The following is a 71,650-nucleotide window of genomic DNA, read 5'->3' as shown; positions in this document are numbered from 1 at the left end:
GTGTAAGGAAATGGTCCAGTTTCATTCTTCTGCATGTGGCTGTCCAATTTTCCCAACACCATTTGTTGAAGAGACTGTCTTTTTTCCATTGGACATTCTTTCCTGCTTTGTCAAAGATAAGTTGACCATAGAGTTGAGGGTCCATTTCTGGGCTCTCGATTCTTTTCCACTGATCTATGTGTCTGTTTTTGTGCCAGTACCATACTGTCTTGATGATGACAGCTTTGTAATAGAGCTGGAAGTCCGGAATTGTGATGCCGCCAGCTTTGCTTTTCTTTTTCAGTATTCCTCTGGCTATTCGGGGTCTCTTCTGGTTCCATACAAATTTTAGGATTATTTGTTCCATTTCTTTGAAAAAAGTGGATGGTATTTTGATGGGGATTGCATTGAATGTGTAGATTGCTCTAGGTAGCATTGACATCTTCACAATGTTGGTTCTCCCAATCCATGAGCATGGAATGTTTTTCCATTCCTTTGTGTCTTCTTCAATTTCTTTCATGAGTATTTTATAGTTTTCTGAGTACAGATCCTTTGCCTCTTTGGTTAGATTTATTCCTAGGTATCTAATGGTTTTGGGTGCAATTGTAAATGGGATAGACTCCTTGATTTGTCTCTCTTCTGTCTTGTTGTTGGTGTATAGGAATGCCACTGATTTCTGTGCATTGATTTTATAGCCTGCTACTTGACTGAATTCCTGTATGAGTTCTAGCAGTTTTGGGGTGGAGTCTTTTGGGTTTTCCACATAAAGTATCATATCATCTGCAAAGAGTGAGAGTTTGACTTCCTCTTTGCCGATTTGGATGCCTTTGATTTCTTTTTGTTGTCTGATTGCTGTGGCTAGGACTTCTACTACTATGTTGAATAGCAGTGGTGAGAGTGGACATCCCTGCCGCGTTCCTGACCTTAGGGGAAAAGCTCTCAGCTTTTCCCCACTGAGAATGATATTCGCTGTAGGTTTTTCGTAGATGGCTTTTATGATATTGAGGTATGTACCCTCTATCCCTATACTCTGTAGAGTTTTGATCAAGAAAGGATGCTGTACTTTGTCAAATGCTTTTTCTGCATCTATTGAGAGGATCATATGATTCTTGTTCTTTCTTTTGTTAATGTATTGTATCACGTTGATTGATTTGCGGATGTTGAACCAGCATTGCAGCCCAGGAATAAATCCCACTTGGTCATGGTGAATAATCCTTTTAATGTACTGTTGGATCCTATTGGCTAGTATTTTGGTGAGAATTTTTGCATCCATGTTCATCAAGGATATTGGTCTGTAATTCTCCTTTTTGATGGGGTCTTTGTCTGGTTTTGGGATCAAGGTAATGGTGGCCTCGTAAAATGAATTTGGAAGTTTCCCTTCCATTTCTATTTTTTGGAACAGTTTCAGGAGAATAGGTATTAATTCTTCTTTAAATGTCTGATAGAATTCCCCTGGGAAGCCATCTGGCCCTGGGCTTTTGTTTCTTGGGAGATTTTTGATGACTGCTTCAATTTCCTTAGTGGTTATAGATCTATTCAGGTTTTCTATTTCTTCCTGGTTCAGTTTTGGTAGTTGATACATCTCTAGGAATGCACCCATTTCTTCCAGGTTATCTAATTTGCTGGCATAGAGTTGCTCATAATACGTTCTTATAATTGTTTGTATTTCTTTGGTGTTGGTTGTGATCTCTCCTCTTTCATTCATGATTTTGTTGATTTGGGTCATTTCTCTTTTCTTTTGGATCAGTCTGGCCAGGGGTTTATCAATCTTGTTAATTCTTTCAAAGAACCAGCTCCTAGTTTCGTTGATCTGTTCTACTGTTCTTTTGGTTTCTATTTCATTGATTTCTTCTCTGATCTTTATGATTTCTCTTCTCCTGCTGGGTTTAGGCTTTATTTGCTGTTCTTTCTCCAGCTCCTTTAGGTGTAGGGTTAGGTTGTGTATTTGAGACCTTTCTTGTTTCTTGAGAAAGGCTTGTATTGCTATATACTTTCCTCTCAGGACTGCCTTTGCTGTATCCCAAAGATTTTGGACAGTTGTGTTTTCATATTCATTGGTTTCCATGAATTTTTTTAATTCTTCTTTAATTTCCTGGTTGACCCATTCATTCTTTAGTAGGATGCTCTTTAGCCTCCATGTATTTGAGTTCTTTCCGACTTTCCTCTTGTGGTTGAGTTCTAGTTTCAAAGCATTGTGGTCTGAAAATATGCAGGGAATGATCCCAATCTTTTGGTACCGATTGAGACCTGATTTGTGACCTAGGATGTGATCAATTCTGGAGAATGTTCCATGGGCACTAGAGAAGAATGTGTATTCCGTTGCTTTGGGATGGAATGTTCTGAATATGTCTGTGAAGTCCATTTGGTCCAGTGTGTCATTTAAAGTCCTTATTTCCTTGTTGATCTTTTGCTTAAATGATCTGTCCATTTCAGTCAGGGGGGTGTTAAAGTCCCCCACTATTATTGTATTTTTGTCAATGTGTTTCTTCGCTTTTGTTATTAATTGCCTTATATAATTGGCTGCTCCCATGTTCGGGGCATAGATATTTACAATTGTTAGATCTTCTTGTTGGATAGACCCTTTAAGTAGGATATAGTGTCCTTCCTCATCTCTTATTACAGTCTTTGTTTTAAAATCTAATTTGTCTGATATAAGGATTGCCACCCCAGCTTTCTATTGGTGTCCATTAGCATGGTAAATGGTTTTCCACCCCCTCACATTCAATGTGGGGGTGTCTTTGGGTCTAAAATGAGTCTCTTGCAGACAGCATATTGATGGGTCTTGTTTTTTAATCCAATCTGATAGCCTGTGTCTTTTGATTGGGGCCTTTAGCCCATTTACATTCAGGGTAACTATTGAAAGGTATGAATTTAGTGCCATTGTATTGCCTGTAAGGTGACTGTTACTCTATGTTGTCTGTGTTCCTTTCTGATCTTTGCTGCTTTTAGGCTCTCTCTTTGCTTAGAGGACCCCTTTCAATATTTCATGGAGGGCTGGTTTCGTGTTTGCAAATTCCTTTAGTTTTTGTTTGTTCTGGAAGCTTTTTATCTCTCCTTCTATTTTCAATGACAGCCTAGCTGGATATAGTATTCTTGGCTGCATATTTTTCTCGTTTAGTGCTCTGAAGATATCTTGCCAGTCCTTTCTGGCCTGCCAGGTCTCTGTGGATAGGTCTGTTGCCAATCTAATATTTTTACCATTGTAGGTTACATATCTCTTCTCCCGAGCTGCTTTCAGGATTTTCTCTTTGTCTCTGAGACTCGTAAGTTTTACTATTAGATGTCGGGGTGTTGACCTATTATTATTGATTTTGAGAGGGGTTCTCTGTGCCTCCTGGATTTTGATGCCTGTTTCCTTCCTCACGTTAGGGAAGTTCTCTGCTATTATTTGCTCCAATATACCTTCTGCCCCTCTCTCTCTTTCTTCTTCTTCTGGTATCCCAATTATTCTAATGTTGTTTCGTCTTATCGTATCACTTATCTCTCGAATTCGGCCCTCGTGATCCTGTAGTTGTTTCTCCCTCTTTTTCTCAGCCTCTTTATTTTCCATCATTTGGTCTTCTATATCACTGATTCTCTCTTCTGCCTCATTTATCCTAGCAGTTAGTGCCCCCATTTTTGATTGCACCTCATCAATAGCCTTTTTGATTTCGACTTGGTTAGATTTTAGTTATTTCTCCAGAAAGGGTTTCTCTAATAACTTCCACGCTTTTTTCAAGCCCAGCTAGTATCTTTAAAGTCATGATTCTGAACTCTAGGTCCGACATCGTACTAATGTCCGTATTGAGTAGGTCCCTGGCTGACGGTACTACCTCTTGCTCTTTTTGCTGAGGTGATTTTTTTCATCTTGTCATTTTGTCCAGAGGAGAATAGATGAATGAGAGAACAAAATGCTAACAGGTTTACAATGTCCCCAGCAAATATACTGTATACAAATCAGAAAAGACCTGAAACCAGGGGAAAAGAAAGGGAAAGAAAGAAAAAAGAAAGAGAAAAAAAAAAAAGAAAAAAAAGATAAAAACAAAAACAGAACAATACAAAAAAAGCAGAATGTGATCAAATATGATCAGGCTAGCGCATAGATCAGTGCCACACACTAGATTTTGGGCGTATTTTGGTCTGTTAGAAAAAAATGCCTCCTAAAATTTTAAAGGAAGAAAGACATATATGTACAAAATAAGGGTTGATACAATGAAGGGATAGAAGATGACTGTAAAGATGAAAATTATAAAAGATTTTATAAAAGGACTTGATAAGATAAGAAGTTGTTTGAAAAAAGAAAGAAGATTTAAAAAAAAAAAAAGAAAAAAGGGAGAGAATGTGATCAGGCAGGAGACTAGAACAGAGCCATACACTAGTGATTTAGGGTATATTTTGATCTGTTAGAAGAAACTGTATCTCAAAATTTTAAAGAGAGAACAACTTATATATATATGCCAAAAATAAGGGTAACTACTATGAAGGGATAAAATATGACTCTAAAAATGAAAAATTAAAATTTTTTTTAAAGGGATTGATAAGATGTTGGTTGAAAAAGGGAAAAAGAAAAAGAAAAAAAAAACAGTTAACAAAAATTAACTTTGATGAACTAATGAATCATGGTAAAAAAAAGCCATGAATTCTATGTGCAGTATTCCCCTAGCGCTGGAGTTCTCCCGTTCTCCTTGACCGGTAAACTTGGTCTTGGCTTGCTGGCTGTTCCTGCTGATCTTCTGGGGGAGGGGCCTGTTGCTGTGGTTTCCAAATGTCTTTGCCGGAGGCGGAATTGCCCCGCCCTTGTCGGTCCGGGCTAAGCAAGCTGCTCGGGTTTGATCTCAGGAGCTTTTGTTCTCTGCAAGCTCTCCGTACAGCCTTGGAGGACCAGGGCAAAAATGGTGGCCTCCCAATCTCCACCCGGAGGAGCTGAGAACTCGGGGCCCCGCTCCTCAGTGCGCCCACAGAGAAAAGCAGTCACTCCCTTGTCCCCGGTCTCCGGCTGCTCTCCGTGCTCACCCGGCCTGTGACCGAGCGTTGCTATCTCTGGCACCCGACCCCGTGTGGAGTCTCCAAACCCAGCAGATCCCTGCGGTGCATTCCCGCGCCGCTCCTCCCCGGGAAGGAAGGGGAGTCTCCCTGGATCTGCCGCCTGTTGGGTCCCTGCTGCAGGAGCAGTGGCCCGACTGGGCCGCGGATCACAGTTTATGGCAACCCCAAGCTGAGAGCCCGCGCCTCAGCTCCGTCTCTGCAGCCGGCTTCCCCGCTCCGATACCTGGGAGCTCTGCCGCACTCAGGCTCCCCCGGTCTTTCTGTGACCCCGAGGGTCCTGAGACCACACTGTCCCGGGAGGATTCCACCCCCCGCTTAGCCACTGGAGCGACGTCCCTCAGCGGAGCCGACTTCTAACAGTTCCGATTTTGTGCTCCGCGGCTCTATCACTTGCCAGAAGCGGCCGGCGGAGGCCCCTCCCCCACCATCTATCCTCCCGAATATCGCCTCGGATTCACTTCTCCGCACGTCCTACCTTCCAGAAAGTGGTCGCTTCTCTGTTCAGAGAGTTGTTGCTACTCTCCTCTTCGATCTCCTGTTGAGTTCGTAGGTGTTCAGAATGGTTTGATCCCTATTCAGCTGAATTCCTGAGACCAGACGAAATCTAGGTCTCCTACTCCTCCGCCATCTTGCCTCACCTCTAATTAGAGTTTTTGTTTTCTTTGGGTAAATACCCAGTAGTGGAATTACTGGGTTATATAATATTTCTCTTTTTAATTTTTCAAGGAACCACCATACTGTTTTCCATAGTGGCTGCACCAATTGATGTTCCCACCAACTGCACAAGGGTTCCTTTTTCCCACACCCTTGCCAACACTGTTTTTTTCCTTTGAGTATAGTTGACATGCAATGTTACATTAGTTTCAAGTGTACAGTATTTCTTGTCTTTTTGATACTAGCCATTCTGACTGGTGTGAGGTGATATCTCTTTGTGGGTTTGATTTGCATTTCCCTGATGATGAGTGATGTTGAGCATCTTTTCTTGTGTCTGTTGGCCATCTGTATGTCTTCTTTGGAAAAATGTCTATTCAGGTCTTCTGCCCATTTTTATTTTATTTAATTTTTTAAGATTTTATTTATTTATTTGAGGGGGGAGAGAGGAGAGAGAGAGCACAAACTGGAGGGAGGAGCAAAGGGGGAGGGAGAAGCAGACTCCCCACTGATCAGGGAGCCTGATTCGGTACTCCATCCCAGGACCCTGGGATCATGACCTGAGCTGAAGGCACTGGTCATGAGCCACCCAGGCACCCTTTTGCCCATTTGTTTTTTCAGAATTTTTTTATTTATTTATATGACAGAGAGGGAGAGAGAGCACAGCAGGTGGAGCAGCAGGCAGAGGGAGAGGGAGAAGCAGGTTCCCCACTGAGCAAAGAGCCAGATGTGGGTGGGACTCGATCCCAGGATCCTGGGAACATGACCTGAGCCGAAAGCAGTCGCTTGACCAACTGAGCCACCCAGGCGCCCCCCTTCTGCCCATTTTTAAATTGGATTTTTTGCTTTTTTTGTTGTTGAGTTATATGAGTTCTTTATATATTTTAGATATTAACCCCTTATTGGATATATCATTTGCCAAGATCTTTTCTCATTCACTTGGTTGACTTTTCATTTTGTTGATAGTTTCCTTTGCTGTGCAGCTTTTTCGTTTGATGTAGTCCTATTTGTTTATTTTGGCTTTTGTTTCCCTTGCTTGAGGAGACATATCCAGAAAAATGTTGCTAAGGCCATTGTGCAAGAGATTACTGCCTATGATTTCTTCTAGGAGTTTTGTGCTTTTAGGTTTTACATTTAGTTCTTTAATCCATTTGAGTTTATTTTTGTGCATAGTGTAAGGAAGTGGTGGTCCAGTTTCATTCTTTTGCATGTAGCTGCCTGGGTTTCACAACACCCTTTATTGAAGAGACTGTCTTTTCCCCCATTGTATATTCTTGCCTCCTTTGTCATAAATTAATTGACCATATAAGTGTGGATTTATTTCTGGGCTCTCTATCTTGTTCCATCGATCTATGTGTCTGTTTTTCTTCCAGTAGCATACTGTTTTGATTGCTACGGGTTTGTAGTAGCTCTTGAAATCTGGGGTTGTGATACCCCCAGCTTTGTTCTTCTTTCTCAAAATTGCTTTGGCTATTCAGGATCTTTTGTGGTTCCATACAAATTTTAGGATTATTTGTTTTAGTTCTGTGAAAAATACTATTGGTATTTTGGTAGGGATTGCACTGAACCCGTGGATTGCTTCAGATAGTATGGACACTTGAGCAATATTAATTTTTCCAGTCCATGTGCATGGTACATCTTTTCATTTGTGACATCTTCAATTTCTTTCATCAATGTCTTAGAGTTTTCAGAGTGCAGGTCTTTCATTTACTTGACTAAATTTTTTCCTAGGTATTTTATTTGTGGTGCACTTGTAAATGGGGTTGTTTTCTTAATTTCTCTTTCTGCTACTTCATTATTAGTGTATAGAAATGCAGGTAATTTTTGCATATGAATTTTGTATCCTGCAACTTTACTGAATTAATTTTTTAGTACTAATAGTTTTTTGGTAGAGTCTTTCAGGTTTTCTATATATAATATCATGTAATATCATGTCATCTGCAAATAATGACAGTTTTAGTTCTTCCTTTCTGATTTGGATGCTTTTTATTTCTTTTCTTCCTCTGTTTACTGTGGCTAAGATTTTCAGTACTGTATTGCATAAAAGTGACATGAGTGGACATCTTTGTCTTGTTCCTGAACTTAGAGAAAACATTTTCAATATTTTCCCATTGAGTATGATGTTGGCTGTGGTTTTTTCATATATGGCCTTTATTATGTTGAACTATGTTCCCTCGAGACCTGCTCTTTTGAGAGCTTTTACTATAAATGAATGCTGAATTTTGTCAAATGCTTTTTCTGCATCTACTGAAATGGTCATATGATTTTTCTTGTTCATTTTGTTAATGTGCTATATCATGCTGATTGATTTGCAGATATTAAACCATCCCTGGAATAAATCCCACTTTATCATGGTACATGATCCATTTCATGTGTTGTTGAATTCAGTTTGCTAATACTTTGTTGAGGAGTTTTGCATCTAAGTTCGCCAGGGATGTTGGCTTGTAGTTTTTTTCTTTGTAGTCTCTTTGTCTGATTTGGGTATCAGGGTAATGATCATAATAGGATGAAGTTTGAAGTTTTCCCTCCTCTTTATTTTTTGGAATAGTTTGAGAAGGATAGGTATTAACTCTTCTTTAAATGTTTGGTAGAATTCACCTGTGAAGCCATCTGGTCCTGGAATGCTTGTTGGGAGTTTGTTTTATTACCAATTCAATTTCATTACTAATAAGCAGTCTGTTCAGATTTTCTTTTTCTTCCTGATACAGTCTTGGAAGATTGTATGTTTCCAGAAATTTATCCATTTCTTCTAGGTTGTCCAATTTGTTGACATATAATTTTTGATAGTAGTCTCTTATAATCCTTTGTATTTCTATGGTGTCAGTTGTTACTTCTCTTTTATTTCTTTTTTAAAAAGTTTTAATTTTAATTCTAGTTAGTTAACAGTGTTATAGTAGTTTCAGGTGCACAATATTTCAACAATTCCATATATCACCTGGTGCTCATCACGACAAGTGTACTCCTTAATCCCCATCACCTATTTAATCCATCCCCCCACCTGCCTCTCCTCTGGTAACCATCAGTTTGTTCTCTATAGCTAAGTCTGTTTCTTGGTTTGCTTCTCTCTTTTTCCCCCACATATTCATCTGTTCTGTTTCTTAAATTCCATATATGAGTGAAATCATATGGTATTTGTCTTTCTCTGACTGACTTTTTTTCACTTAGCATTATACTCTCTAACTTCATCCATGTCCTTGCAAATGGCAAGATTTCATTCTTTTTATGGCTGAATAATATTCCATTGTATATATATATACCACTTCTTCTTCATCCATCAATGGACACGTGGGCTGCCACAATTTGGTTATGGTAAATAGTGCTGCTATAAACATAGGGGTGCATATATCCCTTTGAATTAAGTGCTTTTGTATTCTTTCAGTAAATACCCAGTAGTGCAATTGCTGGATCATAAAGTAGTTCTATTTTTACCTTTTTGAGGAACCTCCATACTGTTTTTCACACTGGCTGCACCAGTTTGCATTCCTGCCAACAACCTTTGATGTGTGACGAATACATTCCAGAGCATGTACCGTGAGACCAACAGTGCATGAAGTTTCCTTTTTCTCCACATTCTCACTAACACTTGTTTCTTGTGTTTTTGATTTTAGCCATTCTGACAAGTGTGATATCTCATTGTAGTTTTAGTTTGCATTTCCCTGATGATGAGTGATGTTGAATATCTCTTCATGTGTCTGTTGTCCATCTGTATGTCTTCTTTGGAGAAATGTCTGCTCATGTCTTCTGCCCATTTTGTAATTGGATTATTTGTTTTTTGGGTGTTGGGCTGTATAAGTTCTTTATATATTTTGGATACTAACCCTTTATCAGGTATGTTATTTGCAACTATCTTCTCCCATTCCGTAGGTTGCTTTTTAGTTTTGTTGATTGTTTCCTTCACTGTGCAGAAGCTTTTTATTTTGATGTTGTAGCAATAGTTTATTTTTGCTTTTATTTCCCTTGCCTCAGGAGACATATCTAGAGAAATGTTGCTGTGGCCAATGTCAGAGAAATTCCTGCCTGTGCTCTCTTCTTCTATATTCATTATTTATTTCTAATTTTACTGCACTGTGTCTTGTGCCTATAGTATGTGGAATTTCTACCTTTTATATTAAGAGCATTTTGAATTCAAATACTGAATAGTAGTTGTGAATGATTCATGTGCACTTGAAAAGAAAGTGTAATTCCTTGTCCTAATCATTAAGTTCTTATCACTTGACAGTCTAGTCTACATTATTTATTGTATTAGTCAGCTCCATACTTTTTAAAAATTAGCTTTTTGTTTACTTGATTTGTCATATTCTAACAGCCGAGTGTTGAAGTCTCCAATCACACTATATGACCTTTGATGTATGAGGAATTCCAAAGCACATACTGTGAGACCATATGATTTTCATCCATAAATGCAGAGAAAGGATAACTTAAAATTTCCTCCTTTACACCCTTAATGGGGTTAACCATAAATAAAGACTGACAAAATCGAGTTCTCATTAGTAGAGCCAACAAAACGGTATGGAAGAATGGAGCAAGGGGTTATTAAATCTTCCTGGTGAAGGCTTCACTAAGAAGGTGATATTTGATGTGGACTTAAAAGACGAACACTCTTTACCATGTAGAGAGAACATGTGCAAAAGCAAAGAAATGTGAAATTATTCAGAAAACATGAAGTAGTTGAGTGTACTACTTTAGACCATGATAGGGAGTGATTGGAAATTCATAGGGGTCAGAGTATGAAGGGTCTTTGTTGAACTTCATGATGGACCTATTGTATGTATGGGGAAGCACTGAACTCTCTGACAGTAAGTACGGATCTTCCCTCTATGGGGCAGTGCTCTGGATATCACTCAAGTACTCTGCTCACTTTCTGCCTCCATGATTACCTCTGAAGGTCCCTGTACATTTGGCCCACTAGGGTCACCAGCCTGGCCACTCTTAGAAAATGTCCCTTGCTTGCCCTCACATTCCATGATTAAGTCTTACTAATTAGTTCCTTTGATGATCAGCTCATACAAAGTTATTGTGACATCCAGAGTGAGGAGCAAAACCTTAGAGTACTAGAGTATCTCAAAAATATTCAGGGAGGGAGGAGGAGAGATAGGGAGAACAAGAGATTGCATTGTGGTGTAGAGGCTGAGGGTGAAGAGAAAAGATATGAGGGAAATGAATTTTCTAGAAGGAGCATGTGGCTGATGCTAATAAGAAAGCAAAGGCTTTTTTTTTTTTTTTTTTACTTTTTTAGGTATAGCCTCATTCCCATGTGTGTCCTTGAGATTCTTTTCTGACAAAATCTGCTGTAGTTTGCTCTTCCTCGACAACCCAAACAGGTGAGAACAATTCAAATCCAAGTCCCCCCTTTATTCAGTTACCTTTTTGTTACCTCTTACGAGGTTTTGACCCATCCAATCAACCCCAGTGCCTCCTACCATGACTTCTCCCAATCTGATAGGTTCCCAAGTCAGATCAGCCACTTTCTCTATATTACCAGCAGCCTTCTCTGCCATGCCCAGGGGTTTGAACTTTATCTTGTAGACCAGCATTTGCAAAACTGTATTTAGAGAAATACTAAATGTTCCATGTGATGGTAATAAGTGTTATTTGAAACAAGGGTTCCATTGTCAGGTAAGTTTGGGAAATACTAAATACTCCTTCTTGGATAGTCACAATGCCCATTAGTGTAGTGAAGATTCTGAAAATATTTCAGTAAATACATCTGTCTAACTTTGTTTAATCCAGCATCTCCCACAGTTATTTAACCACATAATCATTTTTTCTGTGCAATATTTATTAACATCTATGGAACATTAATGGTACCCAGAACATAATTCAGGGTATGCTGGTAGAAGCATTGTAGGAGCATAAAAGGATTTCAAAGTAGAGGACTAACAATTCAGATTTAAGCATTAGTAAGAGCACTCTGGCACCAGTGTGATGAATGGATTGATTAGAGAGGACTCTAGCAGAAGTGGCAATTGTCTAGGGATGTTGGTGAGGGCTTTGACAAGGTTGTGACAGTGGAGAAGGGAACAGGACACACTGGATTAATATTGAGGTGGTAGAATTAACAGGATTTGGTGATAAAATGTCAGATTGGGAGGGGGAAGATGTTTCATCTGCTACTGGTATGTTGATGTTAAAATGTTTGTTAGAGATTGGTAAGTTGGATATATCAGTTTTGAGGGAAATCACTTATGAGAGAAATCTGGGTTAGAAATGGATATTTGAGACTGAAACAGTATAAAGTGAGACTAGAGTGGGCCCCATCAAAACTGAATATTTAAGAGGTATGAAATAAGAAAAGTAAGAAAGGCCAAATCTAAAGTTTCCCCCCTTTTTCAGTTTATTGAGATATAACTGATGTATAACATTGTGTAAGTTTAAGGTGCAACATGATGATTTGATATACATACATATTGCAAAATGATTACAGTAAGGTTAGTTAAGACATCCATTACCTCACATAATTACAATTTCTTGTGGTGAGAACATTTAAGATCTACTTTCTTAGCAATTTTCAAGTATTTCAAGCATTATTGTTAATTATAGTCATCAAATTGTACATTAGATCCCAGAAATTATTCATATTATAATTGGAAATTTAATCCATTGGCATTGGCCAACATCTCCCCATTTCCCCTATTTCCTAGCCCCTGACAATCACCATTCTATACATTGTTTTTATGAGTTTGGCATTTTTTTTTCTTTTAGATTTCACATGTAAGTGAGATCATACAGTTTTTGTCTTTCTCTGTCTGACTTATTTCACTTAGCATAATGCCCTCAAGGTCCATCCATGTTGTTGCAGATCGCAGGATTTCCTTCTTTTTAATGATGAATATTATTCCATTATATTCCACATCTTATTTATCCATTCATCCATCAATGTACACTTAGGTTGTTTCCATGTTTTGGCTATTGTGAATAATGTTGCAAAGAATATGGGGGTGCAGATATCTCTTCGAAATAATGATTTCATTTCCTACGGATACCCACATGTGGGATTGCTGGATCATATGGTAGTTCTATTTTCAATTTTTTGAGGAACCTCCATCTGTTTTCCATAGTGGCTGCACCAATTTACATTACCACCATTAGTGCATGAGGATTTGCTTTTCTCCACATCCTTGCCAACACTTATCTTTTGTCTTTTTGGTAGTAGTCATTCTAACAGGCATGAGGTAATATCTCACTGTGGTTTTAATTTTTCGTTTCCCTGATGATTAGTGAAGTTGAGCATCTTTTTATGTACCTGTTGGCCATTTGGATGTTTCTTTGGAAAAATGTCTATTTAAGTCCTCTGCCCACTTTAAAATCAGATTTTTGCTATTGAGTTGAATGAGTTTTTAAATGGTCTTTTAACTTTTGTTCTTTTGCTAAGTGTTTTTTTTTTTTAAGTATAGTCGACACATAATATTATGTTAGTTTCAGTTGTATACCTTTGCTGTGTTTCTAAGTGTGTCTTTTGTTGGTTGCCTTGTGAAGGAAGAGATATCTGTGTTTTTATTTACTCTTTTAAAATTCTCAGAATACAGCTCTAAGAAAACTTTTAAGCAGAACTTAGTAAGACTTTAAAATATAGATATAAAGCAGATTTCCCGTAGTAGACTCAGGATGGCAGCAAATACCTTGGGGTTATGGTGTGAGAGGACCATCATGACAAAATGACCTATGTGAAATGCCTCTGCCAACTGAAAAGTAATCTTAAAATTGCGTTTGATTTATGTGAAAGGCATGATTGTTAGGTTAGTGTTGTGGAGATAAGGGAAGCCTTTATATTTGGAGGCAGCAGATTACCACACAAAAACCCATACATGAATGTTTGTAGCAGTGTTATCCATAGCAGCCCAAAAGTGGAAAGAACCCAAAAGTCCATCAACTGGTGAATGGATGAAAACTGTTGTGTATATGTGTAATGCAATATTATTCAGCCATAAAAAGAATGAAGTACTGGTACATGCTACAACACGGATGAGCCTTGAAAACATGCTAAGAGAAAGAAGCCAGTCCTGAAAAAACCACATAGTCTATTATTCCATTTATATGAAATGTCCGGAAATGGCAAATCCATAGAAATGGAAAGTAAATTAGTGTTTGTTAGGCTGGGAAAGATGATGGAATGGGGAGTGACTGCTAATGTGTACTGGTTTTCTTATTTGAGGTACTGAACAATGTTCTAAAATTAGTGGTAGTGGTTGCACAACTCTGTGAATATACTAAGTACTACTGAATTTTACACTTTAAACAGGTTAAACTTATGGTATGCAAAAAAAAATCTCAATTAAAAAATGCATCATGACAAAATAGCAACAGCAACCACCAGAGTGGTGGCTACTTGGGCTGTTTGGCTATTACTTGAGTCCTTCAGGACCTGGGGTGTTGGACTTAGGGAGGAAAACCAGTAGGGAGCAAGGAAGGAAACATGTCTGTGCCTAGAGTGCCCATGGCTGGCCCTGAGGGACCTCAGGGTGCCCCCTTTTTGTGGAATGACTGAGTGAAGCTCCTTAGGACAGCAACTATGAGGGCTTTGTGGCAAGGAAGGAATTCCTAATGTCCTCCCCTACCACACATAGCCTTCCCTTATCTCCTTTTCTCCACCTCTTGGTTAGCAGCAAATGAGTCTCCTCTTCAAGGTACATGCTTTTGGGCACGCAAGCCCATTCAGTCACAGGAAAATCAGCTTTTGGGCCTCTGAGCAGCCATACTGGGTCTTATGCTGGTCAAACAGTTTGCACAGGGCATCCATATAGAGTGCATGGTATTTGTCCACCATTTCCTGGCTTGGTTTTTCAATTTTGGGCAGTGGCAGAGGCTCCCCAACTGGAAATGGGAAAAAAGAAGGGGCAAATGTTAGAATCTTCTCTTCCTTTAACCTCCTTCTTCCCTGGGCCAGATTCTCTCACTTGCCAAGTCAACTCCCAGATTCTCCCTCTTTGAGGTTGAGGTCAGGAAAGAGCTGAGGTGGACTTGGGGCTGAAAGCAGCACTCACCCACAGTGACGATAGGCAGCGAGTATGGCAGGAGCCCAGAGGAGCCTTGGCAGAAGCCTCTTCCATAGAAGACACAAAAATAGAAACCAAAGATTCTGCGGAAGGAGCTCTGGAACTTGTACATCCAGCTGTCTTTATGGAATTGCACCTGATCATATACCTCAGTTTCTCCAAAAGTGAAGGTGGGGACCAGATGAGCCCTGAAGGAAAATCCTGATTTATTTCTCAAACACAGGCTAGGATGAGAACCACTCAGGAAGAACATTTGTTCCTGGCCAGGCTCCCAGCTATATAAAATCCCTGTAACATAAAGCATTTCTTCTTGCACTAAACAGGGCTCCCATATTTACTGTCTCTTTTCTTGAAATGTTCAAATCTAGTGAGAATGTTATCTCTGGGCCAGGATCACAAGGGCAAGATATGGGGGTATAGGGAAGGAAGAGGGTTTTGGGCAGAGATCCCCAGAAACTTATATCATGGTAAAGAAAAGCTTCCAGGAAGTGTCATGCAGGGAAATATCTGACTCTGTTTCTACTAGTAGGAAGCATAGAGATGATGTTAATATTGCACAGATGCATATATTATGATATGCCCATCACCCACAGGGACTATGCATAAGGTATTCTGTCCCTTGAGATTAGAGAAGAGAAAATTTGTGTCCCTCTCGGGCCATAGGTAGAGAATCAGGCTCCTGAAGTCTTCCTGTGAGAGAAGAGTAAAGAGAACATGGCCTTTCTTATACAAACCTTTGCGAGTTACTAGTAATCTCTCTGCACTTTGATATATGTTACCTTACTGGATCCTCACAGCAGAGACAATGTGGGGCACAGTGGAAGGCGGTGGTATTTTCTCTATCTTACAGATCCAGAAGCCCAGGTTCTGAAGGGGAAAGTTCACTCAGGCAGTCAGTGAGTGGCATGACCTGGGCTAGAACCCAGGATTCCTTCCTCCCAGCTCAGAACTCTCTCCCCTATATTATGCTCCAAACTGATGAACAGGCCACTCAGGCAAGGTCCCTAGGTGAACTACTTTTCTCTGAGTCAGAAATAGGACAATTATCTCTGTGTTCAGTGGGCTGGCCTCCTGACCTTATGGTGCATCCCACAGTTCCAGCCTTGGGCACCTGCCCTTTACCTCCCATCTTTATCCCTCAGTTAGAGTGGCTATTAATTATCTACCACTTACTGTGTGCCAGACACATTTGGTGTTTTATGTGGATGACTTCATTTAATAATCAAGGCAAAAAATGGGCAGAAGACATGAACAGACACTTCTCCGAAGAAGACATACGAATGGCTAACAGACACATGAAAAAATGTTCATCATCATTAGCCATCAGGGAAATTCTAATCAAAACCACACTGAGATACCACCTTACACCAGTTAGAATGGCAAAAATTGAGAAGGCAAGAAACAACAAATGTTGGAGAGGTTGTAGAGAAAGGGAACCCTCTTACACTGTTGGTGGGAATGCAAGTTGGTACAGCCACTTTGGAAAACAGTGTGGAGGTTCCTCAAAAAATTAAAAATAGAGCTACCCTATGACCCAGCAATTGCAGTCCTGGGTATTTACCCCAAAGACACAGATGTAGTGAAAAGAAGGACCATATGCTCCCCAACGTTCATAGCAGCAACGTCCACAATAGCCAAACTGTGGAAAGAGCCGAGATGCCCTTCAACAGATGAATGGATAAAGAAGATGTGGTCCATATATACAATGGAATATTACTCAGCCATCAGAAAGGATGAATACCCAACTTTTACATCAACATGGATGGGACTGGAGGAGATGATGCTAAGTGAAATAAGTCAAACAGAGAAAGTCAATTATCATACAGTTTCACTTATTTGTGGAACATAAGGAATAGCATGGAGGACATTAGGAGAAGGAAGGGAAATATGAAGAGGGGGATATCAGAGGGGGAGATGAACCGTGAGAGAGTATGGACTCTGAGAAACAAACCGAAGGTTTTAGAGTGGAGGGGGGGCGGGGGGGGATGGGTTAGTCTGGTGATGGGTATTAAAGAGGGCACGTATTGCATGGAGCACTGTGTGTTATATGCAAACAATGAATCATGGAACACTACATCAAAAACTAATGGTGTAATGTATGGTGGTTAACTAACATAATAAAAAAAAATAAACCCCAACAATGACCCTATGGAGTAGGTACAATTATTAGTAGCCACATTATGAAAATGAAAACACCAAGACTCAGAACGGTTAAGTAATCTGTCTCAGAGAGTAATAGTAAGTTATGAAGCCAGGGTTCAAATCAGGCCCCCTGACTTCAGATTCTGTGCACATACTCACCATACTGTACTGCCTGCCCCTTGCACTTACCATTAACAAACAGATATAGATATTGATATTGCTAGAGATGATGTGGGCATCATCTGTATATTAAGGGAGTCCTAGCCAAGCCCCCTGATAATGAATCTGGGTTTCTGGTTTGGCTTCCTGAGAATTGGTCCAGCTAGTTTAGAAGGAGTGGATGACATAAACCTTTTAAAAATGCTATGGCCATCTCCCTTATGCACTAGTAAGTTCCATGAGGGCAAGACTCACGTCTGATTCATCTTGGCATCACCTAGCAGGTGATGCTGCTCAGAGAAGACCATCCACCCCTGCCCTGGGAGGAAGACCTACCCATGCTGGAGGGCTGTGCGCACAAACCCCTTGCGCTTCTGGAGGATGAGGGTGGTGGTGTTGGGCACACTTTGCAGGGCCTCTCCCACCCCTCCTACTACGATGCCCACAAGGTTGCCAGTGCCATGGCTTAGCAGGTAGTCGATAGCTGGCTGACTCACGGAGCACACACCTAAGGAGAATCAAAGAGCAGAGAGAGGAGCAAAATAAGGGGAAGGGAAAATGGCTGAGAGGGAATACTCTCTGCTTACTCCTCATTGGCTTGTCTATGTGCCCTCTGTTCCCATGAGTCCCAGAAGGAGAATCAATGAGATGGGACCAAGGGTGTGGAGAAAAGAAGGCTGAGGACAAACCCAGCATGTTTCACTTTGAGGCAATATCTCCATTCATAGGAGACATTAGGTTAAAACTATAGTAGGAAGGTTTCCAGTGGGATAACCAGAAGAACTTTCTGAATCTCAACTATAATCTTACTCTTTTCTTTTCCTCTATTGTCACCAAATAGCAAAAGTTATTCTTTACTGAGCATGTACTCTGTGGCAGGCACTATATTGAATGCTTTACTTGTATGATCTCATTTGGCCGTCACACCAAATCTGAGGTTAGACTATTATCATCAGCATCTCCTTACAGATGAAGAAAGTGAGACGGGTAGCTTGCTCAAGACCACGCAGTAGGCGGCAGAGCCAGGATTCAAACCCAGTTTAGCTCCAGAACATATGCTTTTAACTACTACGCTTTGATAGGAATGGATGAGAGGTGGTTGAGAGGTAGGGGATGGGGCTTAAAAAGGTGAGTATCCCAGCAGAGAAATGGGCCAGAAGCTCCAGTAAGTATGGTCAGAAGTACCTTTGGCCATGAGGTACTCCCTAACAAAGGGGACCCTGAAGAACCAGGACAGTGTGGCCAAGTAGGGAGTGATGCCTGGGTAGATCTTCGAGAAGCCTGTGGCTTCAGTGCAGAAGTTGCAGAAGGGTCCAAAGGTCAAGAGGCCATGAGGATGAACCCCCATGATGTAGTTGTGCTCAGGTGACAGGTTTTTAGTCTTCAGGATCTGCAGCCATGAAAAGAAGCACCAGAGGTGTTGAAATAAGATCACATGAAGAAGCAAAGGTGAAGACACTTCAGGGATCAGGGTGCTCTCTAAAGCAGAGCTTTTCAACAGCTAGGCCATGAGTGGGTTTCAGGGTTTTTCAACAGCTAGGCCAAGGTACCTCAGCCCCTGGAAAGCCAGGAAGGATCTGGGGCAGCTAGAACTGCTGGACCTCTTCCCCATGGGTGGCTGCAAGTAGTTCCAGCCATTTATCTCAATGCGCTTTATGCATAGTATCATTTTGTACGAGTGTTTAAGTGAAAAGGTCGGCAAGTTCTGCTCTAAAAATTGGGGCAACGTTTATTGTCTAGTCCAAAGAATGCTCAGAGGACCAGCATAGCACTACATTACTAGATCGTCTTCCTGATATTTTCTCCTCCCAACCCCCTTCCGGTTTCTGCCTAAGTAACTTCTATTGAACGTGAAAACCCTGCCTAAATATCACCACGTCTGTGAAGCTTTTTCTTACCCCTCATCTGAACTACTTGTGTACCATGTACCAAACTATAAATACATACTTGTCTGTCCTTCTCATTAGATATGAGCACCTTGATGACAGGTTGCATCCTACTCACTTCTCTGTACCTCTAACATGTAGTACAGAGTAGGCTTTCAATCAACGTTTGTTAAACTGAACTGAATTGTATTTGTGTTTCTGCCTGTGTCATCTGGTAGGTCATGCCAAGGGTGTCCAAAGTATGCTAGCACAGTAGCGAGTACCAGCCACAACGTTGGGTCTTGAAGTATGTCTAGCCTGCCCTGAGACTTCTCTGGTATGTTCATTTTCCTTATGGACAACCCCAGTTATTTGGCATAAATGCCTAGTATTTTGGGAACTGCTGGGGATGCTGGGAAAGAGACACTTACCGTAATGGGGAAATAGTCCCTGAGGTGGGTCCAGATACACAAGTTCCTTACCCAGCCTGAACGCCTGCCACCTGAGAGAGAAATATCAGTGGGGGATGGTGTCTGTGTGTGCCAACCCCATCCCTCCCCCTCACTCAGGGCTTTCCTAACAGCATGGAGGGTCATGGCTCCGCTAGAGAGGTGGAAAAGGAAGAGACCCCAAGAGGGTCCTGGCTGGCCCAGGTCCTGTGACTCTGAGAACTTGGATGAGAGACCTGTGGTATGGTGAGTGGGACTCCCTGGTTACAGGTTAACCTAGGACATTCTTTTTTTTTTAAATAAGTTTTTGTTTTGTTTTTTTAAAGACTTTATTTATTTATTTGACAGAGAGAGAGACAGCAAGAGAGGGAACACAAGCAGGGGGAGTGGCAGAGGGAGAAGCAGGCTTCCTGCTGAGCAGAGACCCCGACACGGGGCTCCATCCCAGGAGCTGAGCCGAAGGCAGATGCTTAACGACTGAGCCACCCAGGCGACCCTAAGCTGGAACATTCTTAGGCCATGTTCTTTCTAGGTCCACGAGTCTTACCTTGATCTGGGGTCTTCCAGTCCAAGAAAAACCAGGTAAAGTAAAGCACTGGCAGTGGCCACAAGGATGTAAACAGCAAGCAAATGAACAATGGCTGCAAGATAAAAGCTGACGAGGGAGCAGGTCAGACCAAAATTGTTCTGCCAGCAGAACCTGCCCATGTACATCCCCATTAAGAGCCCCCCAAACTACCCAAGCTTCTGGTCCTGGCCTTCTGCACAGTCTAGCTCCTGCCCATCCAGCAGGATGTCTACTTGGCCTTCCTCTATCATCTACTATACACCAGCCGTATTTCTCTAATTCCCCATCATCCCTGTCCACTTGCTTCCTCAGCCACTCACCATCCCTCTACTCCTTCCTGCTCCCTGCCTGCCACCAGCTTTTCCCCTGCTCCCATTCATCCACCATCTTTCCCTTCTTGTCTCCTGTCTCCTTTGCTATCCATCATCCCCAACCCCTTGTTAAACCGCTAGCTCATCATCCTTCCTTGCCCATAAACTATCCATATCTCCCCACACCCTGCTCACTAAGCATCTGCATCCCTGTACTTCTTCCCATTCACCATTCTTTTTTTAAAAAAGATTTTATTTATTTGACAGAGAGAGAAAACGCGCACAAGTAGGGGGAGTGGCAGGCAGAGGGAGAAGCAGGCTCCCCACTGAGCAGGGAGCCTGATGTGGGGCTTCATCAAAGGACCATGGGATTATGACCTGATCCAAAGGCTGATGCTTAACCGACTGAGCCACCCAGACGCCCCCCACCCCCGCCATTCACCATTCTTGTCCTCTTGCTCATTCACCATTCCTTCCATTATCACTATCTCCCCACATGCTACCACCCCACCCCCTCCCAGAATGGAAAACTCTATGGTTTAAACACAGGCTATACTTCTCCAAGTCTGTAATTCTAATGCTTCTTCTGTCCCACTCCCCGTGCAGTATGCTCATGGACATATCATGCCTATTCCCTGGGCCTCATTTCCCCTTTCCAGATGGTCAGGGTTAAGAAGTGGCTGAAATTAGCCAGATCTACTCATATCCATCATGACCCTGTTCTACCCCTCTGCCTGTTCTCACCGCCTCCTGTGGCTCTATCTCTTCCTTCTCCAGGGTGTTCATGCGACTCAAGACTCCTTGGCTTTACTCTGTAGTACCATCTGAGATGATCAAAGGTTAGATATGAGACTTCCCATGAGCATGAAGTTCACCCCAGATCTGACCCTGGTCTCTGACTCTGGTTTCTTGCTGTGCACTCTAGGATCAGTACTCACCTATGACAAGGTAGCTCAAGGGCCACTGCAGAAGTATCAGACTCTGGAAGTGTGTAGGCTGCCCGAAACAAGGCATGATGCTCAGGAGCCTGAGGAAGACAAAGATCCCAGAACACTCTTCCAACCAATGGTGCCACCAGCCTCTCGAAGCTTGCTCGATAGTGAATGCATATGATCAGGAGGATTTTCACCTGCCCTTTTCCTTCTTTGTCCTGCCCCACACCTACGACCCACTGCAGGAGGCAGGCTTTGGAGTACCAAGGACTGTCCTATCAGATCTGAGCCCTGGGCCCTGACCATTTGCCCTTTGACTCTTTCCTGAGATTATTAAGACATCAGGATGAAGAAAGGTAAGAAGGACTGCCACCTAGTCCTAGTGACTCAGAGATCAAGAGAAGGGAAATACCTTTAACAGGCCACTCTGAGACTATGGGGGTTGTGATCTCAGGAGGGAGCTCTGGGGGATTTGTGGGGTAGGGAGTATCTAGGATTAGGTTTTTGTTGAGACAGACTATTGCCCTGAGGCAGTCTGGCTTGGGATATCCCCCTCTTTTAACTTGCTATTACAATAATTTCAGAATTTCCAAATATTCCAAAAAATTTCCAAATACACACAAAACTAGAGAATGCAACAAATTTTTATCTTTATGTTCATGTTTTTTGTTCATCTTCAATAACTGCTAACATTTTGCCATATTTGTTTCATCTATCGTCCCAATTTTTTTTTTCTTGGAGCATCTTAAAGCAATTCTAAGATATCATGTCATTTCACTCCTAAATACTTCACTATGAATACAAAAATATGAATGTTTTCTTCCACAGTGATGCCAATATAACCCTTAACAAATTTTGTAATTTTTGAATAATACCTAATATCCAGTCCACATTCAAATGTCTTTTTACAGTTGGTTAATTTGAATCAGGATCCAAACAAGGTTTACTGGTTGTATTTGAATGTTATGTCTCTTAAGTCTCTCTCTCTCTCTTTAGTTTTTCATTGTAAAATAAAACTTAGATACAGAAAACCACCTAAAACAAATGTATGGCTTAATAAATTATTATTTATTAATAATAATAAATAATAATAAATTATTATTTATACCTTGCCGCCACCACTACATCAAGAAATAGAACCCCAGAAGCCTCTCATGTACCCCATTTCAATCACAACCCTCTTCCTCCTCCCAAAATAACCATTATCCTAACTTTTTTTTTTCTTTTTAAAAATTGCTTTGGCTAGCCGGGGTCTTTGTGGTTCCATACACATTTTAAGATTGTTTGTTCTAGCTCTGTGAAAAATGCTGTTGGTATTTTGATAGGGATTGCATTAAATCTGTAGATTGCTTTGAGTAGTATAGAAAATTTTTAAAGATTTTTCCTATTTATTTGAGAGAGAGCACGAGAGCGGGGTGAGGGGCAGGGGGAGAAGCAGACTCTGAGCAGGGAGTCCTAGGATCCCAGGACTCCAGGATCATGACCTGAGCCGAAAGCAGATGCCCAACCGACTGAGCCACCCAGGTGCCCCATCCTAACATTTACAGTAATCTTTTCTTTGCATTTCTATGGTTTTATTACCCAAGCATACTTCCTTAATGATTATGGTTTAGTCTTGCCCATTAAAAGAACTGATATGTTCCTTAAATTTTCTCTTTTTTGAACTTCTCATTTTGGAAAGTCTTAGATTTATGGGAGAGTTGCAAAGATAGTGTGGAGAGTCCCCTATACCCTCTGACCCAGCCTCCTTTTATGTTAACATCTTATGTAACCATGAGTATAGATATCACAGCTAAGAAACCAATACTGGTACATCACTGTTAACGCCAGAGTTTATTTGAATTGCACTAAATTTTTCTCCTAATGTCCACTTTCTGTTCCAGGATTCCACCAGGTCTCACATTGCATTTAGTAATCATGTCTCCTTAGTCTCCTCCAATCTGTGATAGTTTCTTGATCTTTCCTTTTATGACCTTGGCATTTTTTAAGAGTTTAAGTCTGTTTTCATTTGCAGGTTTCCCCTTCCATTCCTTTCTTTTCCTGACGTTACTTATGTCTTGAAGAATCCACATTTGAGGGGCACCTGGTGGCTCAATCGGTTAAGCGACTGCCTTCGGCTCAGGTCATGATCCCAGGATCCTGGGATTGAGCCCCATATCGGGCTGCATGCTCGGTGGGGGCCCTGCTTCTCCCTCTCCCGCTGCTGCTCCCCCTCCCTGTGTTCTGTCAAATAAATAAAATCTTAAAAAAAAATCCACATTTGACCCGGAGAATTTTCCACAGCCTGGACTTTGTTTACTGCATGCTTATGGTGCACTTCAGTAGATTCTTCTGTATTTCCTGAAGATTGACATCTGAATTCGAGGACTGGATCAGACTCAGGTTTGAGCCCTTTGGCAAGATCTAAATTTGCTTTTAATACAGAACAATCTGGGGGCGCCTGGGTGGCTCAGTCTTTGAGCGTCTGCCTTCGGCTCAGGTCATGATCCCAGGGTCCTGGGATCGAGCCCCACATCGGGCTCCCTGCTCCGTGGGAAGCCTGCTTCTCCCTCTCTCACTCCCCCTGCTTGTGTTCCCTCTCTCTGTGTGTCTCTCTCTGTCAAATAAATAAATAAATGAAATCTTAAAAAAAAAGAACAATCTTCCTTCCCACCCTCTTATTTCCCATGTCATCGGCCTGTTGAAGACTAGTCTCGCTTAGAGTAAGCCAGTCTTCCACGCCTCAGCACCAGATCCACTAAGCAGGGGTGATGGTGTGGAGCCTTGTCCCTAAGTTAGTCCTAAATATAGGCTAAAAAGCGAAGCCCTCATTCCTCTCTCTAACTCCTCTTACCTTGTTGTAACTTCATGCCCAGTGAAGCAAACTGAGTTGTAGGTTTGTTTTTATTTTTATTTGTTTTTTGCTTTTCACACCTGAAGACTGTATGCCTGTAAAGAGGTAGGGACTATACCTAATTTGTCAGGGCCTCTGCCCCTAAGGCCCTTATTATTGAATGAATGATCAGTGAGTGAGTATCTTAGTTTGAGATCTTGTGATCAGGATGGTTTCTTATGGGTAATGAAATCACTGGAGTCCTATGGAGAGGTGTAACCTGGAGACCTGAGAGGGGGCCAAGAAGCTGTGCAGAAATAGAAGATAAGGGACACATTACAAAAAGGGGAGAGGAAGAATGAGAGAAAGGAAAGGCAGCAGCTGACCTTTGAGTTGGTATGGCAGAAGATGTGGAGGGCCTTCGCCACTCCAGGTCTTCCTGCTGATTGGATACCAGCCTGGTCCTTGAGCAAATCCTAGCACTCAGGTATTGCAGCATCGTAGCCTACACAGCTGTTGACATCTTTGTGGTTGAGGGTGGGGACTAGCCTCTGGCAATATAAGAGAGATTTAGCCTTCTGTCTTTCCATAATAGAATTTTCGGAGCCAACATCAACTCCCTCTCCACGTTCTTTCATCCTTCTAAATTGCCTTCTCCCGGGACTTCTCTTGGATTAACTTTTTTTTAGTTGTTTTGTAATTTATTTATTTTTCTTCATTTAAATTGAATTAGCCAACATATAGTACGTCATTAGTTTTTGATGTGGTGTTCAATGATTCATTAGTTGTGTATAACACCTAATGCTCATCACATCATGTATCATCCTTAATGCCCATCACTCAGGTATCCCATCCTCCCACCCACTTCCCCTTCCACAACCCTGGATTAACTTTTAATAATATGTGCATTTTCAGTTTTTCCCCTCTATTTCCTCCCATCGCTTCTGAGAAAAAGGTGGTAAGTTGTTGAGAAGACACTCAGGCTACAGAGCTGACCCATACATACATTTTTCCTTGTAGCAGCAGATCCCATCCCTTGTTTTAGTGTTTAAAATGTATGGACTTCCACATGATAATAGTGGTATTCTTAATATTCATTGATTGAGAAATATGGAATAAACTCAAGCACTAGGAGTATACACCATGACAGTATACAACATGTCATTTGGAAAAAATATGTGCAAACATATTCATTTTAGACAATGCTTGGGTCATGTGGGAATTTCCAGAACCCTTGTAATAATTAAGTTACTCCCCCCCACTCCCCAGCAATTTGCCACGTACAGTTTGGAAACAATGGCTGTTCACTTTTTTTCAAAATGGAAAATAATTTACTGTTTTTCCTGATTATAGAAATAATCCATGTAAATCACAAATGTTTCAGACTACTCAGGAAAGCATAAAGGGAAAAAAAGTAACTCATAATCCCATCACCCAGAAATAACCAGTTAATGTTAACATCCTTGTGTTTCTCTCTCTTAACTTTTTTTCTGTACAACTATATAGTGTCACTGTAAAGAGTTTGGGCTCTTAAGTCCAACATATCTAGGTCTGTTTCTCAGCTCTGCCACTCATGTGAACTATGGCAAATCACTTACCCTTTTCCTGCCTAGTTTCCTTATCTGTAAAAAGACAAGTATAATCCTTATTACCTACACCATAGTGTTGTCGTGAGGATAAAGTAATTAATGTAAAGCACTTTATTCAGTGCCTTGCTCATATATATACTTATATTTAAAGCTCAGTAAATGTCAGTTATTATGTATAATTTATTAACCAAAAATGGAACCGTAGTCTATGTACAGTTTTGTAACCTGCTTCTTCACCCAGCAGTATACTATGGACATTTTTCATGTCAATTTTCTTCTCTGACAACACATATAGTATTTGTTGTATGGATATGCCATGATTCATTCAATTAATCTCCTGTTATAGAGGAAGCACAAGTTTTTAGACATGCCTTTTCCATTATCTGGCAAGACTTCTAGGTCTTCTACTAGGAGGTGATCAGAAACCCTCACGTACCTGCAGATTTTTCCGTGGTACTGCTCAGTTTCCTTTCTTCCAAAATTTTTAGGATTTACTGGTACAGAACGTGGGACACTTTCTCAAACCTTTGTTAACCTGGGAGGTGGTCAAGGACCAGGAAACTTGGTCAGCAGAATCAGCCTCTCTCTCCAAGGAGATGACTGGGTCTGAAGAGAGGGCTTGACCTATTTCTCCAAACAACTCAGGAAACAGGGTGTCATGAAGGTCCTCCCAAATCCTATTAGACCCAGCGGGGCTGCTGCTTAGATTCACCTCAGCTCCAGCTCAGGGAATGTTTAAATGTAAGCCAAGTACGGGGCTGTGATGACACATCGAAAAGTGGGACTTGTAAGCTGTGGATCACTGAAATCAGCCTGTATCCAGAAAAAACTGGGGTAACAAATCTGTTTTATCAATATGTTGGTTTCTATGATTTTATATTGTTTTCTTTTATTTTGGAGAAAAAAAATTAATCTCGTCTCACCTGAACTAAGGGTGAGAGTGAATGTAATTTCCTAGCCCAGAGACTTTCTTGGTATATGGGTAGTCCTGGCCACCCTGAATTATATCAAAGAAAATGGAGTGAGGGCCAAAAGAAATTAGGAAACCTGGGAATGTAAGAACTGGTTGTTAGTAAGCATACTGATCCTTCCTTGTCTTTCTCTCTCTTTTTAAACGTGACCTTACGGAATTAATCATAAATCCCTGGCTAATGATACACTCTTATCATTGTTTCATGATGTCTCTCTTCTCTATGTTATCTGCCTATATTTGTTGAATCATGTTTTTCCAGTAGGGATTTCCCTCTTCAGTAGTGTCTTGTTCCTGGGTCACAATTCAGCAGCTAATTGTCTGGTCTTCGCCTTCACTTCCTTTTCAGAGGCCTGAAGATATCTTCTTGATGCCAGAGCTTTGGTAATAGAGTTCTTCTTTCCCTTATCTTCTGGCCTGGTAAGGAGTTATCAGAACAGCATCAAATCCTCAAGTGAGTTCTGTCACCATAGGGTATCTTTTTTTAAAGATTTTATTTATTCATTTGAGACAGAGAGATACAGAGAGAGAGAGCATGAGCAGGAGAGAGGCAGAGGGAGAGGGAGAAGCAGGCTCCCCGCTGAGCCAGGAGCCAGATGCGGGGCTCGATTCCAGGACCCTGGGATCATGACCTGAGCCGAAGGCAGATGCTTCACCATCTGAGCCACCCAGGCGCCCCTCACCATAAGATATTGACAGAAAATAGCCAAAGCAGGTCATAGAGAAGGATGAACAGGCATGAGTAATCCCCCAAGCAAATGGCTGGTCATATGGAGATCTAGGTATCAGAAACAAGTTGAAGTTCTAAGATCTGGGACCTCAACAAGATGTGGAGGTCAAGGCAAGAATAAACCAAAAAGCAAAGCCATTCCAAAAAGTGACAGGGCCAGTGGAAACCATTCAGTTCTGGTCTTAGGTCAAAGGTGAGTGGGGATCAGAAGAACAAGTCACCTTGATCTCTTTGTCCAGGTGATTGGAACAATCAGACAGGAGTATTGTCATTTCCCCACCTGCTTTGGCAAGCCAGTCCATCTTGTCATGCAGTGTCACTGGCCAACCTCAGCTTATCCATCAAGTGACACTGTCTGCCTCTGGCTATCTGCCTATTCCTTCTAATCCTGTTTTGCATTCTTAAACAATTGGATGAATTCATGCTGTATGGTGTGTGCAGAAATAGCCAGGCTGGGGGTGGCAGGGATCAAGGATTTGTTTAGTGCAGTGTGATAGCTGCGGGAGTGAAAACCAGAGTTTGCAAAGAAAGAAACTGTCATACCACAGAATATGGGAAGACAAATGCTAACTGGGAAGCTGCTTCAGTTTCTCTAATGTCATTGGACTCTGAGCAACTAAATCCATCAGTCTGAAGAGGAATGGTTTATGGACTACAAACTTTCTGGTGCCTATGCACCCACCCTCAAGGGATTTTATTCTAACTCACAAGTCCAGGCACAGGTAAAAGAAGAGGAATTTATCTCAGAGATTATATACCTGACACAGTAGTTTACCCCCTCTGGCCCCTTGATGTTGCTGAAAGATCTGACTTTCCCATCCTTTTCACCTTTGGTGCCAGAGAGACTACAGGAGTCATAAAGAATCATAAAATGCTTCATCTTATCTTCTGGGAGAAGCTAGCTGGTATGGCTTGACTTTTTCAAGGCTCCACCTATATCTTACAAGGTTTAGTACAATTGCTAAAGTTACTGTAGCTGCTGGAGGGCTTCCCTCTTCACTGCAGGGTAGTGGTGAATTACATCAGCTTGCATTGTCCTTAATCTCTTACAAAGAAAAAACCAAAACTTCATGTATGGTTTATTCAGCTTACGGGAATGAGAGAAATGCTTGTCATGTCCCAACACCATGACCTATTTACATTTAGGCAACAGGGAGATCTAGGAGGGGCCAAGATCAACAAGCTGAGCCACATATTACAAACTCAAATGTCTCTAGGGAACAGAGATACTAGAAATGAGGGGACAGGCTGAGAGTTACAATAGGGAATGGTGGGGATTGGGGTGAACTAGAAAGGGCGGTCTCCTTCTAAAGCCCTTCAAAGTTGGTTTTTCCAACATTTTTTGTAAAAAATTTCAAACATACAAGAAAGTTGAAAGAATAGAATAATACACACTTGTTTATCATCTACCTCTTCAACTCAACAATTGCCAGTACTTTTCATGTTTATTTTCTCTCTCTATATTTGAGTGTATGTACATAGGTATGTGTATGTGTGTGTGTTTTCGTTTTCTGAAACATTTCAAATTTTATTTTTTATTTATTTATTTTTAAAAAAGTTTTTTTTTTTTATTTATTTGACAGAGAGAGACACAGCGAGAGAGGGGACACAAGCAGGGGGAGTGGGAGAGGGAGAAGCAGGCTTCCCGCCGAGCAGGGAGCCTGATGAGGGGCTCGATCCCAGGACCCTGGGGTCATGACCTGAGCTGAAGGCAGATGCTTAATGACTGAGGCACCCAGGCGCCCCACCATTTCAAATTTTAAAAGCAATAACTGTACTGTCTAAACAAAACACGACTGCAAACAGATTTGGCCCAAGGGCTGGTAATTTGTGACCACTGGGGAAGAACTGTTATGAAGGGCACACACCAAGGGTGGGGTGCCTAGCAGTCTAGTCAACATCAAGAAGTCTGACATGAAACAAAGGGTGGGCCAGCAGAAATAGGCCTGGGCTGCCGGCTCCTCCCCAGCCTTCTTGTCCTAAAAAGAGTATATAATGCTTTTCAGATTGGATAGGGTTTTTTTTTTTCTTTGTATTATTGTGAAATACATCATAGGTATAAAAGAGTTGAAAGAATAATTATGAGAATACATGTGTATTTACCACCCAGCTAAAGAAATAGAATGCTATCAGTAGCTTTGAAGGCCTGTACCTGCCTCTCCCTAATATTCCCCTCATCTCCTCCCCCACCATGAAAAACCGCTATACTGATGAGTTTGTCTATTATTCCCTTGCTTTTATTGGTGGTTTTATCATATATGTATATATGTGTCCGTAAACAATAAAACATTGTTTAGTTTTGCCCATTTTTGTATATATGCACATATATAAGATGGTATTCTGCTGTGGCTTGAGTGTTTACACTCAGCGTGAAGATTTTGAGATTTATCTTTGTTGATATATGTAGCTCTGCTTTCTGTGTTCCAGTGTATGAATATGGATGGATGTACCATGATTTATTCATCTGTGCTCTTATTGATGGATATTTGGGCTATTTCCAGCTTGTTTTTGTTATTACAAACCATGCTTCCAGGACATTCTTATATATAAAAGTTTTTCTAAGATCCATGCCTAGGAGTAGAACTGCTGAGTCATAGGTTCTGTGTATATTCAATTTTACTTTAACTGACTTTTTAATTTTTGGCGATTGGTTTAGTGTTGAATGCTACCTTGTAGTGGTTTTAATTTGTATTTCCCCAATTATTAAAGAGGTTGAGCATCAGTTCATAGATTTATGGGCCATATTTCTTCTGGAAAATACCTGCTTATGTCTTTTACTCATTTTTCTGATGCTTGTTTTTCTTTTACTGCTTTGTAGGAGCTCTTTGATATAATCCATATTCTAATCCTTTGTCAGTTAGATGCTGTGAATGTTAATACAGCCGTCTGTAGTGAGGTATAGAGGACAAAGCCTCTGGAGCCGGACTGCCTGGGTTCAAATCCCAGCTCTAGCCTTCACTAACGCTAATCTCAGGCAAGTAACTTCTCTGTGCCTCAGTTTCCTTAACCTCTTCATTTTTCTCACCTGTGGAGTTATTGTGCCAATTAAATGAATTGATATATGTAAAATACTTAGAATGGCACCTGCCCTGTAGTAATTAACATATGTTTCAATAGAATGCTCCCCAAGGGCAGGGATTTTTTATGTGGTTTTGATCTGTTCATTGATTTATCCTAAGGACCATTACCAGTGCCTTGCACATAGTAGGGGCTCAATAATGTTTGTTGAATGAATGATCTTTCTCTTAGTTTGTACAGCAAGTACAAAATCCCTGAGGCAGGAGCATACCTGTTCAAGAAATGTATTCAAGAAACAGCAAGCATGTCAGTGTGGCTGGAGTAAAGGTAGCACCAAGTAAAAAAAAGTAGTAGGAAATACAGTCGGAGAAGTAGTGGTAGTATTAACCATGGTAAGTCTTTGAGGAAATAAATTATTTTGGCTCATCAATGACTGCCCTTTGGGGAGAAGCAAGGCCTGGAGTGGATTCCTATTATGGTTTCCTGGTCTCTGGTTTATCTTCCCTTCTATACTACTACCCATTTCATCTTTTGAAAGTTCATTTTGTACTTGCCACTTTCAGGTGCTTTCTGTTGCTTGTAAGATAAAGGCCAAATTATACAATCTCTGAAAACTCACACATGCTGTTCCCTCTACCTGGATCACCTTCCTACCTCTTCTTTGTTTGTCACATGACCAATACAGTCAAGACAAGAAGTCGGCTATCTTTTTTTTTTTAAAGATTTTATTTATTTATTTGACAGAGAGAAGCACAGCGAGAGAGGGAACACAAGCAGAGGGAGTGGGAGAGGGAGAAGCAGGCTCCCCGCTGAGCGGGGAGCCCAATGCGGGGCTCAATCCCAGGACACTGGGATCATGACCTAAGCCGAAGGCAGACGCTGTTTAACAACTGAGCCACCCAGGCACCCCAAGAAGTCAGCTATCTTGTCTCCCAGTGGTAACAATCAGAGCTTGTTAGAACTAAAATGATTTGTATTAGTTAGGATGTAGGTTCAGTGCATGTGACGGGGATTCAAAGTAAAATGTAGCCTAAATAAGGTAAAGATGTATTTCTTTCTCTTTCAGACACCATGAGGTGTTTGAGCTGTTTTGCAGGTCTACTCAGTGAAGCTGTCAGGGGCCCAGGCCCCTCCATCCCTCGCGGGAGTAGTCTACATTTGCATCATCAAAAATGGCTCATCTTCCTAGACTATTGTAGCAGCTTTTTAAAAAAGATTTTATTTATTTGACAGAGAGAGACACAGCAAGAGAGGGAACACAAGCAGGGGGCAGTGGGAGAGGGAGAAGCAGGCTTCCCGCGGAGCAGGGAGCCCGATGTGGGGCTCGATCCCAGGACCCTGGGACCATGACCTGAGCTAAAGGCAGACGCTTAACTGACCGAGCCACCCAGGCACCCCTTGTAGCAGCCTTTAATGATCTCCTTGCTTTGGTATTTGCCCTTTTAATTTAATTAATTAATTAATTAATTAGTTTTGAGAGAGAGAGAGTGGGGGGGGGGTTGTGGTAGGGAGAGGCAGAAAGAATCTTAAGGAAGCTCCCCGCCCAGAACAGAGCCCTGAATGGGGCTCGATGTGGGGCTCCATGCAAGGGTTCGATCTCACAACCCCGAGATCATGACAAGAGCTGAAATCAAGAGTTGGAGGCTGAAAGGACTGAGCCACCTAAGCGCCCCTGATATTTGCCCTTTTAAATTCTATTTTTCGCAAGGCAGTTTAGAGGAAGGCTTCTAAACTTCATGGCAGGTTTTGCCATTCTCCTGTTCAAAACCAATGATGAAGAAGATCTTCCTCCAATGATGTAGATCTGGAGACACTGATATGGAATGATTTCCATGATATATCTAAGTGAAAAAAGAAAGATACAAGATAGCATATACAGTAATGCAACCTTTTGTCAAAAAGGACAGGGATACAAATATATCCATACAACATACAAATGTTTCTAATTGTAAGAACTCTAGAAAAAACCCTCAAATGAACAGAAATGCTTACCTGTAGAGAGAAGGAACAGGTTAGAGGGAGTGGAGTTGGAAGTGAGATTTATCAATATACTGCACTATGTGAGCCAGTAAATGTGGATGGAGTGATAGAAATAGAAAAACATCATTGTTCAACCTCTGATGAAATAATTGTGTCATGCAATGATCATCACTGACTGCTAAAACCACGGTATGAAAGGTTGATGTAGAATGTTACAATGAAAAAATTAGGTTATCAAAACACATATTTTGGATCAATCTTAGAAGCACTATAAGGAAGATAGCCCCAATGTACAGTACCTACTTATACCTACCTACCTTTTAAATATTCTCCCCTCCAAAGGTGAACCTGAATCTATAAAAGCCTCTGGCTAGCTTCCAGTTTAGAGAAAATAGGAGAAATAAAGGACCAAGTTAAAAGACAAATCCAGAATTTGGGGCCTTATATAGGACAGTGATCTAGTTTCTTCAAGAAGTCAGTGGTATAAAAAAATGGGGGAGGGGAGAGGTAATGTTGCTCTAGATTAAAAGAATTTATTTAAAATAATTTAAAATATATTTATATCATAAACCAACCATAAAAAACATTTTGAAGGCAATGAGGGAAATTTGACTATGGACTAAGTATTAGATGGTACTAAGGAATTATAGTTAATATTTCAGGTGTGATAATGACTTTATTGTTATATAAGAAAATGGTAATTTTTTTAGATGTGACATTTGTAAAGATGAAATTTACTTTAAAACACTTCAGCTAAAGCAAAAAGGAAAAGTTGGAATAGAGGAAGCAAGCAGCAATATCTTTTTTTAAATTAATTTATTTTAAGTAGTCTCTCCACCCAATGTGAGGCTCAAACTCACGACCCCAAGATTAAGAGTTGCACACTCCACCGACTGAGCCAGCCAAGAAACAGCAGTATCTTGGTAATTGTTGAATCCCGGTGATAGTTTATAAAGGTTCATTATACTATTATCTCTAGATTTATATATGTTTAAAATTTTTCATAACAAAAACAATTGTAACCCTTCCAGCAACATCTCATCCCCCTTAGTACAATATCCTAAACCATCACATTGGTCTCTGGAGTCCTACTTGATCTAGCTCTTGTCCACTTCTCTCACCTTATCTTCCATTCTCTCCCTGTTCATTCCACTCCATCCAGTTATCAGGAAATCTTGCTGTTCCCTGAACATGCCAAGTAGATTTCCTCTCAGGCTTTTGGCTTTGCTGGTCCCTCTGCTAGGACTCTTTTTCCTCCAACATTAACAAGGCTGGCTGCCTCACTGTAGTCAGATCTCTATTCAAGTAACACCTCTCCAGGGAAAGCTTCCCTCACCAGCCTCACTGAAATAGGACTCCCCATCACACACTGGTCCCTTATTGGCCTTATTTTTCTTCATGGCCCTTATCTGATGGTGTTGCTTGCTTGCTTATCTGTCTCCCCGAGCTAGGATGTAAGCTCTGAGAGGGCAAGGTCTTCGTTTTATTCACTACAATCCCAGCATCTAGAACAGTGCCTGTCACTTAGTAGGAACTCCATAAGCATTTGTTAAAATATTGAAAAATAATGTTATGATAGCTTGAAAGCACTAGTGATATGGGACAAATAACAATGTAGGTCGACACATTTGCTGAACTGCTAATCCTCCAGGAACAACATGTACTATAATGACCTATATATGTCATAAGGTATGAGAGACCCTCGGGATAAAAAGCGAGGCATCTCCCAGACTCTGCTTGTCTTCAGGGAGGACTTGTTTGCACAGATGTTTTTGGGCTGTGTCACTTGGCTTACCTCCAGGCAGTTGGGTTTGTCAAGGGGGTGGAGCCCCCCTCCAGCTATTAGCGTAACTGCTCTGTTTTCTGACTCACCCATTCCTTGTCCTGGGCCATCCCTCAGCTGAGTTTTCTTCCGGTCACTGGGGAGGAGAGGAAAACTGGTTATTGAGATAAAGCTCCACCAGGTCCTGAGAGCCAGAGATTAGGCTCAAAAAACGTCTTAGTTTTTCCTCAGACATTATGCCTTGAGACTGTGGTGGTTTCTGTAGTGGAGGCCCAAGACAGGTGGGTTCTCTGTGGTAGTCTTGGACCTGGGGGCAGCAGTGAGTCTGAAGGTCCTTGCCCTCCCCCTAACAAGGAACATTCTCCTTCATCTATTTCCCTCCAACCTCTCTCCATTGTCCCTCTGGATGTTCTCTTGTTATGCAGCCACTTGTCAGTAGTGAGCTTGGGTCTGTGGCACTTGAGGGAAGCCGTTCAAGGATGCCTGTGCAGAGACCCCATTCAATTCTTCAGGTCAATAAATTCTGAGGGAGCTTGACTTTGCTGCACACTCAGACAATAGTGTTGTGCCATTGGGTTGGGGTCTTGCTTTATCCTAGAAAACACCAGGACTAAGGAAAACTCTTTCAGCCCTCTTATTTGAGTAACTTACTGCTGCCTCCTAGCTAACACTGGTACTATTCTATTTTAATGTGAATATTTATAATGTGTTTTAACATCTAGTTGTGCTAATTCTTAGTTTTCTTTTTTTTTTTTTTAAGATTTTATTTATTTGACAGAGAGAGACATAGCGAGAGAAGGAACACAAGCAGGGGGAGTGGGAGAGGAAGAAGCAGGCTTCCCGCTGAGCAGGGAGCCCCACGCGGGGCTCGATCCCAGGACCCTGGGATCATGACCTGAGCCGAAGGCAGACGCTTAACGACTGCGCCACCCAGGCGCCCTAATTCTTAGTTTTCAAAAGTTGTCTGGTTATTTTTTTTTTTTAAGTAGGCTCCACACTGCGCATGGAACCCAACATAGGGCTTGACCTTACGACCCTGAGATCAAGACCTGAGCTGAGATCAAGAGTTGGACACTTAACTGACTGAGCCATCCAGGTGCCCTGCCTGGTTAGTTTTTGACTGCTTATTCTTTGGGATGAATTTTAGAATAGCTTTCTTAAGTGCCAAACAAAACTATTAGGATTTTAACTGGAAGTGCATTAAACATTCAATTTAATTTTGGAAATAATAATTTTTTGGAAATAATTAATAATTAATATCTTCACAATATTGAGTTTTCTCATCCAGGAGCAAGGTTTATATCTCCATTTATTTACCCTAACCCTAACCCTAACCCTAACCCTAACCCTAACCTATTTATTTACCCATTCCTTTATATATCTGTTTTTGTAACTCTTTTTCCTATTATATTTTTGAATTGGTTTTTATTAGTATACAGGAAAAATTGATTTGGCATATATTATTTGTATTTAGCCATTTGAACTCTCTTATCAATTCTAACAATTTCTCAGTTTATTCTCTTGAGTTTTTAAAAATTTTTTTAAAGATTTTATTTATTTATTTGACAGAGAGAGAGAGAGAGAGAGAGAGCGAGAGCAAGAACACAAGCAGGGGAAGCGGGAGAGAGAGAAGCAGGCCTCCCGCTGAGCAGGGAGCCCAGTGTGGGGCTCTATCCCAGGACCCTGGGATCATGACCTGAGCCGAAGGCAGATGCTTAATGACTGAGCCACCCAGGTGCCCCTATTCTCTTGAGTTTTTAAAGTAAGCCATCATATTGTTTGCAGATAACTTGTAGCGTATTGATTCCTGGACCAAGTTCAGGCATTAAGATGTCATAAGGTAAACTCATATCCTATTGGTGCAGTATAATACATTGTAATTTGTCCTGAAAATTCATCTCACACTGTAAAAATACCTAAATTGGTAATGAAAATAAATAAAAAAGAAAATTGAAATATATGCTTTTTAAAAACTCTCATTAACTCTATAAAACAAAACACAAAATAGAAATGTTGCATCATAAGTGTTTCTTTTGAGGGTTTATTTTTCCTCAGGGGCTGGCCTAAGATGTCCATTGTGAATATATGAAAACCACTGAATTGTACACTTTAAAAGGGTGAATTGTATGATATGTGAATTACATTCCAATTTTTTAAAAAACCAAAAATGCAAGTCCTTGAATTTCGGAATGAAGTTGTCATATTTTTCTGCTAAATATTCCTTAAGTAAACATAGGCATTCTTTATTACTCTTAGGACCTTTGAGTGCATTTTGAAATAAGGTCATCTTTCTGGAAAGTTTTTGTTGTCAATGAGATGTGTATCGACACGTGACAAATCTTTGGAGCAGGATAATTTCTGGGGCATCTCTAACAGTGACCCTTCACTCTCCTATTTCAATGAAATCTTTATGGCTGAGTTCCTTTGAGAATCTAACCACTCAACCACCTCTGATTTATAACCAAGCCTTGATTTGTATTTCTTGGCATTGTAGATTTGTGACAGCAAAACATCAGAAAAAGTCCTGTTTCATTGATATTAGACACCTGTTTGGAAATAGTAGCCTTCATTTTCAATGACTTCATTTAACTTTGCCAGGAATTTCATTAATGCTTCTACAGATAACTCTTCCCCCAGTTCTGATATTACAACAAATGGTTTTCTTCCCGTAGCTATTAAGTCAGACGTATACTCTGCTCAGGAAAAATATTTTCCTTTGCTATCTCACTCTGCCTATTTTTATGTGTTATTGAGAGACAATAATTTTGTCAAAATTGTTGCTCAGCCTATTTTGTGTTATGGAGTCAGAAGTCAAAATACCATATTTTAGTTTTAAGTTATGGCTCTTCTTGTTTTTTTTTAATTGATTTGGCATTTCTTTCCTCATATATTACAGAAAGTGAAAAAGCCACTGTAATGTAATGTGTTAAGTTGCAATACTAAACTGATAGAATTCATAAAAGAAAAATTCGGTAAATTCAACTTCACCAAAACTAAAAATATTTTCTCTGTAAAAGACCTGTTAAATAAGAGGATAAAAAGACAAGCTACGGACTGGGAGAAAGCATCTGCAAACCATACATCCAACAAAGGACTAGAATATATAAAGAATTTTCAACAGTAAAGATCTAAAATGGGCAAAAGACATGAAGAGACATTTCAGTAAAGAGGATATATGGGGGTGGCTCAGTCGTTAAGTGTCTGCCTTTGGCTCAGGTCATGATCCCAGGGTCCTGGGATGAGTCCCGTGTTGGGCTCCCTGCTCAGCGGGAAGCCTGCTTCTCCCTCTCCCTCTGCCCCTGCTTGTGTTCCCTCTCTCGCTGTGTCTCTATCAAATAAATAAATAAAATCTTTTTAAAAAAGAGGATATATGGACAGCAAATAAGCACATGAAAATAAGTTTAACATCATTAGCCTTTAGGACCATTGTAGTGTAAGTGCCTGACAATTGCATTGTAGTGTAAGTGCCTGACAATTAGCTTTTTGATTGCAACATAAATGCCTGGCATTAAGCTTTTGATTGCCAAAACAGCCATATCAAAGACATTCATCTCAAATAAACACATTACCAGCCACACAATGAAATAAAGAGCCAGGTGACCCCAACCGTGAGGTTCCCTTTTAGAAAGCCCTGGTGACCTAGATAACTGACTGCATGACCTTACTTTTCCCTTCCCAAGCTTTAATTCCCCCTCTTTCGTCTTAAATCACCAATTAAGAATGAACCTATGAAGCCCTAGCCCCCCTACCCTTGACCCCAGTAAAAGCAGATCTCCAGCTCTGCATGCTCTTTCTCTCTATCTCTACCCATGACCTCACTGTGTGGCACCTGGTGTGCTGTGCACTCTCCAGAACCTGAGTAATAAGCCTTGTTTTTTCAAAGTTCCCTGATGGTTGTTGCTGAGGTGTGTCTTGAAATCATAATAAAAACCACAAAAACGGGGCCAGCCACAGCACTGACTCCAGTGAGGAAAATCTTTGTGGGCTTGCCCCAAGTAGTCTGGGCCCAGGTGAGTGCCTCCAGGCATTTCTAGCTGAGAGACTGATCTAAAACAAAAATGCAAATTAAAATTACAAGATATCATGACACATTTATCAGAACGGCTAAAATTAAAAAAGAAAAACAGTGACGATACTAAATACTGGCTAAGATGCAGAGAAAATTAATCCTTCATATATTGCTGATGGGAATGTAAAATGGTACAGGCACTCTAGAAAATAATGTGAGTTTCCTATAAAACTAAATGTGTAATTACCATATATCCCAGCAATTGTACTCCTAGGCATTTATCCCAGAGAAATCAAAACTTCCATTTATACAAAAACTTGTACATGGATGTTAACAGAAGCTTTACTTGTAATAGTCCAAAACTGGAAACAATACAGATGTCCTTCAATGAGTAAATGGTTAAACTAACTCTGGTGCATCCAGACGACGGAATCCTACTCTGCAACTAAAAGGAATGAACTATTGATACATGACGACTTGGACGGATCTTAAGGGCATTACACTTAATGGAAAAAAACCAATCTCAACAGATTATATACTGGGGCACCTGGGTGGCTCAGATGGTTAAGCGTCTGCCTTCGGCTCAGGTCATGATCCCAGGGTCCTGGGATCGAGTCCCACATCGGGCTCCCTGCTCCTTGGGAGCCTGCTTCTCCCTCTGCTTCTCTCTCTCTGTCATATGAATAAATAAATAAAATCTTTAAAAAAAAAGATTATATACTGTATGATTCCATTTATATAATATCCTTGAAATGATAAAGCTATAGAGATGGAAAATAGATCAGTGATTGCCAGGGCACAGGGATGAAGGCAGAGGTGTGTGATTATACAGGTGGGGTTCTAGGTAGTTACTCTATGGTGATGAAACAGTTCTATGTCATAAGGGTAATAGGGGTCATACAAATCTGTATATATGAGATCAAATTGCATGTATACACACACATACACACACACACAAATGAGTGTGCATAAAAATGGTGAAAAGTGAGTAAGGCCTATATTGTATCAGTGTCAATTTCCTGTTTTGATATTGTACTCAATTATGTAAGAGTCACCATCATGGGAAGCTGGGTAAAGGGTCCAATGGGTCCAACTTCCTGTGAATCTGCAATCATTTCAAAATAAAAAGTATTTTAAAAAATTTATTGTGTATTTTTAAACTTCAATACAAACTTTTAATACGACCCACACATTTTTCCTTAAATTAAACGGCTGATTTTTCTTAAACATTACTTTTTCCAGGTATAGTTATATACTATAAAATTTGCCAATCATGGGGCACCTGGGTGGCTCAGTCAGTTAAGCATCTGCCTTCGGCTCTGACCTGAGCCTTCGGCTCAGGTCATGATCCTGGGATTGAGCCCTGCATTGGGGTCCCTGCTCAGTGGAGAGCCTGCTTCTCCCTCTCCCTCTGTTTGGCATTCCCCCTGTTTGTGCTCTCTCTCTGTCAATATAAATAAATAAAATCTTAAAAAAATTAAGAAAAATAAAATTTGCCAGTTTAAAGTGTACAATATGGTGGGCTTTAGTTACTCACAAGGTTGCACGACCATCATCATTATCTAATTGCACAAAATTTTCATCATCCCCAAAAGAAACTCCATACCCATTAGCAGTCACTCCCATTTCCCCTCTCCCCCAGTTCCTGATAACCACTAATCTACTTTATGTCTCTCTGTCTCTTTATATTTGCGTATTCTGGACATTTCATAGAAATGGAATTATGTAATAAACAGCTTGTGTTTCTGGCATCCATGTTGCAGTATGTATCAGTATTTCATTCCTTCTATGGTTGCATAATATTCCATCGCATAGGTATACCACATTTTGTTTATCCATCCATCAATTGATGGGCTTTTGGGTTGTTTTCATTTTTTTTGTTATTATAAATAATTGCGCTATGATCATACACGTACAAATTTTTGTGTGGTGATGTATTTTCAATTTTGGGAGGTATATATGTAAGAGTGGGAGTGCTGGGTCATATGATAATTCCAGGTTTAACTTTTTGAGGAACTGCCAACTTGTATTCCAAAGGGGCTGCACCATTTTACATTCCTAACAGGAATGCCTGAGGGTTCTAATTTCTCCATATCCCTCAATAATACTTGTTATTGTCTACCTTTTTTATTACAGTCATCCTAGTGAGTGTGAAATGGTATCTCATTGTGGTTTTGATTTGCATTTCCCTAATGATTAATAATTTGAGCACCTTTTCATTTGCATATCTGATTTGGAGGGATGGCTATTCAAATTCTTTGCTCATTTTTAAAAAGATTTATTTATTTTTAGAGAGAGAGAACACGAGGGAGAGAGAGCGTGCATCTGCCTGCGAGTTGGGGGGAGGGGCAGAGGGAGAGAATCTCCCAGCAGACTCCCCGCTGAGCACAAGCACGGAGCCCGCCTGGAGCTTGATCTCCCGATCCATGAGATTACAACCTGAGCAGAAACCTAGAGTTGCACACTTAACCAACATTGGGTGACCGAGCCATCCAAGCACCCCCCTTTGCTCACTTTTAATTGTGCTGCCTTTTTGTCATTGAGTTGTAAGAGTTCTTTATATATTCTGCATGCTAGACTCTCATCAGACACATGATTTGCAAATTTCTCCTATTCTGTGGGTTGACTTCACTTTCTTGATAGTTTTCTTTGAAGCACAGAAGTGTTTAATTTTAATGAAGTCCAACTTATCTATTTCTTCATTTGTTGTTTGTGCTTTTGGTGTCTTATCTAAGAATCCATTGCCAAATCCAAGACCAGCAAACTTTACTCTTCTGTATTCTTCTAATAGTTTTATAGTTGTAGCTCTCAACTTTAGGTCTTTGATCCATTTCAAGTTAAATTTTGTATATGGTTTGAGGTAGAGTTCCAACTTCATTCTTTTCCATATGACTATCCAGTTGTCCCTGCATCATATATTGAAAAGACTATTCTTTCCCCCTATCGAATTGCCTTGGCACCTTGGCAAAAATCAATTGGCCATACATGTATGGGTTTGTTTCTGGATTCCCAATTCCAATTTATTGATTTTTTAATGAATAAATTATTTTCTCTGAAGTCTAACCTGGATCCACTCTGAGTGGAATCCATGTCACTTGGCCCACACTTATGAACTAACTTCAGTGGGGTACCATGGGTCCTTATTTAGGAAAATGAAGCCAATTAATAGGTTTCTGAGGAAACCTATTAATAGGTTACTGAGGAATGGGAGGTGTGGTGGTTGATGTATTAGGAAGACCTTTGGATTAGAATTAGCAAGACCTGGGGTTGAATGCTGCTTCTATCCAAAGCTGTGTGACTATGGGCAAGTTACTTAACTTCTTTGAGTTTTAGCTACTGTGATATGGAGATGACAACATTGTCACAGGGTTGGGGCTGGCATTAAGAGACAAAGATTGTGAAAATGGTGGCATAATCCCTGTTACACAGTAGGTACTTGACATAAAGTAGACTCAGTCTGTGCATGGTCTCATGGCTCCCTTCTTTCTGACCCACGACGGTTATGTGGGGTTAGGAGAGATGGGTGACTCAGTGGGTATCTATGCCAATTCTCACAGTTTTGCTCCTGTCTCCTACACTGTGTAGCAGTTCTGGTTCCTCTCCCTCACCTTTTCTGTCAGAGGATGTATAGAGGATGGAAACAGAAAAGGAAAATGGCTCTCCACAGACCAGCTTCCTGGCCGGGTTGGAGGGAAGCCCAGTAGTGAACCGCAGAAAAGGAAAATGGCTCTCCACAGACCAGCTTCCTGGCCGGGTTGGAGGGAAGCCCAGTAGTGAACCACAGTAATTAGAAACTAGTCATAGCCTGTTTTACATATCGAGAACTTTATTTTTTTTTCAAATTTTAATTTAATTTCTAGTTAGTTAACAGATAGTGTGATCTTGGTTTCAGGAGTAGACCTTTACTTTTATGGAAGAGACAGCATCACTGCATGCAAAAGTTTTTGCCCGTGTAGAACTGGGTCACAAGTGAGGGAATCCTTTCTGCTTGGATCAGGAACTACAGGTCAGGTCCCTGGTTTACCTTGTTGTATTTCCCAAATTGTAAGGAGGAGGAAGAAACAAACCATTCCTGTTCTCAACAAGGCTTCTAAGCCTAAAGCTACATCGTGATGGTGTCACTAAGGCTTGGGAGGAAGGAGCAGTGGTGTTCTTTGGCTTCTCATTGCTTTGATCAGAGAGCCGGCTGGAGTCAGGGGGCACACAAGGTCTGTGGATTTACAAGACTCTGCTTTCTAAAGTGGGTTGTTCCCTACTCTTCCTCTGCCCCTCTGGTTCCTTCCGCCAAGCCAGATTCATTAAGTACTTTCTGGCTTGGTTGGCCTCTCTCACACCTAAGATCCTCCTCTCTCCCCATATTCTCCCTTCTGGCTGGCCCTACCTGGATCCCTCAATGCTCTAGGAGTTTAGTAATGGGGGAGACCTAGTTCCTCTTATATGATTGTCAGCTCCTGGCTCTCAGGAAGGCCATACTGAACTTTGTGCTGGTCAAACAGCTTGCGCAAGGCATCGATGTAGAGTGCATGGTACTTGTCCACTGTCGTCTTGTCTGGCTTCTTAATCTTGGGGATTGGCAGGGGCTCCCCGACTATGGGGAAGGAGAAGAGACAAGTATCAGAGCCTCCCCTCCCCAATTCAAATTACCCATCCCTCAGAAGGAGCCACATACTGAAACTCAGTATCTGTGTCCCCTCCCCTTCCTTTGTTCTTTCCCTCTGCTCTAGCTCCATTCCATCCATATTCTCCAAATACCTAATCTTATGCATGCTGAAGAGAATGAGAACAAGCTCAGAAGAGTGATGAAGGAATGCTTGCGAATAAAGATGCTCTCATGGCAGCTATTAAATGGCCGCAACTCTTATCTGTTTAGTTGTCCTGCCCACCTTGCCCTCAGCCATATCCCTCTGGAATTCCCATTGCCCATCCCAGCTGTTTGCTGGGCCTCCTGGACTTGACTGATGACCTGGGTGGTGGGGGGGAATCAACAACAAGGGTGGTCCAGAGGTATTGGAAAGCTTACCAACAGTGGTAATGGGCCGATTGAAAGGAAGTAAGCCCCAGGATTCTCGAGTGAGGCCTCGGCCATGGAAGGTACAAAAATTTAGTCCCAGGATTTTTTTGAATGTGGCCTGGAAGATTTTTTGGAAGAACCTTATCCACGTGCCCTCAGGGAATGTCTCTTGATTGTGAACCTCATTCTCTCCAAAGGAATAGGAAGGGACAAGGTATGCTCTGCAAAGAAACGAACAGAAGTATTAGCTCTCCCAGGGAGCTCCCCCCAGGAAAATCCTCTCCAAGATATGAAACTTTTCCAATCTTCGCATTATAGGACAAGAACCCAAGCACCCAAACATCTTCAGCTTTCTTGCCAGGCTCCACCCTTCCAACTGAACCCTTTGGGGGGAGCTCCTGCACCTTGTCCTCTGATAGGAAGAAACTAATCTTAGGCAACCTAACTGTTTTCATTGCACCCAGCATCCAGAGTGATCTTCCTAAACTGCGTATCTGGACATGTCATTCCTCTCTCTAAAACTCTTCCAGAGATCCTCACTTTGTATCATGCTGCTTACCGTGGCTTTTGTGCTAGCTTCCCCTCTCCCCACCCCTTCCTTGCAATCTGCTTAGCCATACTAAGTGTGCCAAGTTGTTTCTTGTCTATGCTTCTTCGTACATTCTGCTTCCTCTGCCGGAAATGCCTTCCTTCTGTCTTCACATGGCTAATTCTATTTTGCCCTTCAGTGCTCAGCTCCAATTTCAATCTCTTGAAGAAACCTTTTTTGACTACCTCCAATTCCCTCCCCCACAATATGAATTAGGTACCCCACACTAACACTATTCTAACCCAGTTATTATAGTTATCTCCTTACCTGTCTGACTCCCTAGTTGTCTGTCAAGCTGATTGAAGGTGGGAAATTTGTCATTCATCTTTGGATCTCTAGGTCCTCACATAGTGGTTGATATGTTGTAGGTCCCCTGAGTTCTTTCTCCCTTTTGGTCTGACTGGCAACTCCTACTAATATTTTAGCTCATAATTCAGATGTCACTCACTTATGAAACTACTTGGAGAGTGAAAGTTTTGCCATCAGTTGTTGTTCCCACAGGACTTTGTATATATCTCTATTACAGCACATCATTCATTCAACAAATATTTATTGAGCTCTTTCTATGTGTCAGCACTGGTTTAAGCCCTAGGGACACATCAGTGAACAAAATGGATTAAAAAAAAATCTCTCACAGTTTTTCTTGAGGGAAGACAAATAGTAAACAATAATAACAAATAAACAAAGAACCAGATACATAAATAAATAAAATCCGTGATATATAAGAAGATGATAAATGCAACAGGAAAAAAATAGAGCAAGATGATCAAGATAGACCTTACTGAGAAGAAACATTTGAGCAAGTACCTGGAGGAAGTAAAGGAACGAGCCAAGCAGTTATTTGGAGGAATAGTGTTCCAGGAAGAAGGGACAGCTAGAGCAAAAACCCTAAGGCAGGAGCATGTGGCTTGTTTGAGGGACAGCAAGAAGTCTACTGTAGCTCTAATAGAGTGAGCAAGGGGGAGAGCAGTGAGTGATGAGAGGTAGCTAAGGACCAGATTACTTAGGGTTTTGCAGGCCCTCGTAAAGACTTTGGCTTTTGGTCAGAGTGAAATGGGAGCCATTGGAGCATTTGGAGTAGTGACATAATCTCACATTTAATGGAATCATCCTAGCTGCAGTTGAGAATAGATTCTTGGATGTGGGGGAGGCAGAGAAAGAAGCAGGTAGAGCAGTTAGGAGACTGTAATAATCCAGGGGAGAGGTGATGCTAGTTTAAACCATGGGGGGTTATAGTTGAGATGATAAGTGGTTGGCTTCTGGATATATTTTGTAATTACATGTGCATATATCTGTTGTTCCCATGGGACTGTCAGTTTCTTAAAGGCAAGGACCAGGTCTTATTTATTTTTACATCCTTAATGCCTAGTACTATGCCTGACACACAGTGGTGTTCAGTAACTGCTGAATGAATGCATTCTATTTTTCAAACCAGATTATATGCTCTTTGGGGGCAATAACCATGTCTTCCTTATTTTTGCAATCCCCACAGCCCCAAGCCCAGTGCCTTCCTTGCCCTGGGTAGGTTTTCTGGACCTCTTAGTTAGTGGGTTGATAGAGAGTAAAGCTCCACTTCCCCAGACCCCCAGATAACTAGGCTAATGGGCAGAAGGTAAAGGTCTTTTCCTACTGTTCTTTCTCCAACTTCAAGTAAAAGAAGTGCCTACAAATGTATCTAGAGCCCTATACACAGTTAAGACACAGTGTGAAGGAGCAGAGGACAGCAATCAGAGTAAAGAGGGAGCCCCCTCTAACAGGTTTCCAAAGGAGGGAACGATTCTGGAGAGGTGCTACAGAGTACCTATGGCACCCTGACAATAGGGCACCAGAACCTGGGGACCCACCCTGTCTTCAGTGCCAACTTCACGAAACCTTTACGTTCTTTAAGGTAGATGGTAGAGGCTCCTGGCCGGCACAAGAGGGCTTCAGCAGCTCCACCCACCACAATAACCACAGCATTTCCTGCACTTTTCTGGGTCAGCAAATACTTCAAAGCCAAGCCACTCACTGGGCACACACCTGTGAAACCAAAAAGTCAAGTGGCATAACAGACTTGGTGCCTGAGATTGGGGAAAGGGGTTTCTCTGTGCTCTTCATGCTGGAGACAGTTCTGTTTCCTGACTATCATTGTTTACACTCTTCTGTCTTTGACCTCCACATCCTGGGTTAGCCCTAGTGTGAGGTTAGTCCCTAGGGTCAACAGCTTGCCTTGCGGGGGGCGGGGGGAGGGTGGTCTGTGATACTATAGTTGGGCCTACATTGAGTTCCTCTGCCTGCTGTCTCTTAGATCAATAGTATCTACTCTCACCAGTCTTAGAGCTCTGGAAACTGTCCAGAGTCCGATCTCTCAGGGGTGATCAGGACTAGCCATTAGCCACCACCAACCTTCTGCCTTTCCACTTTGGCTTTGGTCCTGAACTCCAGCCTTCTGCTCCTTCTTCTGAAAAGATTCCTGGCAACTCTTATAAATGCCTGTAACTTATCCTACTGACTAACTAAACCCCTACCTCCCAGATCTTAGACAGAATCTGATGCGTGGCCGCATACTCTTGTTACTGGTCCAATGTGTTCTGGACTCATTTTCTACTAAGTCCTCTTCCAGCAGGATGTGAGATGTGGACTGTCAGGGCTTATTGGGGTTGGAGCTCTGAGGTAGGTCAAAGAATGGAATGATTTCTTATACTCACCCATTGACATCACATAGTCTCGCACAATTGGGAGCCAGAAGATCCATTCCAAGGTCCCTACGGAAGGAGTGATGGCTGGGAAAATCCGAGCAAAGCTAGTGGCCTCAGTAGCAAAGTTGATAAACACACCATAAGAGACAATGCCATGGGGGTGATTGGCAATGATATAGTTGTGTTTGGGAGAGAGGTCATGAGTCTTCACCAGCTGTTAAAGGGAGATTTAAGTCAGAGCGGTAGATACGAAGAACAAATCCCGGTTCCTTGGGATGTCATCGTTGTCATAGGATTGCCAGGGGTTATGATGCTCAGAGAGGTGGACCTGGGTTTGCCACTGTGAAGAAAGGCTTCTATCCATCCATCTCCCCACCTGCCCATCCATCTTGGATGCCTACTCTGCATTACACTTTTGGGCCTTGACTTTCACTGTTGGTCACCAAAGCCTTTGAATACATGGAGCTAAGAGGGGAGAGAGAGTCTGGGCCACAAGAACTAAGGGCACCAAAAGGAAGGGTAGTTACCTTTATTGGGAAATAATTTTGAAAATACTTCCAGAGGGTCCAATTTCGTACCCAAGCTGAACGCCTACCACCTGTGGGTACAGGAGGGAAGAAAAGAGCAGGTATGATACTGCCAATCCCTCAAACCTCTCCCAGAGGTGGAGGGTTCTTCTTACATTCCTCAGGTCCACAGAAGAGGTCCCCTTTTCACACTTCCATATTTCTAGAGCACAGAGCTGTAGGTACTGTCTCTGAATCCAACCCCTAAGAAGATATAGGAGGACCCTGATCCCCTGTAGCCAGCCAGGAAAGTGATAGGAAAACATCCCAAGTTTGGGGGCACTTGCCCTGAAACCTCTTAATCCTTCCTGGGAAACCTGGAAGAGATCTCTGCTCCTGGCTGAGCTATGCTCTCCTCTATCCTTTTCCTTCCCTCTAACCCTATTTGCTTCTTTCCCCTTACCTTCCAACTTCTTTTCCTTTCCCTTTCCCCTCCTTTCCTCTTCCCACCCTTTCTCTCTCTGTGTCTCCCACTCTCTCCCTCAATTTCTCTCTCCCTGTGGTTCCATCCTTGGCGCAGACAGGGACCACCAACCACTCTTCCTCTGTCTCTTACCTTGACTGTGGGTATTCCAATCATAGGCGAGCCAGGCTAAGGCAAGCACAGACAAGATCCAGAATTTAGTGAACACCAGAAAGTAGGGTATAAGAAAAACAGGAATCATTCCTGAGGGGACACAAAAGTTCAGTTTCCTTCAAGTTTAATATAATTCTAACTCCCATCTCTGCTCTATACTGAAGGAGCAGGTCAAGGCTGGTGTGAGACCCTTCTCTCCCTTTTCCCTCACAACCCCTCCCAACTCTGCTGTAGTCCAGGCCGACTTCTGTCTGAGTCCTTGGACCTGGGTCCCTTTGATGGCTGAGATCTTAACTGAGGAAAGAGCACAACCATGACATTCTCAGAGCAGGCCCTCAGCTGGGGTCGAACGACAGCTCTGCTTGGCAAGTGGCTTGGCGAGAACAGCACCTTGAACCAGTGGCTGACATCCCCATTCTGGGACCTCAGGAATTCCTTTCTAAAAGCTTGACCCTCCTTTCTTTGTGGAACTGCTAAGTCAGTACATACCAGTGGAGAGGGGCTGCCTGTAGTATACAGGCTGTTTGATGTTGAGAAGAAAACACATACTTAGAAAGAGCTTTACTATGTTCAGTTTTGTCACATTCAAAATGTCTCAAAAATCCGGAAGGGGGAATATTATCTCTGTTAGCAAAGGGCCACAGTAGGCTTTGAAATATAAACATGACACAACTCACAAGCAGTGGGAATTAAATTCCATTTTAAATCTGCATTCATAGGGTGCCTGGGTGGCTCAGTCGTTAAGCATCTGCCTTCTGCTCAGGTCATAATCCCAGGGTCCGGGGATCGAGCCCCACATTGGGCTCCCTGCTCAGTGGGAAGCCTGCTTCTCCCTCTCCCACTTCCCTTGCTTGTGTTCCCTCTCTTGCTGTCTCTCTCTCTGTGTCAAATAAATAAAGTCTTAAAAGAATAAAATCAAATCTGCATTCATGAGAAAGAGGGGCTAAGTACACATACTGTGAAAGAAAAAAAGACCTAGCTAAGGGAATGACTTCTTTGGCCAGGTAACCACATTATGGTAGCTATAATTTCCAGAGAAGGGAAAGAAACTCAAGAGTTACTTAGCAGTGGGTTTGCCTCTTGCATTTTGGACATAGATGAAAATAACAGGAAAAAGATGGAGTGGGCCTTTTTTAAAAAAGTCATGTTATGGAGTAGAAGAAACCTTAGTGATAGGGCTGAATTATCTTTGCAAGAGCTGGATGAGGTGGTTGTTAGAAGCATATGCTAATTAAGTAAGAAATAGGGGTGGGAGGAATTTGACAGGAAGCTTTTCCATGGATAAATGTCCTGCGACCTCTGATCCTCATAGAAGATGAGAGTAATTTGCCAGGTAAGCTTCAAAAGAAAACTCAGCAAGAATCATTATTAATTAAAGGTAGCACCAGTGTATCATTTCTTTTATATCTTGCTTCAAATAAATTTAGTTTGTATCCTCAGTATTTAGGACCATGCCTTGCACACAGTAGGTGTTTAGCAAATATCTATAGACTGACTGAAAGATAAAGAACTGTTTTCTCTTTTCAGTAATAGGTAAACTTAAATGATTAGTGTTTAGGCAGCATTTGTGCTGTTTAAATGTGATGCTATTTAAAAATAGATGGATTTTGTGCCTTATATCTGATCTCTTTCAGTTATTCACAAGTCCTAATGGTAGTCTAACCAAGGGCTATACTTCCATAAACACTATCCCCCTTGTGGAATCTATTTTGAACTGCAGGTGTGGCACCTCAGGAGACCATAAATGTCCTTTGAGGACAAGTCTGCCAAATGCAGCCTGTTTGAGTGTCACTGGTGTCACAGTGATGGAAGTGCGATTTAAAGAGATAAGAGAAACAGAGGCCAAACATGGAAGAGCTAAAGCTCAAGGAAAAAGGAGTTCTGTGACAGAAAGCAAAGGTATCTGAGGCAAGAATGGTGAAGAACAGCCATTTGTGCATATGGATATGTGACCCTCCCTTAGATATCATGGCCCTGACACCAGGAGAGTCTTCCAAAATCTTGTCTGTGTTCAAGTGAGAAGTCTTAGTGTAAATTATCAAGGAAGATGTTCACATAAGGCAGGCTCTTAATTTAGTTTGTATTGAAGATGGCCAAGCGATTCTAATAGATGTGTAGTGTGGTATCTCATCGTAATTTTAATTTGCATTTCCCAAATACCTAATGATCCTTAACAGCTTTCCATGTGCTTATCTGCCTTCTGTATATCCTCTTTGGTGAGGACATATTTATTTCACTTTGGTCCATTTTCAATTGGGTCTTTTTGTTTTGTTTTGTTTTTACTGGTGAGTTTTAAGAGGTCTTTATACATTCTGGATACAAGTTCTTTGTTGGATATGCAATTTGCAGACATTTTCTCCCAGTCTGTGTTTATTTTTTTATATTGTTCTCTTAACAGGGTCTTTCTTAGAGCAAAAGCTTTTAATTTTGATGAAGTAAAATTTATCATTTTTCCCCTTTACAGATTGTGCTTTTGATGTAAAAATCTAAGAAGTTTTTACCTCACTTCAGGTCATGAAGGTTTTCTTCTAAGTTTTTTACTAAACGTTTCACAGTTTGTATTTTACATTTATGTCTGTGATCTATTTTACGTTATTTTTTTTTTTTTTAGTAAGATGTGAGCTTTTGATCAAGGTTCATGTAGTACATATGGATATCCAGTTGTTCCAACATCATTTGTTTAAAAGACTACCCTTCCTCCATTGAAATGCTTTTGCATCTTTCTCAAAGATCAATTGGCCATAGGAGGGTTCAAGATGTGGTATAGAAGGATCTTAAACTCACCTTCTCCCATACACAACAACTCTGCAGCTACACAAGGAACAATTCCCTCTGGAAAGGACCTGAAAGCTAACCGAGCAGAGCCTCTACGACAAAGGATAAAAGAGCCACATTGATATAGGTAGGAGAGGTGGAGACACAGTCTAGCAAGAAACCCCCACATTCAGGAAGAGTGACCACAGTTGGGAGGGGGTCTTATAATCTAGAGCTCGTCCCTAAGGAGTGAGGGGTTTGTGCCTCATTTCAGGCCTCCCAACCCTTGGGAACTGCACCAGAGTGATGAGACCCCGAAGTGTCTGGTCTTGAAAACCAACAGGGTTTACTTCAAGGAGAATGATAGGAAATGGAAAATTCACTCTTAAAAGGGCTTGCACACAGACCTGCTTGCCCTGGGACCCAGCACCAAAGCAACACTTTGAAAGGTGCCTGGACCAAATGTGGAGGAGACTCATGTATTAATCTTAATCATCTGCTGGAGAAAAAGAAACCTGTTTGAACGCTCTCCAAGGACGGAGGCACCAGTTGGTGTCATTTTTGAATTCTTCTGCTTTGTTGGTGTTGGTACTGGCAGGTGATTTTTTCACACTCTACCTCTAGCCTGCTAGCTCCAGTAGGACTGCCACCTGCCCCCCATGCACTGCAGGTGCAGCCTACCCGACGGCAGCTGGGCTGCCAAGTGCCCCACCCCCACAGTCATGGCTCACCTAGCCACGGCCAGCAAGCACATGCAGCCCATACAAAGGACACCCCTTGAGCACCTGGCTCTCTTGGCCAGGGGAAATGCATTTCTGGGCCCCCTGAGTCCAAATCAATTGGAGAGATAGTCTTTGGCAGGCTACCACCCACAGGGCACTGCACAAACAGCAGACTGAAACAAACCCCTAGTCTTCATGTGAAAAAGTTTTATTTTCTTGTCCTGAAGCTTCAGAATGAGGGGCAGGCTTCAGGTTTGCCACACATCCAGGGGATACAGAGGAACCCCTTAGGGAATACGGACAGGGAGACACCATGTTAGTGCCCTCCCTTGTCCTCCCCACAGCTGGCTGATACCACTCAGACAGGAGCTTAAAATCTAAAGCCACAATTTTTGCAGCTGTTGCCCAGGGGACACCTCCAGAGCTTCTTGTCTGGATATCGGCAGAGTTTATATTATAGACTCACAAGACTGTAGATATTTGTCTACCTTAAAAACTGTTGCCTGAGGATCTGGTTTATAACTAGCCTGAAACTAAACAGTCTGAGATCTCTCTCTTTGGAACACTGACAAGTGTTGGCTTACCCGCAACAACTGGAACCTATCAAGAACAAATCAGGCTACTTAAACAATTATAAAGGTCTGAGGAACAACCAAAAGCTAGAGAAAGGCTGAATGATAAATTTAATCTCCCACACAAGGCCACTCTTTCAAGACTGGGAGAGATAGCTGTTACATAGAAACAATCATAGAGGGTCAAGCAAAATGAAGACAGAGGAATATGTTCCAAGTGAAAGAACAAGACAAAACCCCAGGGAAAAAAGCCTTAAAAATGGAGATAATCTACCTGATAAAGAATTCAAAGTAATGGCCATAAAAATGCTCACTGAACTTGAGAAGAATGAACAAACACAGTGAGAGCTTCAACAATGAGATAGAAAAAATAATAAAGTACCAAACAGAAGTCATGGGGCTGAGGAATACAATAACTGAACTGGAAAATACAGTAGAGGGGCTCAACAGCAGACTAGGTAAAGCAGAGTAAAGGATCAGTCAATTTCACAGGGAAGAAAAACTAACACCAAGCAGCAAAGAGAAAAAAGTGAAAACAAGTAAAGGTAGCTTAAGGGATTTATGGAACAATATCAAGCAGACTAACATTTGCATTATATGGGTCCCAAAAGGAGAAGAGAGAAAGAAAGGGGAAGAAAACTTATTTGAGAAAATAATGGCTGAAGACTTCCATAACCTAGGGAGGGAAATAGACACTCAGCTCTAAGAAGCAAAGAGTTTCAAATAAGATAAACCCAAAGAAATCTATACCAACACACATTATAATTAAAATGTCAAAAGTTAGATAAAGAGAGAGTATTAAAAGCAGAGAGAATAGCCAAAGTAATCTTGAAGAAAAGAGCTGGAGATATTACAATCTCAGATTCCAAGATACTACAAAGCTGTAGTAATCAAAACAGTATGGTCTTGGCACAAAAATAGACACATAGATCAATGGAATAGGATAGAGAGCCCAGAAATAAATCCATGCTAATATGGTCAGTTAATCTATAACACAAGAGACAAGAATATACAAGGAGGGAAAGAGCTCATCAACAAATGATGCTGGGAAAACTGGACAGCTACACGAAAAAGAATAAAACTGGACCACTTTCTAACACCATACACAAAAATAAACTTAAAATGGATTAAAGACCTAAATGTGAGACATGACCATCAAAGTCCTAGAAAAGAACATAGGCAGTGATATCTCTGGCATGAGTCATAGCAACATTTTTCTAGATACATCTCCTAAGGCCAGGGAAACAAAAGCAAAAATAAACTATTGGGACTACATCAAAATAAAAAGCTTTTGCACAGCAAAGGAAACAATCAATAAAACATAAAGACAATGTACTGAATGAGAGAAGAGATTTGCAAATGACATATCCGCTAAGAAGTTATATCCAAAATATATAAAGAACTTACATAACTCAACACCAAAAAATAATCCAAATAAAAAATGGGCAGAGGGCATGAATAGGCATTTTTCCAAAGAAGACATACAGATGGACAACAGACACACGAAAAGATGCCCAACATCACTGATCATGAGGGAAATGCGAATCAAAACCACGAGATATCACCCTATACCTGTCAGAATGACTAGAATAAAAAAGACAAGAAATAGCAAGTGTTGACAGAGATGTGGAGAAAAAGGAACCTTTGTGCACTGTTGGTGGAAATGCAAATTTGTGCAGCCACTGTGGAAAACAGTATGGAAGTTCCTTAGAAAATTAAAAATAGAATTACCATATGATCCAGTAATTCCACTACTGGGTATTTACTCAAAGGAAATGAGAAACACTAATTGGAAAAGATATATACACCTTTATGTTTACTGCGGCATTATTTACAATAGGCAAGATAGAGAAGCAACCCAAGGGTCCATCCATAGATGAATGGATAAAGAAGATGTTATATGTATATATGTATATGTGCATCTATACATGATCTTGCCATTTGTAACATGGCTGGACCTGGAAGGTATCATGCTAAGTGAAATAAGTCCGTCAAAGAAAGACAAGTACCATATGACTTCACTCATATGTGGAATTTAAGAAACAAAACAAACGAACAAAGAAAAAAAGATACCAACACAAAAGAGACTCTTAAATACAGAGAACAAACTGGTGGTCACCAGAGGGGAGATGAGTGGGGAGTGGGCTGAAATGGATAAAAAGATCAAGAGTACATTTATCTTGATGAGTAATGAATAACATATAGAATTGCTGAATCATTATATTGTACACCTGAAACTAATGTAACACTGAATGTTAATTAATCTTCAGTGAAAAAAGAAAACAAGCAAATAAAACCAAAGTGGTGAAAGGGAGAAACGTTCAACCAAGAAAACTCTACCTGGCAAGGTTATCATTCAGATTTGAAGGAGTGGCGAGAGTTTTTTACACAAGCAAAATTAAGGGATTTGATCACTACTAAACTGGCCTTACAAAAAATGTTAAAGGGACTTCTTTAAGCTGAAAAGAAAAGGCACTAACTAGGAACATGAAAACATGCGAAAGTAAAAATCTACCAATAAGTGCAAATATATAATAAAGGTAGCGGATTAACCACTTAAAAAGCTAATATGAAGTTAAAAGATATTTTTTCTGTTAAGAGCAAATATATAAGTACTTCAGCTGCTCAGTGCACTGTGGGGAGTATTTTTTTAAAAATATTTTATTTATTTATTTATTTGAGAGACAGAATGAGATAGAGAGAGTACATGAGAGGGGGTAGGGTCAGAGGGAGAGGCAGACTCCCTGCTCAGCAGGGAGCCCAGTGCGGGACTCAATCCCGGGACTCCAGGATCATGACCTGAGCCGAAGGCAGTCGCTTAACCAACTGAGCCACCCAGGCACCCTGTGGGGAGTATTTTTTAGAGTACTGCAGGGGAGCACAGCCCAGGGATGGGGCCTGGAGCAACTGGTGCTCCACTTGAGAAGCATACATGTATACTAGGCAAATGTATCCTACCATGACAATCACTGTCTTTGTTACCTTTTTTTGAACAAGCATATATCCATCCTGCCTAACCCTGAGTTTTTGGAGCACCACAGTTGTCCTGGGAATTAATTGCATCTCATAGGTCATCCGACTTCCCATTTCTAAAATGGGGGTTTAGACCCTGCTGAGCACTACAGGTAAGTAGGTCTCTTGGAGTCCACTGGTGGAGAATGTCGAGTCAAGAGACTTACTACCATGACATCTGACTGATGGGCAGAGTGGGGAGCTCTGGAACGTGGCCTGATTGTGACCGGCCAGTAAGGATGGCCCTGAAATGTCTGTGGCCAACCTCTGATACAAGAGTGGCCCATAGTATCATTGAGATCTGCCAGCTGTGGCTACAGGTTCTCAAGGGGACATTCCAGATTAGAGTAGCCCATGTTGTCTGCAGTTCTTGATGATTGAAAATGATTAAAAATAGGGGCGCCTGGGTGGCTCAGTCGTTAAGCATCTGCCTTTGGCTCAGGTCATGATCCCAGGGTCCTGGGATGGAGCCTCAAATTAGGCTCCCTGCTCAGTGGGGAGTCTGCTTCTCCCTCTGCCCATTCCCCCAACCCCGCTCGTGCACGCTCCCTCTCTCTCTCTCAAATAAATAATCTTAAAAAAAGAAAATTACTAAAAACACTTAAAGATATTTAAATGGTGAATCTATTGATAAAGGAATATTTATAAAAACTGAAACATAATCCTGTACTTACCTCCATGCATTAGCAATATTGACTGTAATCTTACATTAAGGAAACCACTGTGGTGTGAGTGTCCCAGGGGGTGCACATTTCAAAGCTTGATTAATAGACACAGGCACCATGTTCCATCCCCATCATGGTGAGCCAAATGAATTGGCCTGGCTACCGCTGTGGTCACATGCTATAGGTTGAGCAAAATGATACCATATTTTGATGTGTGTGGGGACAACAATGTGGAAGCTAAAACTGACATATTTTATGTAAACTGTTTCTATTCTTTGATTATTAAAAATACTTTGTTTATTTATTTATTTATTTATTTATTTATTTATTTATTTAATTTATTTAGCGTGTGAGTGGGGGTAGGGGCAGAGGGAGAGAAAGACTCTCAAGCAGACTCCATGATTGAGCACAGAGTGTGACACTGGGCTCAATCTCATGACCCTGAGATCATGACCTGAGCCGTAATCAAGAGTCAGACACTGAACCAGCTGAGCCACCAAGGCGCCCCTTAAATTTCTATTTTCAATTGTTTTCTGCTAGTATATAGAAATGTGATTGATTTTTATGTGTGATCTTGTATCTTGTAACTTGGCTAACCTCCTTTGCTAGTTCTTGGAGTTTTTGTGTGTGTGTGTGTGTGTGTGTGTGTGTGTGTGTGTGTGTGTGTGTGTTTTTAATAGATTCCTTGAGATTTTCTACAGACAATCATATCATTCGGAAATTAGGGCAGTTTTTTTTTCTTATTTTTCAATTTGTATGCTTTTCTTTTTTTTCCTTCTTCTTGTCTTATTGCACTTGCTATGACTTTTAGTATGATGTTGAGTACAAATGGTGAGAGTGGACATCCTTGCTTTGCTGACAATCCTTAGGGAGAAAGCTTTCAGTCTTTCATTAAATGTGATGTTAGCTACACAGTTTTTTATAGATGCTCTTTATCAGGAAGTTTATTGAGGAAGTTTCCTTCTATTCCTAGTTTGCTGAGAGGTTTTATCATGATTGAAATGGAATTTTGTCAAATGCTTTGTCTACATCAGTTGATATGATCATGTGTTTTCTCTTCCTTTGTTAATATGGTAGTTTACACTGATTTTCAAATATTTTCACTTGCATTCCTGGGATAAAGCCCACTTGGCTGTGGTATATTATGCTTTGTATTGCTGGATTCAATTTGCTAGTGTTTAATTGAGGATTTTTGCATTTATATTTATGAGGAATATTGGTCTATAGTTTTCTTTCTTGGACCATCTTTGTCTTGTTTTGGTATCAGGGTCTGGCCTCATAAATGAGTTGGCAAGTGTTTCTTCCTTCTTTTTATTTTCCTGGAAAGGTTGTGTAGAATCTGTGATAATATCTTCTTTAAAACGTTTGGTAGAATTTGCTGTTGAAACCAGCTGGGCCTGCCATTTTCTGTTTTGGAAGGCTTCTTATTTTCCAAACTTAAAAATTTAACTTAATTAACATTTATGGGTTATCTATTTCATCTTGTGTGACTTTTGGTTGTCTATGGTTTTTGAGGAAGTCTCCAAATATCATTGTTAGTTTGTCTATTTTTCTTTTCAGTTCTGCCAGCTTTTACTTCATATATATTGAAGCTCTATTGTTGGGTGCATCTACATTTGGATAGTTATATCTTCTTGGTAAATCGACCCCTTTAACCCTGGTCCTGGCTTAAAAAAATAAATTTAAACTTGTAAAGCCTCTAATTACTATTGATTACTAGCTTAAGTTAAAGATGGTACCAATATGAATCTAAGTGTGTCCTGTCTTCAAAATATCTTTGATTCATCTTACCTGCTCACTTACCCCATACAGTAATAGCCAATATTTACTGTACACTCATCATGGAAAACTAAGCGTTTTACATGCATAGTTTATTTAATCTTCAGAAAGACTCCATTAAGACAGCAACTAATCTCATGTAGTACATGAGAAGCCCAGGTTTAGAGATGTTAAATAACTACCTGAGGCCCCAAAGCTAGCTTGTGGGTGAGCCAGGGTTGAGAACTCAGACTGTTTTACTCCGGAAACTGCACCTTAACCTCTAAACTCTAATTATTTTTCCCTTTAGTCAGTTACCAATTCTTGGCAGCTCTGTTTTCCAAACAACTTTCAAATGATTCTATTCTCCACTTTCATGTTACCACCCAGTCCAAGTCACCATCATCTCTTTCCTAGATGACTTTCAATGTCTTCTAACTCTTTTTTTTTTTTAAGATTTTATTTATTTGAGACAGAGAGAACGAGTGAGAGAGAGCATGAGCAGGGAGAGCGGCAGGCAGAGGGAGAAAAGCAGACTCCCCGCTGAGCAGAGAGCCTGATGCGGGGACTCGATCCCAGGACCCTGGGATCATGACCTGAGCCAAAGGCAGCTGCTTAACTGACTGAGCCACCCAGGCGCCCCTTCAATGTCTTCTAAATAGGCTCCCCGCTTCCATTTAAGCCCCAATGCAGCTAGCATGCTAAATCTGACTCTGTCGCTGTACAGCATTTAACCAAGAACATGGCTGGCTTGTCAAAGAGGCATTTCTGTAGCTTTGAATTTACCTCCTGGGTCTAAATTGACTGTAAATATAAGAAGGTATGGGAATAAATGGCAATTTAATAATTCAACATCAAACGTGGCTTCCAATGACTCTTAAGGTGAAGGCTCTTAAGGTCTTGTAATCTTGGTTTTGAAGGCACTCTGTGGTGGAACCCCCTGGCCACCCCCTTGTTTTCTGCATTCCACCATACTGTTGTGTCTGTTCCTCCAACTCATTCTGCTCTCTAAGCCTCTGGGCTTCTGTGCATGCTGTCCCTTTCACCTGGAAGAATCCTTCCTCAGCTCTTTCCTGGCTAGTTCCTATTCATCTTTTTTGGCCTCAAAATAAATGTCACCATTGCAATATTTTGGAGCTCTCTTTGACTTCTTTCCCTTTCCAAAAAAATCTCTCTCCCATTCATTCTTCTGCTTCTATCTCCATTGCTACTGCTATGGTTGAAGGCTCGGTCTCCTCTGGTCTGGACTGCAGTCTTTAGTCTGCTCTTTTTGCCTTCTGGTCCATTTCCCATGCTACTGCCAGATTTTTTTTTTTTTAAGCACAGTCATAATGCTGTTTGCCTCAGAAACCTTCAATATTTTCCCACTGCTGGCAGAAAAAAGTCTAAACAGGTTATCCTGACATGTAAGGCCCTCCATGGACTATCCCCACACACCTTCCTAGCCTCATCTCTCACTACCTGTCCTGAAACTGCTTATGCTCTAGCCCACTATTTCTCAAAGCATTGTTCCCATACCACTGTAGGTATGCTAGGTGGTCTGAGGTGGTATATGGATGGAAAATTATTTTAATGTACAGTGAATAAAAGTGAACTTATGGTAGTGATATAAAATTTCTGTTAAAACACATTAATTTAGGGGCACCTGGGTGGCTCAGCCGGTTAAACGTCCAACTCTTAGTTTTAGCTCAGGTCATGATCTTGGGGTCCTGGGATTGAGCCCCGTGTCGGGTTCTGCACTCAGCACAGAGTCTGCTTGACTGAGGGAGGAGCCTGATGCGGGGCTCCATCTCAGGACCATGAGATCATGACCTGAGCCAAAGTCAGATGCTTAACTGACTGAGCCACCCTGGCACCCCAGAAAGTTACATTATTGATTTGTGAGCTTTCTTCTTCTTCTATTTTTTAAATTATTTTTTTAAATTTTATTTCTTTGTGTCCTTTCTCTTTTCTTTTTTTACCTTCCTATGTTTTTATTTTTATTTTTATTTATTTTTTATTATGTTCAGTTAGCCAGCATATAGTACATCATTAGTTTTTGATGTAGTGTTCAACGATTCATTAGTTGTGTATAACACCCAGTGCTCATCACAACACATGCCTTCCTTAAAAAGACTTTATTCATTTATTTATTTTAGAAAGAGGGTGGAGGGGTAGAGGGGGAGGGAGAGGAAGAGGGAAAGAATCTCAAGCACACTCCATGCTGAGCATGGAGCCTGATGCAGGGCTTGATCCCAGGATCCCCGGGATCATGACCTGAGCTGAAACCAAGAGTTAGAGGCTTAACCGACTGAGCCACCCAGGCACGCCAGGTAACTAATTTTATTATCCTCATTTTAAATATGAAAAAAAGTGAGGCTCAGAGTGGTCAAGCTTTGGGGAAAAGAACTCCAAGCTTTAGGAAAAAAGTAGGTAGCATTTGTACCCAGAGCCATTTTAGACACTTTGTGTGTGTTAACTCATATTAAGACAGGTAGAAAAGAATGTTTTTGTCTTCCAGGAACTCACATTCTAGTGGGGAAGATTGATACCATAAATAATGGATACATTCCAGGGGCTGAAAACTATATAAGTCAGGGTTCAAATGTCATTTTTTAAAAAAGATTTTATTTATTTATTTGAGAGAGAGAACGAGTGTGAGAGCAAGAGAGATTGAGAGAATGAGTGGTGGGGCGGGGCAGAGGGAAAGGGAGGAGCAGGCTCCCTGCTGAGCAGGGAGCCCTACGACATGGGACTTGATCCCAGAACCCTGGGGTCACGACCTGAGCCGAAGACAGATGCTTAACCGACTGAGCCACCCAGGAGTCCCTCAAATGTCATTCTATGGGAACCCAAGCAGAAGACCATTCCCTACTACTGGAGAACCTAGAAAAAAGCTTTTTGTAAAGGGTAAGATTTAAGTTGAGTTTTGGAGGAAGAGCAGGATTTTGACAGAAAGATTAGTGGAGAAAAGGCCTTCCGTGCATGAGGAAGAACTCAAAGACCTGTAGATGGAGGAGTCCGAGGCTATAACACCATAACCTGCAAAAGTACAGGGAGCATGGGAAACCATGGAATAGGAGATGGAACTGGGAAGGAAGCTGGGGAGATTAGGCCTGATGCTAGAGGGAAGATGAAGCCAGTGAAAGTTACTAAGCAGAGGAGCAGCATGATCATATCTGTGTATCAGGAAGATAATTTGGGATAACTATGGTAGCAAGAGAAACTGTAGGCAGGGAATCAGCTAAGAATTGCAGTAATTTAGAAGAGAGGCAATGGGAACTTGAAGTAGGTTACTATTTATCAAACCAATTTGAAAGGTACTAGGAGGGAGAAATTTCAGAGTTTGCAGCTGATCAGATGTAGGGGGTGAATGAATGGTGCCTTGAAGGAGCCTGTGGGAAGACTGGGAATATATCAAAGTCTCTATTTGCCTAGTTTTCTAGGATCTAGTTACTTGTCATTCTTCCTGAAGGTGTAATGAAGTCAGAACTTAGGGTGCCTGTCTCAAAAGTGGTTGTCATTTCTCTGTTGATCAAATGGCGAGGTTGGCAGTGTCTTAAATGAGGTGGGGTGGCTGGGCTCCAAGTAATGTCAATTTCTATAACAGAAAGGAAGAAAATGAACAACTATTGAGGATTTTTTTTTGGCCTCTTTGATCTTCACAATAGTCGTTAGAGGCAGATATTATGTTCTGTTTCTACAATGGGGGAGGATGAATGACTTACTTGTGAAGGTCACGTAAAAAATAAAGTGACTTACTTGCACAAGGTCACATAGCAAGCAAGTGGCAGACCTGGCCCGCCTGACTCCCAAGACTATGTCCTATCTTATGTAGTATCAGAAACCAGAGAAAGAAGGAAGGCCTAAAAAACAAACCAAAACCAAAACACACACAGTACAAACCAAACAAACAAAAGACAAAACAAAACAAAAGGATGACCAGGAGAGAGGAAAAAGAACAAGAGATGGACGTAAGGTCTCTACTGAGGAAGAAGGAATCTAGAAGAATCATCTATTTATTTTATTTTTTTAAAAAGATTTTATTTATTTGAGAGAGAGACAGAGATAGCAAGAGAGAGCATGAGCAGGGAGTAGAGAGCAGGGAGCCTGACGCGGGGCTCAATCCCAGGGCCCTGAGATCTTGACCTGAGCCGAAGGTCAGGTGACTCAACTGACTGAGCCACCCAGGTGCCCCAGAATCATTAATTTAATGTCAAGCCTGGTCTTGTGAGAAATATAACCATGGCAAGACCTGGCTCCTGTTCTCATGGGGCTTATTGGATAGAGGGGGCAAAGGATATAAGGGCTGTTACCTAACCTATTTTTACAAATTGCTTTGGACTTTCAGAGGTGATGTAGTCTTGGGTTGTCTAGGAAATGTTGCAGAGAAGACCTGACTTGAGCAACATCTCAAAGGAGGGGTTGTCCATAATTAGTTCAGCAAGAATGATCAAAGCATCTTTCTAGTGGAGGGAATAGTCAGAGCAGAGGTGAAGGAGTGGGAGAGTACCCTTTACATTTGTTCTGTGAATAGCCTGCCTGGAACACAAGCTTCATATAGGGGAAGAGTAGGGTGATGAGCTGGTAAAAGGTTAGAGCCAGAGAGTGGAGGAGGGCCTTGAATGCCCAGGCTAACACATTTGTGCTTCACTGAGTAGGCAGTGGGAAAACACTGACTATTTTTGAGCAGGAGAGGGCTGTAATCAAAGATGTTTTCTAAAGGCTCTACTGGAAGCAAGCAGTGGAATAGATTGGAAAGGGTAGAAAGTAGAAGGCAGAGGGCCAGGAAAGAGGATGTTGCAACAGTTTAGGTAGATGGTGATACAAGCCCAGAAAAGAAGAGACAGATGGAGAGCCATCCGCTAATGGAAGCTGGCCCTCAGGAGGGCTGTCAGGGCCATTGGCTAATTCTAAGGTTCAGGAGTATTTGTATTTCACATCGCCCCCAAACTGTCTTTCCATTCCTCTCTTCTCACTTTTCCCCTCCTTCTTGTCCCTCTGCCCTTTTTTCTCCTCTTTCCCCCTATTTTGTCTCCCATTACTTTCAGTGACGCTCAATAATCAGCCATGATTCTGAACATCATTTGCGAAGGAGAGGCACTGAGGGAGGCTCTGAGAAAGACAGAGGAAGGAAGGAAAGCGGGTGAGAAAGAGAAGAAGGAAATTAAGAAGGGAGGGAGAGAAGAGAGAGAGGCAAGGAAGGGAGGGAGGAACACTTTTCTGTATGGAGCATGTACTGTAGACCAAGCTGAGAGGATAGGGATACTGAGGCTTAGAGGGATCACAATACTTGTTGGAAGTCACACAGCTAATTGTAGTCCAAGTCTGACAAATTCCAGAATCCACGTCCTGTTCACCATGTTTCACTGTTTCTCTGTTCTGCCTTCCTGAGCTCCTCAACTTGGTGTAATGTTCTTTTCCCCCTGAAACCCTGATATTACTTCACTGTAACCCTTCCTTTCACTTACTACAGTCTGTCTTCCATTATAGTGACTTGTGTATGTGTCAGCATGATGCATAAACTGTGTACAGTGGTGGAATTAATGATTGCTTTATCTTTGTTCCTAGATAGTAAGGAGTTGGTACTTGACTCACTGTAGTCTTGACAAGGACAGTCGCTGTCTTATAATTAGTATTTGCTCTATAACTCTTGAACAGATGTGAATATCTTAGGCACCTCTATGGGCATCTCACACTGTTAGGTGTTACAGCTACCTTGGTAACCTCCAAGACCCAGGATTCATGTTGTAACTTCTAGCATAATCACTAAAATAATAGAAACAGGATGTCTAGCATCTAAACTAGTAGAGGAAGACAAATGGAATGATAATCAATTTAAAAGAAGTCGAGACAAATGGACAACAAGCAGACAGGCATACGAAGAGACGCGCAACATCACTAATCATTAGGGAAATGCAAATCAAGATCACCATGAGATATCATCACATTCATTAGGATGGTTCCTGGTAAAAAAAACAAAAGACAAAAAACAAAAAACAAAAAACAAAACAAAACAAAACAAACCCAGAAAATAAAGAGGTGTTGGAGAGAATGTGGAGAAATTGGACCCCTCGTGCACTGTCGGTGGGAATGTAAAATGGTGGAGCTGCTATGGAAAATAGTATAGCAGTTCCTCAAAAAAATGTAAAATGGGATTTCCATATGATCCAGCAATTCCACTTCTGGGAATATATCCAAAAGAATTGAAAACAGGATCTCAAGGATATATCGGAACACCTATGTTTATAGAAGCATTATTTACAATACTCACACAATGGAATATTATTCAGCCTTAACAAGGAAGGAAATCCTGTCACATGGTACAACACAGGTAGAACTCGAAGACATGGTAAGTGAAATGAGCCAGTCGCAAAAGGACAAAGAGTGCATAATTCCACTTATATGAAGTACCCAGAGGAGTCAAGTTCACAGAGATGGAAAGCAGAATGGTGGTTGCCAGGGGCTGGGGGAAGGGGAAATGGTGAGTTCTTGTTTAATGGGTAAAGAAGTTTCAGTTTCACAAGCTGAAAAGAGTTGGTGGTTGGTGATGGTTGCACAACACTGAATGTATTTCATGCTTCTAAAATGTACACCTAAAAATAGTTAAAACGATTGATTGGATGTTATGTGCATTTTACCACAATTTTTAAAAACGTTCAAAAATACAAGAGAAACAAAACATTCACATCTGTTATTAGTGTTTTCACTGAAGACATGTAGGTGCCATCATTGGTCCCTAACATCCCCACTCCACACCCCTCCAGCTCTTCCAGGATGACCGGTGCCTAGTTAAGATGGGGGTGGGCATTATTAGGCGGCTGTTCTCCTAGGTTCTCACCTCTGGGCCCTTACATATTCAGTGTTGGATATGCCCTCTATCCTCATCCCTGTCTAGAGACAGTGTCCTTTGAGATGAGGAGAGGAAGAGAGAAAAAATAATACTTAAAAACAAATCATTTTGTGGTCAAAAAATGAAAACATTTTATTGAAGAGAGCTCCCTAGGAGAGCCAGAACAGTCTGGGCACTTGTGTTTGAACACCACAGGAAAAGGCTCTCTGGAGTGGGACAGACCCCACCCCTATAGGGATCAGCTTACACAGTTCTTCCTCTCTGGACCTCTTTTCCCTGCTCTCTAATTCCCATGTTGGCCCACTCTTTCTGGGATCCAGACTTGAAATGGTGGCTGTCACCATGATGCCAAGTCTTTGAGGACATTCCTGTGCCCCTCACTTTCCTAATTGAGGGCTGGAACTTGTCAAAGGGGTCTGTTTGAGGAAGTTAAGATAAACGCCAAGGGAAACAAAAAGAAAATATAAAAGACTAGAAACAAGTTTACAGAAATATCGCTTTAAAAAAAAAGATTTTATTTTATTTATTTGACAGAGAGAGACACAGCGAGAGAGGGAACACAAGCAGGGGGAGTGGGAGAGGGAGAAGCAGGCTTCCCGTGGAGCAGGGAGCCCGACGCGGGGCTCGATCCCAGGACCCCAGGATCATGACCTGAGCCGAAGGCAGACGCTTAACGACTGAGTCACCCAGGCGCCCCTCACTTTTTTTTTTTCTTAATACAGTTAGAGGTAGGCCATAGATAGACTAAGAGCTCCGCATGATTTGATTTCAATAAGGCTCAATAAGTCATCACCTTTTGGAGGTCACGGACCCCGTTGGCAGTCTGGTGAAGCCCAGGGACCCCTTCTCCTAATAATCTTAAATACCCAAAATAAAATACACAGACTTACAAAGGAAATGCATCATATTACAATGCAATTCTCAAAACATTACAAAAAAATGTGATATAGTGACCTGGGCTTCTTGGTTTATGCATTAAATAACCAGACCTAATGGTGGTTCCAATAACTACTGGAATTTTGAGGTAGTCATGAGCATAAATGAAATTTCGAGATGCCTGCAACAACTGGCATGTGAAATGCAAACCTGTGATGTCTATTACTGACAAATTCACTGGTACTGCTAACATTTCTGTGGTTAAGACCCTCTGCTCTAAGGGATTGTATAGCCTCCCATAGATTGGCACTGGCTGCCTTCAAGATGACATTTCTCCCCATCCAGGTTCTAAGCTTGGTCCTTGTAATTGGCTGCTCATGAAGTCCTAGTTTCTGGCTGGGAAAAGCTGAGAGCTCTCAACCCATTTGCCCAGCACTGATAATTGCCATGCTTTGAGTCCACTGCACAACTGGCACTTTATTAAAATTCTAATGAGTCACTCAGGCAGCTCCCAGACTTTCCAGAATTTTCTCACCATAGTTTTATACTGGAAAATCACCTTCTGCCTCCCTAGTAACACCAACTCTGCAGGTCACCACCACCTCTGCTCGCATCCCTGAATATGACTCTTTTCAGCTAGGTCAGAGAGGGATGGGCTAAATGGGTGATGGGTATGAAGGAGGGCATTTGTTGGGATTAGCCCTGGGTGTCGTATGTAAGTGACGAATCACTAAATTCTACTCCTGAAACTAATAATCACTAAATTCTACTCCTGAAACTAATATTACACTATGTGCTAACTAACTGGAATTTAAATAAAGACTTGAAATAAAAAAAGAACGGGCAGTCCTGAGAGGGCTGCGGCGATCTTTTTTTTTTTTTTTTTAAAGGTTTTATTTATTCATTTGCTAGAGAGACAGAGAGAGAACAAGCAGGGGGAGAGGCAGAGGGAGAGGGAGAAGCAGACTCCCTGCCAAGCAGGGAGCCTGCTGCGGGACTCGATCCCAGGACCCTGGGATCATGACCTGAGCCAAAGGCAGACGCTTCACCATCTGAGCCACCCAGGCACCCAAGGCTATGGTTATCTTTTAAACCAGAACAACCTCAGCTTCACTCATGGCCTTCGGGCCCCTCAGTTGGAAAGAGAGAAATCTAATGAACTCAACAGTAATCCCTCTCTCTGCGTGGGGAGGCACAGTCCTTCCCAGAGAGAGAGGACCGACCAAATAATCTCTTTGGAGCCTTCCTCGTCTGGGGGTTCCTGGCCTCTTTCTTGGCCTGTTCCCATGTGCTCTCCAGCCCCTGGGATTCACTCACCTAAAAATATGTAGACTGGGAGCCACTGCAAGACAGACAGGGTTTGGAGGCATTCCCGAAGATCTAGTCTGGAGAGGGAGGCCATGGCCGTGGTGCTCTTCTGCTGTGGCAAGAAGCCCAAACAGAAGGCCTGCACCTCTAAAGCTGAGCTGATTATAAGGTGCTTCGCTCTAGTCTCTTATCACGGAGTCCCTTTAGCTGTTGAAGATTTGAGGCTTGACCTCACCTTTACTCCAGTCTTCCCTGTTGTCAGCCCTGACCCCGCCCCAAGCTTCCTACACATACCAGGTTTCAGATCACCCCATCTAATCTCTCTAATATCGCTCTAACATCTAGCCTTTCTGCATGTGTGTTCCATTATAACAAGGCAGATCTGGCCTTGGGGAGTTTCTGGCCGTGTGTGGGGAAGTTCCTGATAAATGAGCGCAGGAAAAGAGACCATTCTCTCCGAGACCTCCAAGAGACCTCCAAGAGGACCTCTGAAAAGCAACCTACTTCCCTGCTTAAGGAAGGAGACCTGGTGATGATACTTGTTTCTGTCCTAGATGCTGATCTTTGGCTCCTCCTGTCTTCCCCGGAGACCTACCCAGTCAGCCTGGGCCTTTTTCTGCACAGGTAGCGAGACTTCTCAGATCCAACCTGGTGCCTCTATTCCCAGGGGCTCTGTATCAGCAGCCAGATACCATATGATAGAGCGGGAGAAGCATTACACAGAGAGCAGACCTGGGTTCCAGGCCCGTCTCCACCATGTTATTCCCGTGACGTCTTTGCAAATTGCTCTCTCTCTCGCTCTCTAGATCACAGTTTGAGCATCCCACCTTCGTGGGAAGGCAGTGTAGTGGTTAGGGACATGGATTTGAGAGCCGGATAGCTGGGGTGCAAATCTCAGCTCTGCCGCTCACAAGTTGGTGAACTTCTGTGCCTCAGTTTCCCCATCTGTAAAACAGGGATAGTAAAAGTACCTTCTTCATAGGGCTTTTCTGAGGATTAGATGAGTGAATGAATGTAAAGTGCTTAGCATAGTGCCTGGCACACAGTAGGCACTGTGTTAGTGTTTCCTGTTATTATTCGTTTAGTTGAGTTAATGCCCATTGAACATCTACTATGTTTCAGGCTAAGAGGCCTGCTTCTACACACTGCCTTTACAAAATTAAAGACCGTCCCCAGGTCCCAAGCCCTCTGGATTTATTATTTTTTTTCTGTAACTATCCACTGAGTGACTACCGTTTGCCAGGCACTGCTGTAGGTGCTGAAGATTTGGCGGGGAAGAAGATGGCCATGATTTCTGCCTTCATTGAACTTATAGTCCAGTGGAGGAGACAGACATTAAGCAAAAGAAAATCACAGAAATGTCTATGCACTTGAATGTGTGATAAGTGTCTTAAAGGAAAAGGCCGGTACTCTCAGCGTAAGGCCTTGAATATAGAAGGTGCTCAAAAAAGTCTTTTGAATGTAATCAAAAAGGTTGCTAGGAAAATCAAATACAAAAGCGGTATCAAGTATCCTATAAGTGGGAAGAAACATTGATTCCTTAGCCTTTTCCAGGGAGACTAGCAGAATTCTGTCTTCCTCCCTAAATCCCACTGTGGTTCAGAGCTCCCAAATTAGACTGACTAATGAGATGTTTCAGAGTTGGGGCGCCTGGGTGGCCTAGTCAGTTAAGCATCTGCCTTCGGCTCAGGTCATGATCCCAGGGTCCTGGGATCGAGTCTCGCAGGAGGCTCCTTGCTCGGCAGGGGGCCTGCTTCTCCCTCTCCCTCTGCCTGCCGCTCCCCCTGCTTGTGCTCTCTCTCCCTCTTTCTGACAAATAAATAAATAAAATCTCAAAAAAAAAAAAAAAAGATTAAGAAGATGTTTCAGAGTTAAGGTTAGGGAACTTTCCTGATAGGCTGCTGGGGTGTGCTTTCATTCCCCAATGTACCCTAGATGGCCACCTAGCATGTCACCCCATTTGTCCACTTCCTCTTTGCTTTTCTTCCCCTAGCTACCTGGGGTTCTCAAGCTGCTTATTGGGGCTACTTGGCCACATACAGGGTGAGATGTATTGGAGCACATCTGCTCAGAATTTTCACGAGAGGAGGGCGAGAGGTAAGTGAGGCAGGCCTGGGGCTTCTAGGGAAAAGTGCAGATGTGGAGGGCTGGAGTCTCCAGCATGGACAAGATCCACAATGTTGAGAGCTCCACATCCCCTTATAGATCAGCTCTCTACCCTCCTTCACTCTCAGACGGGTGAATGGAAGAGGCCTAGAAAGGACTCAAGGTCACACAGGGCGCCAGAGGCAGGGCAAGGACAGACCGATTTCCATTTCTGTCTCCCTAACGTCCAGCTCAGGGCCTCAAGTACAGAGTAGATCCCCAAGGAAATGCTTGTGGGTCAAATGAAGGCGATCTGGTCTCCTGGTTCCTCAAGCAAGATGGACAGGCAGGGCCGGGCCAAGCCCCTGACTGGCCACTCTCTTGTCCCCAAAGCAGAGAACATGCTTCCGAGCTGGTGTTTTCTACAGCCACACGGACAAGTGTCACAGAGATAACAGGGAATGTAGAACAAGCAGGAAGAAGCGAAGTAGGCCGGCAGACAAACCCTGAACAGGCAGCACTCCAGATTTCCCAGTTACAGTTCATCCAGCCAACCAACAAAAGCCTAGCTGCCTTAGAGTAAGCCGTAGCAAGAGAAAGGTGGCCGAGAAGCACAAAGGTCGGCCAATTTCACGCGTAAAACATTTCAGGCTGACGGGATTCTAATCCTCAAGAACCTCACGGTCCAGGGATCGAGGGAGACGTAATCACCGACACCTGTGGGGTACTGTGAGGCGCGCAGAAGAGAGAAGCCCCCACCAGCCCGAGGAGATCAGGGAGGGCTTTCTGGAAGAGGGGATGCGGCGGGGAGGGAAGATGGACTAGGCGCAAAGGACACGAAGGGCTGTCCAGGAAAGACGGCAACCAGCTTATCAAACCAAAACGAATGGGGATCTGGGATAGACCAGCAAGCTAAGGAGTTTCTAAGGAGCAACAGAAAAACAAAGAAAAGAGAGAAATAGAAGGAAAAGAAGATTGAGGAGACTGGGGACCTCAGAAGAAATGGTGGAAGTTATGGAAGCTCAGAGACAGAAGCAGCCCCAGGAATCTTCCTCCGGGAGTTTTGAGGGTCCACCCTCAGCTTTCAGAATGACTCATTTCCAGAAAGCTTTGGATAGCTGAGGTTTTGCCATCACGCGTCATCTTCTGATCTTTCCCCTTCTGCCATGCTCTTATTGGGCCAGGTATTGCGATTTCAGTTCGATGAAAAGTATTTATGGAGAGCCTACTTAATGCCAAGCACCAGGAGAGGTACTATAGAAGGTACATGCATAGTCCTTCAGTCACATTTTTACTGAGGTCCTGCCGTAAGGTTGGTATTGTTCTAGAGGTTGACAACTGTGTGTGTGTGTGTGAGAGAGAGAGAGAGAGGGAGAGAGAGAGAGAGATGGGGCCGGGCGGGGGGTGGCGGCAGGCAGAGAAAAAAAGAAGCACACACAGCATCAACACAGGGATCGGGGCCGTCAGAGATTTACAAAGAAGACAGAGGAGACAGCGGGTACCTGTGTGACCTTGGACAAGATACTTCTCTGTGTCTCAGTTTCCTCATCTGGAAAAAGGGACTCATCATATTTACTCACTGCGAGGGTTAGCGGTAGCGTTAGTCAACTCCTTGTCAGTGTCTGACACCCAGGAGCTGCTCGATAGGACCGGTATTCGGCGGTAGGAAGGTGGTATTTGCAGTGGGCTCCAGCGGGCAGAGGAGGGAATATGACTCCCCCCCCGCCCCATGGTGCCCTCCACAAGAGGAGATCGGAGGTTTGCTCCGGCACCAGTGACTGGAGCCTCGGGTTCGGGGAGGAGAGTAGGACAGAACGCTGGTAAGTGGGATGTTTTCCTTACAAACCTCTTCAGGCCTGGAGGTCAGGGCGTCTAGAGTCTAGTGAAAGTAGACCCTGGCCGGGTGGTTCCGAGGACGAGCCTGATGAGGAGGGGGAGGGGAGGGTGGAACGGGGTGGGTATTTCAAAATCCCATGGGAGTCACTGGATCACTTCTCAGGGTAGGCAGGCCCTGGGGGACAGTGGCATCTGGGGCCTTGGTTCAGGCTAAGGTGACCAACCATGTCTGTTTGCCAGGGACTGAGGACGTGTCATGTTCAGTGCTAAAACCGGGACAGTTTGTCCCCTAGTTCAGATGACTGTCCCTGTCTCCTAAACTTCAGCAGGCTGCTCCCCGCAGATCTCCCTCCTTTCTGGTCTCCAAGCCCCTGCTAGAGGATTGCTGTCAATCACAGCTCTTTGCATTCGTCCTGGTTCAAACCCTCCAAACGCTCCCATGGTCTCTGCGAGCAAGTTCAAACCCCAGAGCCTGGCATCCAGAGCCTTCTCTACATTGGTTTCTGCCTTCCTTGAGAGTCTCGTTTCCCATCGATTTCACACCCCGGTAGATACAGCCTCCTTCCCCAAACAGGAAGTGCCCCTTCCTCCTCTGGGCCTTGGCCCCTGGTTGTCTCTGAGCAGCCTGACTCACTCCTACCCTTGCTCTCTCTACCCTGCTCTCCCCTCTTGGTTCCCAAGGTACATTATGTCTACTTTTGGGAGAGCGCATATCAGGGGTTAGTTTGGGATCGTAGACCCCACTTCTACACCCAGTTTCTTTTTTTTTTTTTAAGATTTTATTTATTTATTTGACACAGAGAAAGAGCGAGAGGGAGAGAGAGAGCACACACAAGCAGGGGGAGCAGCAGGCAGAGGGAGAAGCAGGCTCCCCACCAAGCAGGGAGCCCAACATGGGGCTCGGTTCCGGGACCCTGAGATCATGACCTGAGCTGAAGGCAGACACTTAACCGACTGAGCCACCCAGGCGCCCCTACACCCAGTTTCTACTGTAATGCCTGGTAAGCTTTTGGTATATTTATTTTGAATAGTCAGTATATTCCTGTGATTCAAAATTCAAAAGGGACTATAAGGAATTCAGTGAAAAGTCTCCTTCCTACTCCTGGCCTCTAAGCACCCCTACACTTTTCTCCCTCTAGGGATCTTTCTCCTGTGCACACAGAAAATAAGGTAATTTCCTTTGTTAAATGAATACAGGAACAAACAGGGAAAACCTGGAAACAATACGAATGCTCACAATCAGGAGCTGGGTAAGCAAGCTCTTATACAGCAATATTTTAGACAAATTTGCCATCATTCAAAGTCATTAAAATCAGGGGCGCTTGGGTGGCGCAGTTGGTTAAGCGTCCGACTCTTGGTTTTGGCTCGGGTCGTCGTGGTCTCGGGATCCTGGGATCGAGCCCCCAGGCTCCGTGCTCAGCGCAGCGCTGACAAAAATTCTCTTCGCCCCCCCCCCCCCCCCCCCCCCCCCGGCCCAGCCCCATGCTGGCTCTCTCTCAAAAAAATAAATACATAAAATCTTTTTAAAAAGTCATTAAAATTATTGTAAGGCAGACTCTGTCGTATACGATATCCTAAAGCTGTAAAAGCAGACCTCTCCATTGAATGCACTTTGTAAAACTGTGGTATCTTCAGTGATAGGATGAAAGGAAGTCTGAGAGAGAAATGATTGCTGTTTTAAGGTGAAGAGATTCTGGGTTGTCTTTTATGTAAAGTTGTTTGAATATGAAAAGAGAGAGGCCGGATTGTTGTGAATCTGCCTGATGAAGAAGTGTGATTCATGATGGGACTCATTCACTCAGTAATTCATTCCACAGACACTGAATGCATGCTTTGTCAGGAGG

General features: G+C 42.1%; 2 protein-coding genes across 2 annotated transcripts; both read right to left on the bottom strand.

The window, feature by feature from the left end:
• Positions 1-14,311: 14,311 nt before the first annotated feature.
• On the bottom strand, positions 14,312-21,156 carry AWAT1 (acyl-CoA wax alcohol acyltransferase 1). The gene is made up of 7 exons (XM_025850467.2): positions 21,081-21,156; positions 19,811-19,918; positions 19,246-19,316; positions 18,135-18,339; positions 17,286-17,457; positions 14,637-14,836; positions 14,312-14,466 (listed from the first exon to the last, which is right to left on the bottom strand). The coding sequence occupies exons 1-7, from the start codon at positions 21,154-21,156 to the stop codon at positions 14,312-14,314; spliced, it is 987 nt and encodes a 328-aa protein (XP_025706252.1).
• Positions 21,157-41,834: 20,678 nt separating this feature from the next.
• DGAT2L6 (diacylglycerol O-acyltransferase 2 like 6) lies at positions 41,835-65,979 on the bottom strand. Its single transcript, XM_025888736.2, has 7 exons — positions 65,895-65,979; positions 47,366-47,476; positions 46,771-46,841; positions 46,253-46,457; positions 45,410-45,584; positions 42,986-43,197; positions 41,835-42,553 (listed from the first exon to the last, which is right to left on the bottom strand). The coding sequence occupies exons 1-7, from the start codon at positions 65,977-65,979 to the stop codon at positions 42,399-42,401; spliced, it is 1,014 nt and encodes a 337-aa protein (XP_025744521.1). The 3' UTR covers positions 41,835-42,398.
• Between the last annotated feature and the right edge of the window lie 5,671 nt (positions 65,980-71,650).

Source organism: Callorhinus ursinus, unplaced genomic scaffold (assembly GCF_003265705.2).
Source record: "Callorhinus ursinus isolate GAN/ISIS: 27379988/994484 unplaced genomic scaffold, GSC_fseal_2.0 scaffold66, whole genome shotgun sequence".
Taxonomy (NCBI): domain Eukaryota; kingdom Metazoa; phylum Chordata; class Mammalia; order Carnivora; family Otariidae; genus Callorhinus; species Callorhinus ursinus.
Note: the sequence above shows the minus strand (reverse complement) of the source record. Positions and strands in the feature narration are given on the sequence as shown.

What these genes read in the sequence shown, in the direction of transcription:
- DGAT2L6 (XM_025888736.2), bottom strand. Translation starts at nt 65,979, where the DNA reads ATGGCCTCCCTCTCCAGACTAGATCTTCGGGAATGCCTCCAAACCCTG. An exon ending in AAGTTGGCACTGAAGACAGG is followed by an intron (nt 43,198 to 45,409) that starts GTGGGTCCCCAG and finishes GTTTCTTTGCAG; the next exon opens with AGCATACCTTGTCCCTTCCT. An exon ending in TCGGCCCATTACCACTGTTG is followed by an intron (nt 42,554 to 42,985) that starts GTAAGCTTTCCA and finishes CCTTCCCCATAG; the next exon opens with TCGGGGAGCCCCTGCCAATC.
- AWAT1 (XM_025850467.2), bottom strand. Translation starts at nt 21,156, where the DNA reads ATGCCTTGTTTCGGGCAGCCTACACACTTCCAGAGTCTGATACTTCTG. An exon ending in CTTGAGCTACCTTGTCATAG is followed by an intron (nt 19,919 to 21,080) that starts GTGAGTACTGAT and finishes CTCCCTCGTCAG; the next exon opens with CTTTTATCTTGCAGCCATTG. An exon ending in CTGGAAGACCCCAGATCAAG is followed by an intron (nt 19,317 to 19,810) that starts GTAAGACTCGTG and finishes TTTCTCTCTCAG; the next exon opens with GTGGCAGGCGTTCAGGCTGG.